The sequence below is a fragment of the Delphinus delphis genome, chromosome X (assembly GCF_949987515.2).
Source record: "Delphinus delphis chromosome X, mDelDel1.2, whole genome shotgun sequence".
Classification (NCBI taxonomy): Eukaryota; Metazoa; Chordata; class Mammalia; order Artiodactyla; family Delphinidae; genus Delphinus; species Delphinus delphis.
The window spans coordinates 115,029,203-115,091,280 of NC_082704.1; the positions used below are offsets into that span (position 1 = coordinate 115,029,203).

Below are 62,078 nucleotides of genomic sequence, written 5' to 3' on the forward strand. Positions count from 1 at the left end.
AGAGTCCACTTTAGAGTCTACACACTTTTCCTTAGCAAACTTCTTCCTTCTAAGTGCAGACTCAGGAACGGGACTACACTTTTAAATTGATGAATGGTATTCTCATCAGGCTATATTTAGGAGCTGTTTTACACACAAGAAACTACTTAAAAGTAAGTCAAGAACAACCAATTAAATCTAAAAACGATTCTGCAGCCACTGTACCAATTATGGGCATAACCAAGGAGCAGTTTGTAAGCAAGAATACTCATAATATCAGAATGGTGTCAGAGTCGGTCAATAGCTATCAATTTTGATTAGTGTAAAGCAAAGCAGTAATGCGGGGAAGCGCTGAGCAGGCCACAAACTGAATCAAAGGGAAGTTTTCTCATGAATAGGCAAACAGATGGTCTCTCAAACAGCCACATGATTGTATACAGAAAAATCAGTAAGAAGAAGACAGACCACCCCCAAAATAAAAGAGCTTTCTGCCAAATCACATCCCCATGAGTATTCGGAACATCATGAACCACAAAAATGTCATGAAATCTGTATTTGTAACAATATTCATGACAGCTGTGGACTTCAACAGAAACATAGACTACTTTTCTCCTCTACCTGAACTCACAAAGGCAAAACCTGCCTTAACTGGAATCTTCCTCTCTTTAGACACTGTTCCGTCGCTCCGGTACACAAACACGCATGCAACTGCAGCCCTCACTCGTTGGTTGGCTAAAAGCAGCTTAGATGAACTTGTTCCAGCCTAGACTGCCTGGCATAGTCCCGTTTAAGGCTGTTGTGCTAGCTGAATTAAGAATAGTACCCTTTTCCTTCTCAAAAGTGTCCTCGTTTGGGCTTCCCTGGTGGCGCAGTGGTTGAGAGTCCACCTGCCGATGCAGGGGACACGGGTTCGTGCCCCGGTCCGGGAAGATCTCACGTGCCGCGGAGAGGCTGGGCCCGTGAGCCATGGCCGCTGAGCCTGCGCGTCCGGAGCCTGTGCTCCGCAACAGGAGAGGCCGCAACAGTGAGAGGCCCGCATACCGCAAAAAAAAAAAAAAAAAAGTGTCCTCGTTTGGAAGATAAATTATTTGGTCCTATGGTGTCCACATTGAAGGATTCCAACATATATTTTCATTCTCTTCTGATCTGACATAATAAACACTTCTGAATCCCAGTTAGCACTCCTGAACGACTCCACATTTCCTTTCAGATGCTAGACCTCTCAGATGCTAGAGCATGGTGGGCTTAGAGAATAGATTAGGAGAGAAGAAAGGGATTAAGAAATGAAAGAACACCTCCTGATCCCTCATACGAATTTGAGATAATTTATACAAGTTTCTTGACGAGGTTTTTCTTCTCTTAATATGTAAACGACAGTCTACTAGATAGAAGGCATGGAGGAGTAGCATGCCTTTATTCTGAAGTAAAGGCAAAGCATTATTATGGAGCTGAGGTGCTTCCGTGCTTAAAATTTCTTAAATAATAAAATGGAGTTGTCCTTAAAGACAAGGGAGTTTCACACATACAAACAGCACTTGAATTTGGTCATGAATAATTTAAACATCAAACTATAGAAATATCAAATGGTGGAGCAATAAGATCAAGTAGGTGTAAGAACATTCTAGAAGTCAGTAACCTCACTTTGTCCTCAATATAACAGTATTGTATCTGGCATTTACCTGCCTCAGCAGGATCTTCTAAGCAATCATCCATCAGGATGATAAAGTATTGAAAGAGGCTGGCTAAAGGAAGTGGTGGGCTCTCTATACCTCGAGATATACCAGAGGAAAATAAATAACCACCTCTCCTGAGTGCTATGGACATTAATCTTCTGAACCAAATGATTTTTCAAGTTACTTTCCAGCCTTACAAAATCTGTGATTCATCGGAAATTTGAAGTCTTCTGTAAGCAATAGGCTAACACAAATGGTATAGCATTAAGTACATCCAGGGAAAATGTGACGTTGTGTAGACCTAAATTTGCAAATGGCCAAATTAGAAAAATAGCTCATGAGCTTAAACAATAAAACACTTTATTTCTTAAAAATCCATTCTAGTTACTCAAGGAATATGTGTTCACTGGGGAAAAGTTGGAAGACACAGTTATAGCAAATAAGAAAATCACTCAATTCCAACATGGTTCACACTTTGGCTTATGTCTTATGTACAATTGGATGATGAATGTATGCTCCCATGTAACTTCCACCAGAAGCAAGTAGTAGAATATTTCCATTTCCCCCAAAAAGGTCCCTGGTGGCTCCTTCTGGTCAATCCCCACCCTCCATAGGCGAACATCGATCTGATTTCTGTCCCTGTAGATCAGTTTTGCCTGTAAACTGCATAAAATGGAATCACGCCACAAAATGTTCTTGAGATTCATTCATGTTGTTGCATATATAAGCAGTTCACTCACTTCTTTAATTGCTTAGCCATTTTCCACCGTATCAATACAGTGGTATTCCATTGTGTGGCTATACCCCCATTTTGTTTACTCTATCTCATATTGATAGCCAAGGGTAAGTAGAATGTAGACTCAGTGGTAGAGGAGAGAACAGACAAGTATCAGTTATGGCCTCAAACCCGCTGCAGAGATGAAAGCTATAGTACTCACTAACTTTCCTCATTAAGGATTTTGCAGGAAAAGAGACCAACCAGACTTGGAAAGAAGCCTTTCCCAGAACTTATTATAAGATGCAAGGACATCCGGGACTTCCTTGGTGGTGCAGTGGTTAAGAATCCGCCTGCCAATGCAGGGGACAGGGGTTGAGCCCTGGTCCGGGAAGATCTCACATGCCACGGGTCATCTAAGCCCGTGTGCCACAGCTACTGAGCCTGCGCTCTAGAGCCCACGAGCCACAACTGCTGAGCCCACGTGCTGCAACTACTGAAGCCTACACACCTAGAGCCCATGGTCCGCAACAAGAGAAGCCACCGCAATGACAAGCCCGAGCACCGCAACGAAGAGTAGCCCCTACTCGCAGCAATGAGCCCAATGCAGCCAGAAATAAACAAATTTTTAAAAATTATATATATATATATATATATATATATATGTATAAAGATGCAAGGACATCCCAGTGGCACAAAGGATGGTGTGGTCTGGCACAAAGGATGGATGCTCTGAGGCACCAGCCAGATCCCCATTAAGGACGGAAGCACTCATTTCCCCAACTGCTGGAAGTGCTGGTGGTTGATAGCCCTCAGCCGAAGAGTGTTGACTCACCCAAGGTTATAGTCCCTCCCTGCGAGAAGCCAGCAGCCAATGAGTGGTCAGATTCAGGGTATAAAAGCCAGGCCTCCCTTACCTCATGGCAGGGTAGTTCTAAAGGGCTATCTTGATTGCAAGTTTCCCTGAGAGGTCGACTGAGGCAACTGTTGCAGCTCTTCAATTTTTCCCTCTGCTTAATCATACTTCCTTCACTTCTTACAGGTATTGTTCCTTCCAGCTCTCTCCCATAAAGCTGCTGCATGCAAATGTCACAGTCTCAGAACCGTTTCCTCGTGGAATCTGAATCGTAACACAAGTTTTCAAGTAAGGTAAAGTCCTCCAGTTTTGTTCTTCCTTTTCAAGATGGTTTTGATAATTCTAGGTCTGTTGCACTCACATGTCAATTTTAGAATGAACTTACCTCTTTCTACCCAATAGCCTGTTGGCATTCTGACTGGAATGGTGTGGAGTCTGTGGATCAATTTGGGGCTGAGGTTAATCTTTTTCCATATGGATATCCGGTTGTTCCAGGAATATTTGTTGAAAAGATTATCCTTTCCTTCAGTGAATTACCGTGGCATGATCATGTCATCTGCAGATAAAAACAATACCGTGTTAGGTGCAAACTATTATATAGAGAGTGGAGAGAAAAAAGGACCTACTGTATAGCACAGGGAACTACATAAACCATAATGGAAAAGACTATGAAAAAGAATGTATATATATGTATAACTGAGTCACTGTTGTACAGCAGAAATTAACACAACACTGTAAATCAATTATACTTCAGTAAAATAAATTTAAAATAAAATACAGTGTTGAATAGAAGTTGTGAGAGCAGGTATACTTGCCTTCTTTCCAATCTTTGGGGGAAGCATTTGCTCTTTCACCAGTGAGTATGTTAGCTATAGGTTCCCCCACCATGACCACCAAGTTGAAATACCATCTTTCTTAAATACCAAGTTCCCCTATATTCATGGGCCTATTTCCAATGATCTTTTTCTACAACAGCATCACCCTGTCTCATCACTACAGTTTTATTGATCATTTTTATATCAGGTAGAACAAGCTTTTCTTTTTTATTATTTTCTTGGTTATCGTCCATTTGTTTATTCTTCTAGAGAAATTTTAGAATACTGTTTACTTGTGCAATTTTTGTTGTTCCTCTGTTTCTTTCTTGATGTCTATGTTAGTCAAATATTGTTTTATTACTCCATTTTAATTCCTTTACTGACTTTTTGTCTATAACTCTCTGTATTATTTTTAGTAGTTCTTGTAAACGTTATGATATGCATCCTGAACTTATCAGAAACTACGTAGATTTAGCAGTACACCACTACACATAAAATGTAAGAACCTTGTAACACTCGAATTCTATTAACCCCTCCCTTGTTATTGTTGCTATTTATATTACACTTATATATATTATTAATGCCAAAGTAAAGTATCACTTTTGCTTCAAAGAGTCAGTTGTATTTTAAAGAAATTAAAATTAAAAACAAAAAGAAAGAGCCTTTTACATTTATGCAAATATTGATCATTTCCAGTGCTCTTTATTTCTTCTTTTGTATTTGAGATACCATTTGATGCGATTTTCCTTCAGCCTAAAGAAATTCCTTTTTCGTTTCCTGTAGTTCAGTTCTGCTTGGAACAGATGCCTTCAGTTTTTGTTCTTGTCAAAAAATATTTTTAATTTTTTCCTTTCATTTTTAAAAAACACTTTCTCCGGATATAGATTTGTGTCGGGTTTTTATTTTATTTATTTTTTACCAAATATAGAATTCTGGTTGAATTTTTTTTTCTTTAGGCTCTTTTAAAATGACATTCCAGGGACTTCCCTGGCGGTTCAGTGGGTAAGACTCCATGCTCCCAATGCAGGGGGGCAGGGTTCAATAACTGGTCAGGAAACTAGATCTCACATGCATGCCGCAACTAAGAAGCCTGCATGCTGCAGCTAAGAGTCCACATGCCACAACTAAGAAGTCCGCATGCCACAAGTAAGACCCGGCACAGCCAAAATAAATAAGTAAATTTAAATAAATAAATAAATAAATAAAACGTCATTCCAGGGACTTCCCTGGCGGTCCAGTGGTTAAGACTCTGTACTCCCAATGCCAGGGACACAGGTTCAATCCCTGGTTGGGGAACTACGATCCCGCATCCCACATGCCACACGGTGTATAGCACACGGGTGCTGCCAAAAATAAAATAAAATGTCATTCCATTGTCTCTGGGTAGCTATTATATCTGATGAGAAGTGAGACATAATTCACACCATTGTTTTCTGATGTATCTCCCTCCTCCAAGCTGCTTTTAAGATTTTTCTCTTTACCTTTGGTTCTCAGCAGTTGGACTATAATGTGCCTATGTGCCTAGGTGTAGTTTTCTTTGTAGTTTTCCTACTTAATATCCACTGAGCCTCTTAGACCTATAACGTGATGGTTTTCACCACTGGGAAATTTTCAGTCATTATTTCTTCAGACATTTTTTTCTGCTCCTTTCTCTCCAAGCCTTCTCATATACCAATTACACATATGTAAGACCACTTGATATAGTCCCACCTGTCACTGAAGGCCGCTCAATTTTTTTCAATCTTCTTTTCACCTTATTCTTCAATTTGGATAATTTCTATTGATCTCTCTTTAAAATACATTTATCCTTTCTTTTGCCAATTCCAAGCTGCTGTTGAGCCCATCAGTGAATTTTTCATTTCTATTATTGTATTTTACAGTTTTAGAATTTCATTTGGTTCTTTTTTAGGTTTTATTTCTCAGCTTTAGTTTTGCAGCTGCATACTCATTCTAATAATTTTTTATTGAAGTTCTTGGATGTGATTATAATAACTCCTTCAAAGTTCCTGTGTGCGAATTTTCATCTGTTTCTATTCACTGCTTTTTTTCTGACCTTAGGTCACATGTTTCTGCTTTTTTGCATATCTTGTAATTTTTATTATATATTGGACATTGTAGATGACATGTTTTAGAGAATCTAGAGTCTGTTATCCCCTATGAAATAGTGTTGAGTTTTGTCTTAGCAGGCAGTTAAATTAGTGGCTGATAACCGTGAACTTCTGGAGGCTTGGTTTCACACTTTTATCAAAGTGCATCTGTTTTGATTTGTCCTTAGTCTTAGGGTTAATTTCTTAGTCCTGTTACAAAGTTTTCACACCCTGGGCATAGCCTTTCTGGAGTTGCAGTGGAAAATCCAAAGTACTTGTCTCCCTTGTTGTGTGAGCAGGAGCTTAAATCTCTGCCCACAGTTTTCAGCTTTCCAGCTGTTGCCTTTCACTAGTATGCTTGGGTGCTCCCTCCTGATTCAGGGATCAGCCTAGGATGTCAGAGGAGATTGTGCACACATTTGTATGCATATATGAGATGCATTTGTAGGATTTAAGGGGAGATTACATGCAGCCACCTCTGTGACTCCCTCCTTCCTAGAGTTCTACCACTCAAATTCCAGCCAGTCTTGCATCTCCTAATTTGGTCTTCTGACATCTCTAGCCAGTGTGATGTCAGCTTTCTGTTTGTGTTTTAGCATAGACTGGAGAATGCCTTTAGAGAAAAAGCTATATAAACTTGGATCTTACCCAGTGCAGTTCCCTTGTTTCACGCGCCAATTCCAATTTCTGCAGCCTTTTTGTCACTTTCTATTGCCTTCAAATAGTTATTTTGTTAATATTTTGTCAAACGTTTACAATTTATATATGTAGGAGGGTTCGTCCGATCCAAGCTCTTCTGCCATCACTAAAACTGAAAATCCTCTCTGCATACTGTTTGGTAACTTGCTTTGCTCACCTAACAATTTAGCTTGAACATTTTCCTTTACAGTTAGGATTTTCTTCCACAATGTAATTTTTCAGATTTAAGCATAATTTTTTCAAACAAACCTCACTACGTTTGTGTCTGAATCATGGAAACTGCTAAAATACGTAACTTTAGTTTCCTCATAAGATTATGACGACAGTCTGGTTTGAGGTGCCGTGGAGACGCTGAGAAAATATTAGGTAATCTTTTGTGGAAATTCGGAATTTCACAAACTCTTCCACTGAGAGTTCAAATAACTTGTTTGTTATTGCTCTCTTCTGGCTGTACATTAACTGATAGACCAACCTTAGGGATATTGAAAAAACTGTGACTCAGGTTCTAAATGGAAACCCCTTCCAAAAAAGTAAATGTTCCTTGCACCTCTCAGATCGATCTATTTTCCATTTCTCAGCATGTGCTCCCTTTACCCACTAGTATTTTCTTCATGGGAGCTCTAGGAAAAGGTGTAAAGAAGAAAAAATTGACACTAATGGCAACCCTTTACCACACATCAGAGCCCACCGTTACTTTATATTTCAAACACCATCTATGATTTACAAACACAGTAAAACAAGAGAGCTTGACAGGATGTACTAAGTCTGTGGGGAGCTCTTCATATCTAATACTGACTTACACAACCCTATCTATCTATTCAGAGACAAACTGGGGTGCTTCTCTTAATACACTCTTTGGCAGCTCTCATCACTTAGAGCAGATAAAAATCTCAAGCGTTAGTTATCAGCTCTTACAAGATTTATTTTCAGGTTTTTGTTTTTCTTTTTTTTAATTCCAGAGTTTTCTAGGCAGTTCCATCTCCTGGAAAAGAAAATCTCTCTTTACAGTTCATGCCTGTGTTTATTATTCACCATGGAGAGTAAACAGCTGAAATTAAATGACTACAAAATCAGGTTTCCCTTTAGTCATCAGAATGTGGAACACAGCTTTTCCTGGATTATTATTCTGCTATTGGGGTTTCAGAAGTGGAGCTGTGGTGGTGTTTACTCAGGACACCTGAGCCCTTGCATTAAAAATCTAAGCCTGCTGGAAAATATAAGATTCCCTAGGCCTCAAATCATTAAATCCTCAGCATCAGAATCTACAAGCATCCCGCTGCAGTTCTCTGTCTCTTGGATAGAAATGCTGGCTGAAAATTCAAGTAATAAATTTGACAAATTATGCCATCATACTTATACTAAGCTGTTCTTAAAAGAAGCATATGTTTTGAGGGACAAAACGCATGTTTGTCTTTTTATGATCAATACACTTTCAGTTAGCCACATATGCTGATGAGTGTCTTGGACCAAACACACCCCCACCTAGAGGTAAGGTAGCTGAATTGCAGCCGAGGTAGTCATTTTGTTTTGTTTTGTTTTGTTTTGTTTTGTTTATGGATGAATAAAACACTTTTAATTTGAATCTTCAAACTTTAAGTTACCACTTTGTCCGTGAGGAAAATCACATATCTCTCTGATGACCACTAGAGTAGCCTGTACTCTCTCAATTTTTCAAGAGCTGTAATCTAAGTCCTGTGATTCTTAGAATTTTCCCAGCCTGCTCTCAGGAAGAGGCTTGATTCTTACATACCAGAAGGATCTGTAAGTACTCACTCAGCAACAAGAAGCAGGCTGACATAAATAGGAGAAGTGGAAGAAAGGTGCAAATAGCATTTCAGCCAAAGGCAAAATGTACTGAATAGGTAATTAGTGACATTTGAGAAGCAGGAGGAATAAAAATGATTGAAAATGAAGGTCATTATAGGAGAGGTAAGGACAACTGATTGGGTAAACGAGACCCCCAAGTAGGTAAAAATAGATGGAAGTTGGGCTCATCAATGTTATGCAATACTCCCACATGAGTTATAACAGAGAGAAAAATCTGAGATGGTTGTAGATAAAGATGAAAGACAAGCCTGGGCATTAGACAGCAACCCAGTATAAGTTCTGTACTGCCACAAAGTAGTTCACATCAGTTTGCTTTTCCTAAAAGTGATGCCCATATGTAGTTGAGAGAATGGACAAAGGAAACACCTCATTTTTTCTTAAGGAGTTTGTGGGTCCTGTGTAGGTCTACAATGTAAAATGATATAGCTATCAAATAAGGGTCTGGAAGAAGATTCACTTCCTAAAAACGAAAGAATATGGCATTTAAGGAATTCCAGATGTGAACCAGGAGCTTTACATGGTATTTCACTTAATTTTCTTATTAAAAAAAAAGTGTGTTACGTTCATTTTAAACATATGAAACTGAAGTTTAGTATCATTTATTAAGCTCTTACTATCTTACTATGTGCAATGCATATGTGCACTTTACAAACATTATCTTATTTTATCTTCACAATAACTTTTCAGGTAGGTGGTATTATCCCCAGTTTACATATAATGCAAGTAGTAGCTGGGATGACCCTTCCTTCTGAGATACATATGAGCTTGGTGTGAACGTCCATTTCATGAAAAACCAATGCTAGTAGCCCCTTGATTTCTAAAACTTCTTTGGGGGCTTACTTTCTCATTGTTTCCCCTGCCTCCGAGCTCCTGCTTTTGCTGGATGAATTTAGCTTAGTGACTGTCTGATCGTTCCATTTTTTTCCCTTTTCTATTCAGTTCTACTCTAAACATTGGGCCCATTCACTTTACTTAATTCACAGGCGAGCACAAACACACACACAAATGCAATCAAGCCATTTGTGTTTACAGCAAATTTCACCAAAGATTCAGAAAGATGAAGTGTTCAACATGGTAACAGAAGTAAAGGAACTATTACTACCACTCCGTGTTCCTAGAATCCTTTTGGCTACACTTCGTGTAGCCCCAACCTTTCTTACTGGCTCCTCTTGCCCCTTGTTCCTTACTCCTTCTCCTCAGGGCCAAAAATAAATTAATAATTTCTCCCCAAATGACTGGACTTCTCTGTAGTCTGCATTTCCTTTCCAGACCCTTCTCTGAGGCCTGTATTTTCATAGCCAAATTTTCCATCGAGGTATTTTCCCAAGCAAAGAAAGTTCTGTCCCCAAGAGGAATTCTGGTACCAGGTAACAAGAAATACAGTTAAGGGAACCAAGGCTTGAAGAAGTTTAGAAATTTGCCCCAGGTCAAGCAGGTAGTAAGTGACAGAATCAAGATTCATTCTTTAGAGCTGCACTGTCCAGTACAGAAGCCGCTAGCCTCATGTTGCTACTTAAATTTACATTGTACTTAATTAAAATTAAATAAGATGAAAATGTTAGGTCCTCACTCTCACCAGCCATATTTCAAGTGCTGAAGAGCTCATGTGGCTGGTGGTTATTGTACGGGACAGTCCGGATATAGAACAGTTCCATCATCCCAGAAAGTTCCATCGGGCAGTGCTTCTTCAGATGCTGTACGGTTCCCAGATTCTGCTATCTCTTGCTCAGATGCCACCATTGGAGATGGGCACAGATCCATCTTTTTTATGTTGGACTGCCATCTGCTGTGCCATTAGAAATGAGAAGAAACACAATGCAGAGTTACAAGTATGGAGTCTTTGAAAAAATCAGCCTCGCTTCTCTGTCAGCTGTGTGAAGGCCGCCTCTCACTCTGCACAGGTGTCCTACTTTTAGGTGAGGAAGTCGCCAGGCCATGCTCTTCCGATGTTTCCATTGGCCCTGGAGGACTGTTGAGATTACCTGTCCTCCATAAACAAAAGTTTCCCTTCATAATAAGGCACTGGCCACTTTATGAAGCTTACAGAAGCAGCAGGTCTTTTAAAGAGTAGTTGTGTTTCCCGCTCCCCCTACCCCCTTCAATGATCAAGCCCAGTGGTCTCTGAGAGGAGGAGCTCTTAATGGTGTCACATTGAGAATAATGTGCCTAGCCCCTCCCTCTAGAACAGTCCACACTGGATTCTTTCTGCTTTCTCTCAATTCTCTTGAATTCTCTGATTCAGTTACTCAAACTGCCACCATTTCTGTGTGTGTGTGTGTGTGTGTGTGTGTGTGTTTGCGTGCGTGCGTGTGCGCGCGCGCACACGCATGTTAATCAAGAGGGTGACATATCAGATATGCCTTTTTTTCCCACTTTTTTAAATTGAAGTAGAGTTGATTTACAATATTATGTTAGTTTCAGGTATACAGCGTAGTGATTCAGTCTTTTTATAGATATACTCCATTATAAGTTATGACAAAACAATGGCTGTAATTCCCTGTGCTGGTCAATATATCCTTGTTGCTCAAGTCTATTTTATACATAGTAGTTTGTATCTCTTAAGCCCCTACCCCTATCGTGCCCCTCCCTATTTCTTCATTCTGAGCTTTGATAGCAGGAGGGATGATTCATTGGGATTGAAGGCCTTTAAGCCAATGGTTCTCAACTTGGCTACCCAGGGCAATCACCTGGGGAGCTTGGAAAAATCCCGATGCTCAGGCTTTCTAAAAAGGGAAACTGAAATACAGCTGGCGTCTACAGAATCCTTAGTTAGAGAATCCCTATGCAGTGGACACTTTTCCATTCATAATACAACTTTTCTGCCTCAAAATTAGTCTTTCTCGCTAGCACCCAACCCATTCTGTAACTGAGTCCATGGTCCCAGCATCTTGCCTTATACACTGTAGTACCCAGTAAGTGTTTGAATATGAGTAGCTAATGTGTAGAAGGATTCCTAGTTTCATAATTTGACATTCAAAGATATTTTTAAAGGTCTACTTTTTACAGTCAAAAAAGTCCCTTTTGTAACAATCAAATTAGTTCAGTGGCACATCTTTGCATACAAAAGTGGTAAAGTAGAACTTAGGGACATTATTTAAATTAGCAGAAGATGGACCCTGCAAGCTGTCTAATGAATGCATTGGGAATTAATATCATTCCAATTTTAAGTAAATTTTCTGAAGTAAGTGGAAGAGCCTACTGAAACTTTCTTCCACATATCTGTATGAATTTTGCTCTCAAATACCTATAAACTAACCAGAAGACCAAAGAAAATAGAAACAAATGTTACTTTTTTTCCAAGGGGATTTCCTTGAAGAACCCCTGGCAGTTTCAGAGCTGGGGGGGCGGGGGGCCTGGCTTTTATTAGAACTGCCTGTAGGTGGTTTTTCTCAGGCTTAATCACGGAAGTTTCAGGAGCTCAGAACTGCTAATAATTCAAAGGTGCTCATCCAGGGACCCTGTAGAAAGAGGCGACGTTTATTCCCAAAGAGGAGGATCTTTCCTTCCTCCCTTTTGCTTATATTTTCTGTCATACAATAAAAATCGACCACTAGGTAATAATAAATTTACATCTACCAGCTCAGTAGTGAACACTGGGAGTTCTGTTTTTATTCAAGTGGAAATTAGGACCTTTTCATCTCTGTTCAAAGGTGGATTAAGTGGTCAAACTAGTGCTCACTGCTTGTTTGGAATCCTTCTCTTTATTGGGAGCTTTCTGCAAATTTAAACCTTTGATGATAAATATTAATCCATGATAGAATATTTTGTCCATCACACAAAAATTTCCAGTTGTGTATTCCTTTATGCATTCTTCACAGATAAAGAAAGACTTCAAAATGCATCTTGAAAGTAGCTTAAGAAAACAATCTAAACACTGAAATTCAGTATGCCAGAAAATCTATCGATAATGGTAAAAATGTGGAAACAAACATCCCGCGACAGAAGAGTGGTCTAGCAAATTATACTATAGCCGTTTGAAAGAATATTTTGAAGCCATTTTAAATGTTGATTATGAAGGATAGCAACCTGGAAAATGCATATCAAATAATTTTTTTTAAAAACAACATACAATCAACACCACACTGATATGCCACTTCATAACCACTAGAATGACTAAAATCAGAAAGACAGGTAATACGGGACTTCCCTGGTGGCACAGTGGTTAAGAATCGCCTGCCAATGCAGGGGACACGGGTTCGAGCCCTGGTCCGGGAAGATCCCACATGCCGCGGAGCTAGTAAGCTTGTGCGCCACGACTACTGAGCCTGTGCTCTAGAGCCCTCGAGCCACAACTATTAAAGCCCACGCGCCTAGAGCCCGTGCTCCGCAACAAGAGAAGCCACCGCGATGAGAAGCCCACGCACCGCAACAAAGAGTAGCCCCTGCTCGCTGCAGCTAGAGAAAGCCCGCGCACAGCAAAGAAGGCCCAGTGCAGCCAAAAATAAATAAATAAAATAAATAAATTTATTTTTTAAAAAAAGACAGGTAATAACAAGTGTTGGTGAGAATGTGGAGAAATTTGAATACTCATACATCGCTGATGGGAATGTAAAATGGTGCAGCCACTTTGGAAAGCATTCTGGCAATTCCTCAAAAGTGCCGTGTGACCCAGCAATTCTACTCCTAGATATATACCCAAAAGAATTGAAAACAAGTGTTCAAATACTTGTACACAGATGTTCATAGCAGCCCCATTCACAAGAGCCAAAAGGTGGAAACAACCCAAATGTCCATCATCTGACGAATGAATTGAAAAAAATGTGATCTATCCATACAGTGGGATGTTATTCAGCCATAAAAAGGAATGAAGTACTGATACATGCTCCAATATGGGTAAACCTTGAAAACTGTATGCTAAGTGAAAGAGGCCAAACACAAAAGATCACATATTGAATTCATCCATTTATGTGAAATGTCCACAGTAGGCAGATCTATAGAGACAGAAAAGCTCCGGAGCTGGGAGGATTGAAGGGAAATAGGGAGTGACAGCTAATGGGTACGGGATTTCTTCGGGCAGTGATGGAAATGTTCTCCAATTGATTGTGGCAGCAGTCACACAGCTCTGTGCATATACTGAAAACCACTGAACTGTATACTTTGAATGGGTGAATTGGATGCTATGTGAGTTACATCTCAATAAACTTCTTGTTAAAGACACACCTAGTTATATGCACACTATGACTAGAGAAAAGCACACGCGTAGAGAAAAAATTCGAAGTTTAAAATGTTTTGTAATGTGATTATATAATTATAATGAGAAAAGTTTTTAATGAATCCAATTAATGGAGAGCACTTAGCACAGGGATTTCCAAGTTAATTTTGTGAGCATTCCATGCAGTCTTCAGTAAAGATGCATTTTATCAGTTTCAAGCCAGACTTAGAACATCTGGAGACGAGGACTGAGAGAGTAGGAGACAACTCTCCCTAAAAGTCAAATGTAGGTGATAGATTAGAAAGATGACTGGCAAGCACACAGTAGGTCTGCATTCATATTAGCCAAGCAGAGGTTTCTTGGGTTATAACCTGAGCCCCTTCTCTCTTCTCCCTACACCCGCCCTTGCAGTTTCATTCTCTCCTGTAACTTTGATTCCTTCTGAAGTCATGACCCCCAGATCTATTTCCAGCACGGAGCTCTTTCCTGACTTTCAGACTCCTGTAGCTATCTGCCTCTTGTTAAGTTTATTAATAAACCGTGTTCATTGCTATTAACCGTCTTCTCTTAGAATCAGCACTTGTAAGAATATCTCTGACTTTTCTTTGACCCATTGCAAGCTTGTTTATTTGAACACTCCACCTCAACACAAGGGTCATGCCAGTGGTAGGGGGCGAGGACAGCGGGCAAGGTGGGGGAAGGAATTTAGCAGTCTTCCGGAGGACTCTCCTTTGAATTTCCACTTGGAATACAAAACATGTGCATGTTCCAAGACAACTCCACCCTGCAACCTCTTTCCCACTCCTGCCATCAAATCAGGAAGTATTAACATTGAGATTGTCAAGAATAGGGTCAAACAAATGATCTCAAGGATGCTGCCAAGAAGCCATAAATGCCCCCAAATAGAAGGAGATATTTTGGAGATAATTTGCTCCCTGGCACTGTGTTAATGTTTCACGTGTATTAGCCCATTTAAACCTCACATCAACTGCAAAGCGAGTGCTAATGATATCCATACTTTCAGATGGATTCAGGCAGGCATAGTAAGTTGCTCAAGGTTACACAACTAGGAAGTGAGAGGATGAGAATTCGAATACAGGCAGTCAGACTCCACAGCCTCACTCTGTAGATCAGAGTTCCTTCACCTCGGCACTAGTGACGTTTGGTGCCAGATAATACTGTGCTACGAAGGCTGTCCTGTGCGTTGTAGGATGTTTAGCAACATTGCTGGCCTCTACCCACTAGAAGTCAAAAGCAACACCCCAGTGGTGACAATCAAAACTGACTCCTAGGAGGTAAAATTACCTCCAGTTGAGAACCACTGCTATAGATGGGGAAAAAAACAAACCTAGCTTAGAGATTAAATAAATTGCCCATCTATGATAACTAGTAAACAGTCAGCCTGTATTCAAAATCTAGGATGACCTCATGCCATATGCTATTATGCTACATTGATCAATATAGCAGAAGAACCAAGAGCAGAGGAAAAAAAAGGAATAAAAGAAAACATATAAGAGTATTCTTTTGGAATGATTTGCTTTTATTTAAGGCAAAAGAAACAGAAAAGGTCCCTAAAGACTATTAAACACACTGTTAAGAGTGTGCAAGAAAGAGCCCCTAACCTACTTAAGCTTAACTGAGAGTAAGCAGGGATTTTCTGTAACGCAGTGTTTCCCAAACTCGGCTACATATAAGAATCACCTCGTGAGCTTTGAAAATACTGATAACTGAGTCCCAGCCCCAAGAGATTCTAATTTCTGGGATGTGGCCTGGGTTTGGGGTTTTCTAAAGCTCTCCAAATGGTGCTAGTGTGAATTCAAAGCTAAGAACCACTGCTATAAATGATTCATTCATTCACTTTATTTCCATGGGTCTTACCAACTATGCATATTCAATCGATTGCATTTGTTTAGCTTAAAACAAAACCAATGGCTACCTAATAAATTGAGTACATACATTATTCTCAGCAATTATTGAGCTACTGATCATCAAATTTGTAGATATTCATAGCATTCTATAGGCAGAAAGGAAAGTATTCTCTAGTTCCTAACCTTTTGGTCATCTTGTCTCCTGTCATCATTTCCAACAGAAAATGAGCAAAAGAAGATGGAAAGGTTATTGATTATGTCATAATTTTTTACAACACTGTAAACATGTGATGGAAGAATTTTAAAATTATTGGGTAAAATGTGGTTTGGAATTTTTTCAGGGCTCTAAATACTTTCTTTTCGATTATTCCAATATGTTTGATGAAATTATTTTTCTAAAAGTTAACCTTGAAAAAAAATAAAATAAAAGTTAACCTTGTCCCTACCGTCATGACCAATCCAGAATTCAATAGATGTGTCAGTTTCCAATGTGGGATTTATTCAGATAACAGGAGATTGCAGGTTTTCGTTAATATAGCTTTCAAACTATGGAAAAGATAACCATGAACTCAACTTTCTATCACAATGAGCAGCCAGTCTTTTCTAATCTAGACACGACACTGCTATTCACTCCAAACATACACCCTTTCACTTCCTGAACAATCTACACCTGCCCATAGTCAGCGATAAAAGAATATAGACCTTCCTATCATTTCTCCAGTACTCATGATCATTTCTAACCACGGTGAACAAAACTTTGTCCAGCGATTTGCATTGATGCTTAGAAGATGGTCACTTCTCATACACTGATCTAGGTGTAAGTCACTTCTCACACACAATCCATGGAATCTGCAAGGTTCTTCAAAACTAAGCAAAGCAAACCAAAAATTATGTCCCATTGCGAGTTATCTTTCAACCACTACTCTGAAGATTTCAGGGTGGGTTTGCTTACTTTGTCTCATGGTTATTGACAATTTTGTTGTGTATTTTTTGGAATAACGAGAAGGCTTGGAAGTGTAATAAGTTTTCCCAGACCCAGGAAGTCCATAAATACCTTCAGGAGTGGGGTGGAATTCAAAAATTATGGTAGAAGCTCTCTTCAAAAGAATGGTTACAGGGCTTCCCTGGTGGCGCAGTGGTTGAGAATCTGCCTGCCAATGCAGGGGACACGGGTTCGAGCCCTGGTCTGGGAAGATCCCACATGCCACGCAGCAACTAGGCCCGTGAGCCACAACTACTGAGCCTGCGCGTCTGGAGCCTGCGCTCCACAGCAAGAGAGGCCGCGACAGTGAGAGGCCCGCGCACTGCGATGAAGAGTGGCCCCCGCTCACCGCAACTAGAGGAAGCCCACGCACAGAAACGAAGACCCAGCACAGCCAAAAATTAATTAATTAATTAATTAATTAAAAAAAAAAAAAAGAATGGCTACACACCCAGTGTGGCCACCGTTGAGTTGAAGTCTTACTTTAGACACAAGAACTAAAAGAAAATAGCACTGGCCCTGGGTAGCAGAAATAACTGAATTTATACAACACATATATTCCCAGAGAGTTAAGTGTTATTTAATTTAATTAATTACATTTACTTCCATTTTAATTGAACAAATGGTCCACTCTACTACAGTTCGTTATTTTGCAAAAAAAAAAAAAAAAGTCAGGGGAGGGAGCATAAATGCATAGTTCTTTTGAGTCTCCATGGCATCTAGCAAGCTGCTTTGTATGTTAAAAATATGCCTTATATGTTCAAAATCCGTGGTATTTATTAGTTGGCTAAGGGAAAAGATCCTTGAATCATGTAAATTACTATTCTCTAATTTGTTTTGTACAGTTTCTGCTTTGCCTTGCTCCATTGTTCCTTTCTAAACCGGAGGTAAATTTGTACCGGGATGAAGTCTATGAATAGAAAGGATGAAGTGACACAGGGAAAGAATGAAGCAGATGCAAGGGTGGGCTTTTGATGACTGTTGATGGAATGACTCTGCTTTCACTTTCCATTGATCTGTTGGCATTGCCTGGATTTACAACTCCTGTGCTTCGTTGCTTTTTTTTTTTTACTTTGTTTTTAACTGAAGTATAGTTGATTTACAATGTGTTAATTTCTGCTGTACATCAAAGTGACTCAGTTATATACACATTCTTTCTTTTTTTTAATATTCTTTTCCATTATGGTTTTTCCCAGGAGATTGGATATAGTTCCCTGTGCTATACAGTAGGACTGTGCTTTGTTCCTGAGAGCCAGTATTATATTTTCCCTGTAGCAACATGTCTCTTGTGCATAGGTCATTTTCCTGAGACCTCAGCGTATCCACGAAACAGCCAAGAGCTGAGAAAGAAGCCAAAATACCTTTGAGCAACCAAAATAGGTATGGCTGTGTCTCCACTGGCCAAACACTTACACAAAACCAAAAGCCCTTTGGAGCTCTCTGCACATAACTGCAGTAAACTCGATTGTGTGATTTTCTAACAGGGCATATTAGAAGCAGCAAATCTGTAGGGAGATTAGGAAAGAAAGGCTTCCAAAGACTGAGACACTGGCAACCACAAAAATGACACCTGATAGCCTGCAAGTGAGAAAAAGACCAAACAACAAAAAAGAAAACCCGTCAAAACACGAATCAAGGAAATCAAAACTCAGCAGAGGTTAGATCATGCCATGTAGAGGCAAATAACCCTATACCTGAACTACACACGAAGACGTCATTGTATTCTAGGGTGAGAGAGAAATTGACATTCATCACGGTAAATGTGAGATAGAAAGAAAAGAATATGATATGTGCAGGAAACTGTAGGAGAAGGCAGGAAAATATGCAATACGTTTTAGAAAGATTTCTAGCCAAAATGGTTTTGTTACTGTTTTTGTGTTAAGAGGAGTAAGAATCAGTTAACAGAAAAAAATGAGATTCAAAAGTCATTTACGTATGCTACTTCTTCCCTAGCATACTGGATTCACTAGGCATTACTGTATTTCAAACAAAGCATGGAAATCTCTTTAGAAGTGTCAGGTTCTGCAAATATCACTATGACAGCAATAACGTCATTTAGGAAGGAGAGAGGCACACACAGAGATAGAGATACAGAAAGAAAGAGACTGCTAACTCTGTGACATGTCAGGGCTTGGTAACCATTCCATCTTTCCTGCCATTTTTTCACAGCCACATATGCTCTTGATTTCAACACAGTTATTAACATGACACATAATTCATTCTGCTTTTAAATAAAAGCATTAGGGCTTCCCTGGTGGCACAGTGTTTGGGAGTCCGCCTGCCAGTGCAGGGGACAGGGGTTTGAGCCCTGGTCTGGGAAGAGCCCACATGCCATGGAGCAACTGGGCCCGTGTACCACCACTACTGAGCCTGTGCTCCAGAGCCCGCGAGCCACAACTACTGAAGCCCGAGCGCCTAGAGCCCGTGCTCCTCAACAAGAGAAGCCACCGCAATGAGAAGCCCGTGCACCACAATGAAGAGTAGCCCCTGCTTGCCGCAACTAAAGAAAGCCCTCGCGCAGCAACAAAGACCCAACACAGCCAAAAATAAATAAATTTATAAAAATTAAAAAATAAATAAAAGCATTATTATCATTCACTAGACCATGCACTTATATAATATTCATAATGTTCTTTTTTTAAAAAATTTTTTTTTGTCCACACCATGCGGCATGTGGTATCTTACTTCCCGGACCAGGGATCGAACCCGAGCCCCTTGCAGTGGAAGCGTGGGGTCTTAACCACTGGACCACCAGGGAAGTCCCCATAATGTGAATTTTGATGTCTGCCTAATATTCCATGTTCCTAAATCGCTTCCAATTTCACTAATTATCCATAAACAGTGCTGCAATAAGCATCTCTACATATATAGCCATAATGGCCTTTTATTGTTTTGAATTCCTGTCAAAAGAGAAATTCCTCAAAATGCAACTAGAAATAGATCTAAAGTAAAGTAAGAAACATATGTGAAGAGTGACCTACTTTACAAGGCTGCGGTAAAAAGAAGGTTGGGACACTCATCAAAGCCCTCTTCCCAGATAAGCAGAAATCTAACCTCTCACGTGGAGCCTGCTTGCTTCCACTGCCCTGAATTGTCCAAGAACCTAGAGACTGATTCAGTCAACCTCTTCACAGACAAAACCAGAGGCTCTGGCCGCCATCTGGTGGACACTTCATGACAGCGGTTGTTGCTTCAGATCCTCTGTCCTGGGGCACAGATTACCCCATGCATCTACGGGGCACGTATCTATGGCTCTTACACGTTGAGCACACATCGCCCAGCTGGGAAGAGGGTCTGGTGGGCATCACTGTTCCTCTAGTAACAGGTGAAGATAGACTTGGAGAAGTAGTGACTTAAGGTCACACAACCAGTAAGGGACAAAGCCAGATCTTCTGTCCCCTAGAATAATTCTTTGTCCATTTCATGAGCTCTTGTGTACAATATCCATGCCAAGCAAAATCTAAAAACGTTGGGAGGGCGCTAGGAACCTGATTTTCTCTAAATCTCTAAGAGGGATAGTGCACAGTATCTGTAGGTGGCTGTGCTTTACTGCTGTGTCATGACCTGTAAGGTATCTTGTGAGAGCAGAAAACATGCCATATGTGAAATGATGCTCTCAAAAACCCTTACACGTTGTTGGGCGCCAATGATTTTAGGCGGGTGAAGTTAACAGTATTATTAAGAGATCAACTTTTACCTAATCCTGAGCTTGTTGAAGGTAAAATAACTTTTAAAAACAATGTGAAAGAAGAGAGCTGGAAACTCAGTCAACAAAAAATATATTATGGAACTTCTGATGTACAGTTACACTCATTTATGTGTGATGACATATGTTACTGTAGCGTGTGGCTGTGAGAATAACACACTTCCTTTTACTTTGTGTTTCTCCGTCAATAAGTAGGTACAGTGTGCCCTCTGCTGGGTGAAGATGGGTACTATTTTGTAGGTTTATCCATAGACATAATACAATGCTTTATAATCATAGCTATTTAAGCAAACAATTTTATTACTTGAATTCTGGATAACCTTTCAGAAATTAGTTGGTTCTGTCCCACACCAATCCCCTGGTCCTCTTTAAAAATTACTGATAAAGAATCTCATCTACCAAAGATTCAAAACACCATTAAAGATAAGCTCAGAAAAAATGAAAGGAAGTGTTCCCAAAAGAAAAGATAAGCTCAGAAAGTTTAGTATGATCAGTTGATAGGGACCCTTGTTACTTCTCAAAAAAGTACTGGTCACTTAATATAATAATATAAACAGGGATTAATCTTTTGGAAGTTTCCCACACCTCAGAAAATACATAAGAAGCCCTTCATTATAGTATTTAAGTTTGCAAATATCCAAATAACCACAATTATTGTCCCATTTCATTTCTTTTTTTAATTTTATTGATGTATAGTTGATTTACAGTGTTGTGTTCATTGCTGCTGTACAGCTGTTATCCATATATATACATTCTTTTTCATATTCTTTTCCATTATGGTTTATCACAGGATATTGAATATAGTTCCCTGTGCTCTACAGTAGGACTTTGTTGTTTATACATCCTATATATAACAGTTTGCATCTGCTAACCCCAAACTCCCACTCCATCTCTCCCCCACCCTGTCCAATTTTATCTCATTCTTGCATTTAACCAGTATTCATTCCCAGGTAGTATGGTAGGCTGTGATGACACAGAACCAAATGAGGCCCGACCCTAATTCTCAGGAGCTGTACCATTGAATGGAAGATGGTTTTATATGTTCTTATACACAGGAAAGAGAGTAGCATGCACATGCTTAGATGGATTAGTCTAGAACAAAAATGGGAGGACATACACTCAATATAAAGAGTGGTTATTTTTATACCATATGATCTCACTTATATGTGGAATCTAAAATATGACACAAATGAACTTATCTATGAAACAGACTCACAGACCTAGAGAACAGACTTGTGGTTGCCAAGGGGGAGGGGGGTGGGGGAGGGAAGGACTGAGAGTTTGGGGTTAGCAGATGTAAACTATTATATATAGGATGTAAAAACAACAAGGTCCTACTGTAGAGCACAGGGAACTATATTCAGTATCCTGTGATAAACCCTAATGGAAGAGAATATTTTAAAAAGAATGTGTATATGTGTATAACTGAGTCACTTTGCTGTACAGCAGAGATCAGCACACCATTGTAAATCAACTACACTTCAATTTAAAAAAATAAAAATAAAAAGATCTAAGAATAAATCCAGAAAAAAAAAGAGTGGTTACTTTTAAGTGGTGGGAGTGTCTCTTGTTGTTTTCCTTCATGCTTAAGCACATGTGTTTTTCTAGCCTTGTGTTTTTGTTCTTGTGTTTGTTTCCTTCTTGTGTTTTGTGCATTGATCCCAGGTTACTTTTGCAGTATGGGGAGGGAAAATGTGGTAATTGCAAAGAAAGAGGCACGATCAATAGTATGAAACACTGCAGAGAGGCCAAATGAGAGTGGAGAGTAAATAGGAAAAAGTCTGCAGGGAGCCTGGGTCAGACAGTTGTCCTGTAACGGACGCGCCAGAAGAGAAATGGAAGTGAGTTGAGTGGAAAGAAGGGAAGAGAAACAAAGTCACCCACTTATTACAGAAGCAGGACGAAAAAGAGAAGCAGAAAGGACAGGATGGAGCAAGAGATGAAAAATCAACCAAGTCTATTGTAAAGATCAAGGAGCCTGAGTGAGGTTGCTGCTGACGGGGAAGGGAAGAGAGGGATGCTGATATAAGAGAGAGGTGCATAACTGAGGGAGCGAGGTGCCTGTGAGGACGCGGGCCTGGATCCAGGGAATAAAAGAATGGACCAGCTTAGGCCGAAGCCAAGATACTCTTTCTCTAAAACAAGAGGACAGTGAATGCGGAGTTCAGATGGCAATATATTTTGAAGTGATGGAATCCGCACCTGGGCATCTTCATTTTGTCCTCCACTGAAAGGGAGAGTGTGGGTGGTGGGACAGGGACTTTCGAAGGAATCGAAATCAAAAGGAAATTGGAGGAGAGACCTCAGAGGGGCCGAAAGTCGGGTGTGCTAGGGGATGCTCCTGGGAAATTGACCTTTCCTTTTCCCAGCTTCCAGAAAAAGACTCGGGACTGTTTCCAGGCAACGGAACTGGCTCCCAACCAGTTTCTCCACAGTACTCAGGTGACAGAGAGGTGCCCGAGGGATCCACAGAGCCCCACAAGATTAGCTATGGCTTCCCAAACCTGGCGGGACCGTCCACACCTGCGCATCCCTAAGGGGCACTCTGGGGCTGAGTGTCACACTCTGGGATGATTCTGAGCTACTTCCGGCTTTAGGCATTGGCGTCTGTAGATTTCATCGCCATGGGGTTTAAAGAAAGGCTACACCCTCTCACCAGGCCTCTTGGCATCTCTCAGTCAACCTCATCTCCAGCTCTTGGGACAAGCAGAAGCAGAGCTGTCCAGAGTGTCCACAACAGAACGTGTCATGCTGTGGCTAGAGCTGGAGTTTTCTCCCAGCACTGTCTTCCCATCCCTCCCAGGCACGCCGGTCCCACTCCCAGGATTCACTGACATGAGATTGCCATGGCATATGGCTTCATAGCCATATTCCTCTCTTTCAAGGAATGGTTCTCAACTGGGGACGAATTTGTCCCCCCACCAAGGAAGATTTGGCAATGTTTAGTTGTCACAAATGGTGCTACTGGCCTCCAGTGGATAGAGGTCAAGGATGCTGCTAAAAATCCTACAGTACAAAGGACCTCAGAAGGTCAGTCATGCCAAGGGTGAGAAACCCTGCTTTAAAGAGTCCCTCCTCTTAAAGGACCCTTTAAAACTTTGCTAAAATCCAGTTAAGGGTTATTTATAATTTGAGGTTTAGGGCTGAGACTAATGAAAGAAAATACCAGACAAGTGGGTGAGGAACGGTAGGGTTTCTGTATTTCCACCAGATGGCGCCAAAACACAAGTCAAAAATTCAACCTCCAGCCTCCATTTCAGAATCCAGTTTCTCTCCGTGGTCAGCTCTCTGGAGTAACAATTGTTACTTTTTAAGTGCTTAGTTTTCTTCACCATCAATATTTTCATGCAGGTGAATTACAATGAATGATGATGAAAACTCTGCCTGGAAGATGAAAAAAACAGGGCCACCTCCTCAATCAGCTATGGAATTTCCATTCCCTGTAGCAACCAGGGTGTGGGAGAATCAGCTAGCTTCTCGCCGCCTTCTTGAGCTCGCTTTTAGCTGGGTACCTGGCAGGCAGACAGTGCCAAGATTCCTTTACCCTTAGGATGGCTGAGTGATGAAGTTCTGGCCATCAGCGAGATTTGAGCAGAAGTGTTGTAGGAAACTTAGTAGTTAAAGCAATGGTTCTTAACTGCTGGGGTGCGGACGGAACGTGGTGCGGACGTGATGTCAACCGCGGGGGGGGGGTCATTTTGCCCCCAGGGGACATTTGGCAATATCTGGGGACATTTTTGGCTGTCAAAACTGGGGGATGATGCTACTGGCATCTAGTGGGTAGAAGCCAGGGATGCTACTAAATATCCTACAACACACAAGAGAGCTCCCAGAACACAGAATTATCAAGCCTCAAATGTGAATTATGCCAAGGTGGAGAAACCATACTTTAGACGGAAGTGGCATGCCCTGGCTTCACCTTTCTGCCTTCCCACCCGCTAGAAGGTGCAGTGAAGCACCACCTTGGACCATGTGTGCCAAGGCATCAAACCGGGGAGTCTGGACCTACAATGTTGGTGGAATTTGAGCCCCTGGCCTGGTGGGTCTCCCTTTCGACTCTGAACACCTTACACCCAGAAAGAGAGAATATATACACACACTCATAGTACTATTGTATATAAATCATAGTAGTCCAGTAACTACTCGACCTGAAACACATCCACTCCAGGCCTGCTTTGTTCTGCTTTTACCAGGGGCCCCCTAAGCTCTTTCTCCCTGGTATCTTACCCCTCTTCTCTCTTCCCTTCCTCCTCTGATGTGGTTTCTTCCCTCTGGCAAAGACTCCACCAGGACCCAATTGATTTATCAGCCTCAATCCATCCCTGACTTCTCCTAGAAGACACCCCTGCTATCTCCCCACCCTTCTATCCACAAATATCTTAGTTCCTCCCACATCCACTTTCTGGAGGACGAATCTTGTCTAAAATAACCACCCTCAATATAAACACACTTTCTGGCCCTTACCCTGCTATGTTTTCTGCAAAGAGCTTACCATGGTGTACAATGATGTTATTTACTGTCTGCACTCTACTCAGTGGTGCTCATTTTAGGAGGTCAAAAACTGTCTTGTTTACCACCATATAGCCAGTAAATGGAATACCGCTGTCCAATAGACGTATATAATTATATATTGCATGCCCCATATAGAATGCTGAATGTTCTAGTAGCCACATTAATAAAGTAAAAAGATAAAGATGAAATTAATTTTAATCTTATATTTTACTTAACCTAAACAGTCCTTCCCTAACATGTTGTTACTATTTTAAAATGAGGTATCTCACATTCATTTTTTCAAACGAATTCTGCAATAGCCACTGTGTAATTTACCCTTCCAGCCCACCTCAGTTCAGACTACATCTCAAGCTCTTAACAGCCACGTATGGCAAGTGGCTGCAATGGACAATGCAAATATGGAATAATACTTGACACACAGTAGGCATCCAGTACTAATTTGTTAATATTCTTCTATAGTATTTGATTCTTCTTGAGTACAGGAACAACGTGGTAATAATGTTCACACCATTGATAAAGTCTAATTGAGTTAGCCATTTACTCTTATTAGGCATTTAAGTTGTTTCCACTTTTTGAAATAATTCTGCAATGAGCATCTGGTTTACGTCTGTTTTTCCTTGGAATAAATTCTCAGAAGTGAACATTCTAGTACAGAAATAGGCCCCCTTTTAGGGCTCTTGGCGCAATTTGCCAAATTACCCCGGAAAGGATTATGCCACTTAGGCTTTGAGTGATTTATGCTTGGTTATTATCGATCCTCTGCGATGCTAACAGAACAGGTATTGCTGATAATTATTGTGATGATTTAAAAAATGTTAATTAATAGGCACCAATTTTTGTCAGCTATCACGCACCAGGCCCTGTGCACCAGGTATTTCTCACCTCTTCGGGGGCGAGAACCCGAGGCTTAGGGAGGTTAATAAACTAAGCGCTAGAATCGCACTCAAACTCAGATCTGGGTGACTATTTTCAAAGCCTGGGCCACGACCACCCTCCGTTTTAGTTTTTAAAAAAAGCAAAGGCTGGGCTTCCCTGGTGGCGCAGTGGTTGAGAGTCCGCCTGCCGATGCAGGGGACACGGGTTCGTGCCCCGGTCCGGGAGGATCCCACATGCCGCGGAGCGGCTGGGCCCGTGAGCCATGGCTGCTGAGCCTGCGAGTCCGGAGCCTGTGCTCCGCAATGGGAGAGGCCACAACAGTGAGAGGCCCGCATACCACAAAAAAAAAAAAAAGAAAAAAAAAAGCAAAGGCTAACAAAACACAAGGGAACGGAAGTGAGAAAGTTCAGAGCGAGGAGTTAAATGCCAAGGAACTGTAGCGGAGGCGGAAGCCGTGCAGAAACGACCGTCGTCTTCCCGACCCACCGCCCGACTCCGAGGCACAGAAGTGCCCGCCCCCCCTCCCCCACCGCGCCCCGAGTGCCGCGATCCGGTCACTACACCCTGCACCGGCCGTCCCCACGCTCCGCCCCGAGAGGCGGAGCCCCCATTTCGCGCCACTCCCCCTGAGTGGTGCGGAACGCGGCTAGGACGGGACGTCAACCACGGGGGCGGGACTTCCTGCGCGTCATGGCCACATGACCAGCACCGGACGCTCACGTCTAGTCGCCCCGGCAACATCCTCTCCCACGCACCGCGTATCCTGTTTCCCACCGGAAATAGGTCCCTGCTCGCCCACCGCCCAGGATTTGCAAGCTACGAGCTCTCGAGGTGACTCCGGGGGCGGCTGGGTATCATTTGGGAAGTGAAGGAGGCCCCTGGAGGCCCCTGAGCCTGGCGGCCCCTGAGCCTGACTTTCTCTGAGGCCGGGAGAGCAGAGGCCTTGCCTGTCACGTTATCGTTGTAATTATCAGCATCCCGCTGATTGTGAGAGGGAACTGGTTCCAGAGCCCCTCGGCTCTGCCGTGCGCCAGAATCACTGGATGGTTTTTAAATGCCCGGGCCTCCATCCCAGACCAGTTAAATTCGAATTTCTAGAAGTGGGGCCCCGGCATCGGTATTTTTCTGAAAGCTCTCCATTGTGATTCTGATGTGCCAGGTAACGCTGTGTCAAGCTAGGTCTGGAAGGTGAATTCGGACTTTGCCCATCCAGCCTAGAATCAGAACAGATCACCCAGGTCAGCCTCATCCTTAGAAGGAAGTCTAGGATATTAGCCCGTCTATTCAACAATTGGGGTTTTCTTTTCCTCTCTTTTCCCTCGCACGTTGTCCTCTGTGGGAGGTCAGGGGTTTTGATGGCAGTTACCTGGAGAACATTTGGTACCTGCGGTCTCTGCGCCGTACCTGTGGAGGTGGAGAATGTCTTTTCCCTCTGTTCTTCCTCAGTAGTTAAGTGAAGTTGCACCAGTGGCCAACGAAGTACCTTTTAGCTCTGAAATCCTGAGAGTCCCTTAGTACAGACCAGATGGTTCTGAACAAGTTTATTTTTTTCAGGAATGATTTTTAAAGTTGTTTCACAGGCTAGATTCTGTATTCAGCTGTTCTGCACCTCAAGTCAGAATAACATTACTTGAAAGTTTAGACTGAAGATTAATAACACAAGTAACATTTCTGGAGTTACTTACTCTCAGAGTTCCTATGAATTATGGGATGGGGGTAACCTTTATACGTACAGTTTTTACTAATATAGTTTATAGGAGTAACAGCCCCTTTGGGATGGCAATGTGAACAGAAACCATATATTTTCCAAGACTGTTAGCTAGTAACTTTGGATAGGCATAACTGAAGGCAAGTTCACAGTAAGGTGTACAGATCTCCTCTGAGTATTCGTTGTTGTGCTGGGAAAGGATATAAACTAAAGCTCCAGAGAGAATTTTCATTCTAAAAGTGTTTTACAGAGGGTGAAGGGTTATTTTGGTTTTTAGGGTGCAACATTTAAGGATAGGGTGAAATGAGCAGAAAGGGAGGAAAACTGAACAAGTAAGCGTAGAGTAGAGGTTGGAGAATTCACAAAATAGATGCGGAACTCGTGAAACTTCCTTCCGCATTCGCGGATACGTAGGGCCGACTATACCACGCCATTTTATGTAATGGACTTGAGCATCCGCGGATTTGGGTCTCTTGTCGGGGGGAGGTCCTGCAACCAATTCCCCACGAACACCGAGGGACGTCTGTACTTCTCTACAATAGGAAATCCAGCTATAGAACAGTGTAAAAAAGTGAACAGGTGAAAAAAGAGCACAACTTGTTGATCAAAGATCAGATGATTTGAAAATATCTTTGAAAACATATTAATGTATTTAGATATCTACTTTCCGAAAAGATTTGGAGCTTTATAGCCAGAGTTATTTGAGTTACTAGCTACTCAATGATTTTAGGGAGGGTAGAGGTTGCAGGAGAGTGTTAACAGGAAATGGCGATCCCAACAGCATCGAAGGGCAGGAAATATTAGCTATGACTTTTTTATGCTGGAAGGAAAAAAGGAAATTTAAAAGGAACAGATGGCAGAATCCAGGCCTACATACAAGTAATTGATTAAATGGCCAAATGAAAGGGGCATAGTGAGTGCCGTTTAAATTCAGAAAAGAGAGATTAACGTGGAATTACCCTGTATGTGTTTATGGAAGGAAAATTTGAAATAAGTTTCCTGACATCCAGTGGTGACTTTAACCACTTTAAACCAGTCGTGGTTTATGCTCTTAACTTGTATTACCTACCTGTCCAACCCTTATTCCTTCATGGTCACACTAGGTTTTGCTGTTTGAAGAATATACTTGCAATGAGGGGAACTTATCTGTTTCCTCTTTTGCGTTGTATTCTGTCCTTGTCGGTTACCCCAATTTTCAGCTTTCACATTGCCTGTTGTGTTCAAGAGTCAAGGGGTAACCTTGTTTTGGGGATGTCCTCATATTTCACTTCTGATTCTTATGTTAGTCACATGGGGATTTGGTGAACTTGCAAATAAATCCATTCCCAAATCCATCACCCTTGCTGACAAATTAAACGGTGCCGTTCTATGGGTGGAATATGGTTTGTATGAAAAAGAAGAATTGTTAACTACGTCCTTTCAGCCATGAAAGTTTCAGCCAAGGAACTAGTTCCTTCCCCATGCTGTGCCTTCATTGTGACATTGCTTCTTATTGCAACAGCCAGAAGAGTAAATTGGGGCTTGGGGTCGAGAGAATGAAAGGGAAATGAAACTCAGGTTTGAGGCTCCCTCACCCATCCATCTTAACTGTTATAGGTGGACAGAGGCAGGCCTTCTAAACACACTAGCTTGTGCGCTTGTAGGAGGCCTGTGTCTGGAGGAAAGATGGAGCTTGGACTGCTGAGGGTGGGAAAAGGCCTTTCAGACTTGAGCCATCTCTGATGTCTGAATCACTAAGCCGGGACCACGCCAAGCCACAGGAGGGAGCCTCTGAGGGCAGCAAGCCAGCTGAACTTGCCAGCCTCAGATCGAAGCTGGGGGTGATGGCAAGAAGCAGTGCTCTCCAAAAAACCTCATTTTCTCATTTGTCTTAGTTGAGGAAGTTCCTACCAGTGTGTGCGTTTACTGGGAGACATCTTCTCTGATAGGGTTATTACCGCATATACCGAGATTCCGTAGAACTGCATCTGACTCAATGTATGTAATTCAGATTTCTCACCATACCGTCATTTATTTTGAGCCATCTCCAGCAGACCCCGTTCCTTCTACCTTGAAACTGTGTATACTGAAGGCCTAATTAGATCCCCCCAATTCTCTGGTTGGCTCAGAGAACCAAATTAGGGAGAGCCTTATGGGAAAGTTGGCGTATCTTATTTAATGACCAACGTTGAATGTGTTTCTATGCAAAAATCAAAGCCGATGAATTTTCGTGTATTTAATTTTCAGAATTCTAGTGGAAAAGGAGGATAGAGAGGAAAATCCAGTTACAGAGGATACCTTATCATTTCGAAGGGAATTTGTGTTTTATTTATCTGGTTGCTGTGATGCATCCTAGATCCTATATTTATAAGAATCTAAATAGGCAGTAAAAAGAATTTGTACGAGGAATTCCCTGGTGGTCCAATGGTTAGGACTCCGTGCTTCCACTGTCCGGGGCACAGGTTCAATCCCTGGTCGGGGAACTAAGATCCCACAAGCTGTGCAACTCAGCCAAAAAAAAAAAAAAAAAAAAGGCCAATGTCACTACCTTTCAACAAAGCCACATTCCTTATTGGTGGAAACGTTTAATGACTCAATGGAAATAGTCACATTTTGTCCATTGAAAACCACAAAGCTCATGTCTGTTGTTGTTCATGTATATTTATGCATTTAAAAATGTGTCTCCCAGGATAAGCAGAGTCATTGAAGAATGAGTGCAGTTTTTAAGAAAGGCTATACGGAAAAATATATCATTGGAGACTCAGAGGCACTGCCTTTTGCCCGTGGGCCTCAGCAGTGTTTCGTGAATGACCTCAACGCTGTTTTTTTCCTTCCTCTTCTGGTGGCTGAGGACAGACAATGAATTCGGTCTCTGTACTCGCCCAAGCTCAGCTGGGCAGTGACTATCGTGCCATTGTCCTCCCTGGGGAGGGCTGCCCAGTTGGTAGTGCCGTGAATCCCGGCCTTCCCTGGCATTGACCCTCTCTTTTCTTTCAGCTCCACCATCCCATTAGGAGAAAAGTTGCTGCGCAGTACACAGAGCCAGGTGCCAGAAAAAAGTAGGAGACACTCTGGGGAGGTGGGGAATGAAAGATAAAATTAAAAACCATTGAAAGGGCAGCTCAGTCTGCTGCTACCTTAAGCTTTCTCTCTTTTGAGCTGGTGGTGGTGTGTGACAGTACTGCTGTAGTGTCTAGAATTATTTTAACGTTGGCTTTTCAGAAGCCCAGGCATTTTTATTAGGTCCTTAAGCTCCTTTGTGGAACCCAGTTTTGAAAAGCTAACAGGGCCCATTCTTAGAGTAGGGTCTCACCTTCCCTTGGGTGCTAACTGATGCGGTCAGCCGGGAAGGATATGGGTTCCTTCTTCCAGGGAATAAACACTCGGAACTCTCTCCTGCTTCCCAGTTCCTGCTTCCCGTCCTTGTTGGGTTCCTGCCTAGCCCGGGGCAGCTCGTAGAATCTCCATCAGAAATCATGGCACTACATATGCTTTCTAAGCCCTGTTGATTGATCCTGTTTTGCAGGAGTTAGGGTGGGTTGTTTTTTGTTTTTCTTTATTAAGTCCTTAAATGTCTCTGGAGCTCTTTAAGAAATGGTCCGATATGCTTATTTAGTCACAGAGAGGATTCTTTTGTCCCCAGTATTAGGAACTGGTCACCAAATTGCTATTGGTCATAATCACAGTTTTCTTGCTTCCACTAGTCTTATTCTGAGCCTAATAACTTATGAGATGGGTGAGAATCTCAAAGTTCCTCCACTGATTTGCAAGTGCAAAGCGAGGAACGATTAGGATGCTCAACATACTGAGGACAGAGTCTATGGAGCCTCGTAATGGATTAACGTAAAGCAGTGGTGGCCAAGTGATGGCCCACGGCTAAGAATGATGTTTACATTTTTAATAGGTTGTTTTTTTAATTTAAAAAAAAAAGTACGGCTATGTAACAGTATATGTGACACACAAGCCCAGAATATTTACTATTTGGCCCTTTAGAGAAAAAAATTTGCTGGTATAAAATACCAACAGTAATACTGGAAATAGCAAGCTCATAATAAAGTTCTATGCAAGCTGCTCTTTCTTTGGATGTGTTTTTTATACTTTTTCTTTTTTTTTTTTTTTTTTTTTTGCGGTACGCGGGCCTCTCACTGTTGTGGCCTCTCCCGTTGCAGAGCACAGGCTCCGGACGCGCAGGCTCAGTGGCCATGGCTCACGGGCCCAGCCACTCCGCGGCATGTGGGATCCTCCCGGACCGGGGCACGAACCCGTGTCCCCTGCATCGGCAGGCGGACTCTCAACCACAGCGCCACCAGGGAAGCCCTATACTTTTTCTTGATTTGAGAGGGGCTGATTAATTTGTCATTCATTCTCAGGATTATTTTGTTCAACTTAAAGAAAACTTTATTTATTTATTATTTTTATTGAAGTATAGTTGATTTACAATGTTGTATTAGTTTCAAGTGTACAGCAAAATGATTCAGTTATATATTCTTTTTCAGATTCTTTTCCCTTATAGGTTATTACAGAATACTGAGTAGAGTTCCCTGTGCTATACAGTAGGTGCTTGTTGGTTACCTATTTTATACATAGTAGTGTGTATATGGTAATCCCAACCTCCTAGTGTATCCCTCCCCCCCTTCCCCCTTTGGTAACTTTAAGTTCGTTTTCTGTCTGTGGATCTCTTTCTGTTTCGTATATAAGTTCATTTATTATATCTTTTTTTTTTTAGATTCCACATATAAACGATACTCTTTTTAATTGAGTATCTACAGGATTTTAGGAATCTTAAAGATACTTAAAATGTAAAAGGATGTGATAGATAGGTTTTGGAATTTGGGGAGGGAAAATAATAAATCCAAGGGTGACATGAGCGGCATATTGAACGTAGAGCCTGAGGACTCTAAACGTGCTGTAAGATGGCAGCAGATCTGATTCTAAGTGTCCCGGTGGCCAAAGCAATGAGAAAAGCATAATCAGAAGAAAATCGATGACAAAGGTGCCTGTGTTCCATGATTAATGTAAATTCATCTTTCCTTAATGGCCTGGGTCTTAAAAGAGGTCAGCATCTCGGCAGATCAGTTGATATGCTTTATAGGTAGTCAGCAGCCTGCGCTGAATCTGAACGGCCTCTGGTCCAAATGCTGGGACTGGCTTTCTTCAGCCACCCCAGCTCTTAGTCCTGGCTGCTTTCTTGCAAAAGTGCTCAGAGTGCCTTTCGTGATTTCTGACACAGTGGAACATGGCAGCCCTTCTATCAAATTATTTGTTGAATCAAAGGCATAAGTAAGTAACCACTCCTCAAATTAGCACTCCCATCCCTTTTTAATCACAGCCATTGGCATTTGAACAGCCTGGGGCACTCATTGAATTACACTTGAACCTCTTAAACAGTTGTTTACTCTACCACGCATGCCTAACTTCTAGCTCTGCAGAAGGGAGCCTCTCATAAGCCATCTTGTGCATTTTCAGAATACTGGTACTACTGCTTCTAAAGCCAGGCTGGATCTTCCCAGTTATAAATAAAAACAGGATCGTCTGAGGTCTGCAGTAGTGTTCAGTCACAATGATATTTATTATATATCTGAAGCTGTCAGATCTCCCAGTTCGAGATAATTAATATTTAATTTACATTGATCTGGTTTTAAGTACATATTTTATAAGGCATAGAAGTCTGGGTTCAAAACTCTTAATTTCCCCAAGATGCGCAGATGTCTCATAGGCTTTTTTAATTTAATTCCTATGCTAATTGTTAATCTCTAAAACAAATTTGATTAAGATACACATGGAGTTCACTTTAATGTCATTTTGTGCTTCAGGCACTCAGAAAGCTGTTCAGATTTCAGTGGTAGACATATAAAACCTGGCTGGAGTGAATTAGCCACTTAAAGGCTGTACCTTACACTTCAGCACTCAAGTGTATACTGATTTCTACTGTAATTTCTTTTGTGTTGGTTTTACTCCTGTAGGTGGTTAGCCCCTTAGTTGTGTTGACTTTTTTTTTTTTTTTTTTTTCTTGCGGTACGCAGGCCTCTCACTGTTGTGGCCTCTCCCGCTGCGGAGCACAGGCTCCGGACGCGCAGGCTCAGCGGCCATGGCTCACGGGCCCAGCCGCTTCGCGGCATGTGGGATCTTCCCAAACCAGGACACGAACCCGTGTCCCCTGCATTGGCAGGCGGACTCTCAACCACTGCGCCACCAGGGAAGCCCATGTGTTGACTTTTTATATGTATTTCTTCGGTAGCCTATAAAGCACATAGCAGTTAGCCAGGTTTTCAGATAATTGTTTATGTTTTAAGCCTTTAAATTATAGTTGTAGTGTGAACAATAATTTACACTTGTATTTTCACTGTATTTGTTAGCTTTTCCCCGGTTTACATTCACTGCATGTGTGTGTGTTTGTGAATGTAGAACAGGGAACAGGAAGTGTGGGCTGTGTTTAAGATAAATTTACAGAAGACCATGTCAGCCCTCTTGGAAATACCGTCTTTGAAAGCTTATTATATTTAAAAAGAATGTGAATCGTTCTCTTTAGGCTAAATCTTAAAAGATGTGGTCAATTTAATATCTCAGTGTTCCACATTAACCATAGCAAAACATCTGGTGGAGATTACAAAATAAGTCAAGTTTATTTCTTAAGGCTTGGAGATTTTAAAATTCTACCCTATAATTAAGTAAAGTAGGAAAAATAGGACTCCTTCGGTATCTGATTTGCAGAGTTTCAAAACCCAAGTACCTGTTTGCTCAGCATCACATTGTGTTAGGGGTTTTGTCTCATAGATGCTTAAATTCTCATGCATTTTAGGCTATTGCTTTTGTTTAACTTTTTTTTTAAGTACATTCTGGTGTCGGCTGGCACTTGAGCATCTCTGAACCCTTGAACAGAAGGGAAAAAATTGAAGTGTGTTTTAAATAGGCTGTAAAAGGTGCAGATGCAGATTAAACTTTACTTTGAGGTGCTTCCTGCCATATCAGTAAATCACAAGAGGTAGATAGCACGGAAGGGAGTAAATCCTGGCAGAGCAAGGCTGTTGGGCAAAGGTATTCTACGCAGTCACTTGGTGGAGTCTCTGTAAGGCCAACTGGCCCGAGGCAGGGGAACACAATCAGATTCACAGGTTGCATCAGACTGAAATTTTCCGGACCACCCAGTTCCAGAAACTGCCCTGGAGACATTCCGGACCACCCAGTTCCAGGAACTGACCTGGGGACTTTGAACCCAGCCCAGCCTTCCCGCCTTTCGAGGGGCGGGACTAACAGTCCCCCAGGATACCCGAAAAGACCACCAAATAAGGAATACCCTGCGCCCTCCCAGATTCACCACACCCCTTTCCCTTCTTCCCCTATAAAATCTTGCCCAACCCTCGCCCAGGTGCGACTTCTCTGGCCCCTTTCTCTCGGACCAGTGAACCTCGCCCGGGAGCGCTCCCTAATAAAGCTCACCTGAAGCTTTCCTCTGTTTCGCGGTGCCGTTTGTTAAGATCCGACCTTACATTTGGTGCTGAAACCCGGGAGGGGTACCAAGCCCCGGGGTTACCGCGCGGCCCGCTCCTCCCCTCCCCCAGGAGACAACCAGGGAACCTCTACTCATCCACCCGATCCGGCAGAAAACGGGGTAAGTCCCCCTCCCTTGTTCCCTCCGACCCTCAGAGTCCCTGCCCACCGGACTCCCTGTCCCTAATCGCGGCCACGTCAGGGACTCCTCCGTCCTCTCTCCGGGCCTCGGGCAACTGTGGAGACGTCCCAATTGCCTGACCGCTCTCCGACCCGCCGGGCCTCGGGTGATTGTGGAGACGTCCCAATCGCCTGACCGCCCTCCGACCTGCCGTGAATTGGAGACGGAGACCAGGGACGCCTCTCTCCCTCTCCATTCACTCAGGGACAGACTGGGGGTCATGGGAACCTCACAATCGAAACCAGATCCTAAGACGCCCCTGGGGTGTCTCCTAGCCAATTTTACAGCCCTCGGCTTCTCCCAAGATCTCCGTTGCCGACGGCTTATTTTCTATTCCACTGTGGCCTGGCCACAATATCCTCTAGAAAATCAATCCTGAAGGGACTTTTGATTTTTAACATCCTCCGTGATCTAGATAATTACTGCCGCAGGACGGCAAATGGTCCGAGGTCCCCAATGTTCAGGCCTTCTGGTATTTGCGCTCCCGCCCCTCCCTTTGCGTCAATTGTTCTACCTCTCAAATCCTCCTTGCCAAGCAAACATCTCCTCCATCCAAAACCTCAGTCCCCTTGGATTCCTCCCCACTAACCCACTCTCCCGAATCTCTCGCCTCTCCCCCCTCCAGAACTCTCCAACCTCCACCCTACCCTGAAGCGGTCCCTCCTCCTCCCGAAGCGCTCAGGCGCCTCCAACCGCTCTCCCGCCTCCCTCAACGGTTTCTCCTCCCACGCCCCTTGCTTCGCCAATTAGTGCACATACACGCTCTCACGACTCCCAAGATTCAAATCTCCTGTGCCCTCTGAGGGAGGTAGCAGGAGTGGAAGGACTGGTCAGAGTCCATGTCCCTTTCTCTCTCCAGGACCTCTCTCAAATTGAAAAACGATTAGGCTCCTTCTCTGCCGACTCCTCCCACTACATCAAAGAATTTCGCTACCTATCTCAAGCTTACGATCTAACCTGGCACGATATCTCTGTGGTTCTGTCCTCCACCTTAACCCCTGACGAAAGGGAAAGAATTCAAACTGCTGCCGGAAACCATGCAGATCAGGTTCACCTTACCGACAACTCCATGCCTGTCGGAGCGACTGCCGTACCTGGCACCGATCCAGACTGGACATATGAGGATGGCCAAGATGGCCGCCGTAAACGCGACCTCATGATCCAATGCCTCCTGGCTGGCATGCAGGCTGCCGCTCATAAGGTAGTCAATTTTGAAAAAATTAAAAGAGATAACCCAAGAACCTAACGAAAATCCAACTGTCTTTCTCAATCGCCTTACAGAGGCCTTAACTCTCTACACCCGGCTGGATCCCGACACGCCGGCAGGGGCAGCGGTCCTAGCCACCCATTTTATCACCCAGTCAGCCCCGGACATCCGAAAGAAATTAAAACGGGCAGAAGACGGCCTTCAAACCCCTATTCGAGATCTATTAAAAATGGCCTTTAAAAGTCTATAATGGTCATGAGGATTTGGCAGAATCCAGCCGACAGGCTCGGCTGCACCAAAAGGTGGCCCTCCAAACCCAAGCCCTTGTAGCCGCCCTAAGGCCGGCCATCTCCCGTGGATCACAGCATCCACGAGGTCCGCAAAAGGCAACCCCGCCAGGTGTCTGCTTCAAATGCGGAAAAGAAGGCCACTGGGCTCGCCAGTGTCCCAATCCCCGACCTCCTTCTAAGCCCTGTCCCAGCTGCGGGCTAACGGGCCACTGGAAGAGTGACTGCCCTACGACTGGCCCTCCCTCAGCGTCTCCATGCGGGGAGCAGGCCGACCCAACGGCATTACCACTCGAACTGCTGGGATTGGCTGACGACTGACGGCGCCCGGACTCGAAGACCCCCATCACCCTCGCCGAGCCCAGGGTAACGCTACAGGTAGCGGGTAAGTCCATCTCATTTCTGATGGACACGGGGGCTACCTATTCGGTCCTGCCTACTTATTCCGGGCCAGTTTCTCCTTCCCAGATCTCGGTCATGGGTATTGATGGCAAACCATCCTTCCCACTCCAGACCGGTCCACTCCCATGTCATATCGAAGGACTCCCTTTTACTCATTCTTTCTTAGTCATACCATCCTGCCCAGTTCCCTTGCTAGGCCGAGGTGTCCTTTTCCACTTAGGGGCCTCCCTCCAGCAGGTTAGACTTGACCCTAAGGTCCCCTCCTCCCAACTCCTGCTTTCTCTTCTTGGCCTGTCTCTAGAACCCTCCCCCTCCTATCCCCCTCTTCCAATCACACCGAACCCAATCAATCCCCAAGTCTGGGATACTTGTAAGCCCATAATAGCAACACACCATTCCCCCGTTCTCATCCGCCTAAAGGACCCCTCCAAATTTCCATCAGGGCCCCAATTTCCCATCTCTGAGACTCACCTTAGGGGCCTACAACCTATTATCACCAGACTCCTAAACCAGGGACTCCTTATCCCCACTGACTCTCCCTGCAACACCCCCATCCTGCCTGTCCACAAGGCCTCTGGGGATTATCGCCTGGTCCAGGACCTCTGAATAATCAGTGAGGCCATAATTCCTCTCCACCCAGTAGTACCAAACCCATACACCTTGCTCTCCCATATCTCCCCATCCGTAGCCCACTTTACGGTTCTGGATCTCAAAGATGCCTTTTTCACTATCCCCCTACATCCCGACTCCTATTTCCTCTTCGCCTTTACCTGGACGGATCCGGATACCCATACTTCCAGTCAGCTCACCTGGACAGTTCTTCCCCAGGGCTTCCGCGACAGTCCTCACCTCTTCGGTCAGGCGCTCGCACGGGACCCCACTTCCTGCTCCCTTACCCCCAGCACACTCCTTCAATATGTAGATGACCTCCTCCTTTGTAGCCCATCTCTCAGCCTCTCAAGACAACATACTGCAGATCTCCTCAATTACCTTGGCCCTCGCGGTTATCGGGTCTCCCCAGCCAAGGCTCAGTTATCTGTATCTTCTATAACCTACCTGGGGCTCCACCTTACCGCTACCACAAACGGTCTAACAGCCGACCGCACCCGGATTATCCGTGAACTCCAGCCTCTGGAAACAGCGGAACAAATTCTCTCCTTTTTGGGCCTTATAGGATTTTTCTGGCACTGGATCCCTAACTTTGCTCTTCTCGCTAAACCCTTATATCTAGCCGCTAAAGAAACCCCTCAAGGACTCCTCACCTCTCCTTCCGCCGTTTGATAGGCCTTTCTCACCCTCCGTAACGCTCTGATATCTTCTTCTTCCATTTCTCTGCCCAACCCAAACCGACCTTTTCACCTTTTTGTGGATGAACGGGCCGGAATAGCCACTGGACTCCTTGCCCAGCCTATAGGGCCTTCCTACCACCCCGTGGCTTACCTCTCCAAACAGCTAGACCCAACCATTGGGGATGGCAACCATGCCTTCGGGCCCTAGCAGCGCAGCCGAACTGACCAAACAAACACTCAAACTGACTCTGGCCCACCCACTAAGCGTGCTTTCCTCCCACCGGCTGGTCGACCTCCTAGGCCCCTCCCGCATCCAGGAGTTCCACCTACTGTTCATTGAAAACCCTGCTATCTCCCTCGACCTCTTCCCTCTTCCCCCCGCCTAAACCCGGCCTCCCTCTTGCCTATCTCCGATACCGGGACCTCCCCTTCCCACTCCTGCCCCCAAGTCGTAGAGGCCCTCAGCCCGCCGAGAGAGGGACTCTTTGACACCCCTCTTTCAAAACCGGACCGCACCCTCTTCGTAGCATGCTTGCTCCCTGTTTTCTTAGGTTCCTTCGCAGGCGCATGGAGGAAGTCTCCCGGGTGGCCACAAACCAAATGCTCCTCGGTCCTTACACCTTGCTTCCTACAGAACCCCCCACTGGTCTCCCCTAAGCCTCGGCCCTCTGGTCGCCCGACTCCCCTTTCGACGCCCCAATTCAGCATGAAGTAGCCAGAAATCAGAACGCCGCCCCATTACACCAAAGATGTCGGGATATAAGGCCAACTGGCCCGAGGCAGGGGAACACAATCAGATTCACGGGTTGCATCAGACCGAAATTCTCCCGACCACCCAGTTCCAGGAACTGACCTGGGGACTTTGAACCCAGCCCAGCCTTCCCGCCTTTCGAGGGGCGGGACTAACAGTCCCCCAGGATACCCGAAAAGACCACCAAATAAGGAATACCCTGCGCCCTCCCAGATTCACCACACCCCTTTCCCTTCTTCCCCTATAAAATCTTGCCCAACCCTCGCCCAGGTGCGACTTCTCTGGCCCCTTTCTCTCGGACCAGTGAACCTCGCCCGGGAGCGCTCCCTAATAAAGCTCACCTGAAGCTTTCCTCTGTTTCGCGGTGCCGTTTGTTAAGATCCGACCTTACAGTCTCCAAGCGACCAGTTCCTCCTCCCGCAGAGACGCAGTGTGGGTAGGCAGGGAGTGTAGTGTCACACGCTGGCTGAAAGATGCTTTTTGCAGTCAAAACCAAAGCAAGGTGCATTTGAGGGGCTTAAAGCCCAGGGTACAACCCAGCCGAGAGAGTTGTTTTATTTAGAGAGGCTTCTCCGAGTCCCAGGCCTGCAGCAAGACCCAACAAAGGTTTCCAGTGAGTTGGCAAGATGTATTCTATTCTACTCAGGACTCTGGGAGATCCAGGGTTAATTTATTTTATTTTTTTATGAACTTTTTTTATATATAAATCTATTTGTTTAATTTTTGGCTGCAATGGGTCTTTGTTGCTGTGCGCGAGCTTTCTCTAGTTGCGGCGAGCGGGGGCTACTCTTTGTTGCGGTGCGCGGGCTTCTCATTGCGGTGGCTTGTCTTGTTGCGGAGCACGGGCTCTAGGCACGCGAGCTTCAGTAGCTGTGGCTCGCAGGCTCTAGAGCACAGGTTTCAGTAGTTGTGGCTCACGGGCTCTAGAGCGCAGGCTCAGTAGTTGTGGCACACGGGCTTAGTTGCTCCGCGGCACGTGGGATCTTCCCGGACCAGGTCTCGAACCCGTGTCCCTTGCATTGGCAGGCGGATTCTTAACCACTGCGCCACCAGGGAAGCCCTCCAGGGTTAATTTAAATAGGCATTGGCATGAACTATGGGTTAGTAAATAAAGTAATAGTTGTACATTTTTAGTTCATGTTCCGTGTATTTTTTACATACATATGACTAGCTATTTATGTGGTTACTCTCGTGGACTTTACTTTCAATAGGCAAACAGGTACTATACTTGAAAAGCGCAGTGTACTTTGAGCCACTGAATCACACCTAAGGGGATCCCTCCTTTTCAGACCACTAGCCCAGGTGTCTGTGCTGTCGTGGTGTGTTGCGTGAAGATCAGGCACCATCCTGGGGAGACAGCAGCCTCTGAGGAGCTGCTATGCAAACCGCAAAATAGCTATGAATATCACAGCCCTGGACTGACCAGACGTCTGCACTCTGCTTGTTCTTTCCTAGTTTCGGCGCTCGTTTGGACTTTCACAATCACAGATGACAGCAGAGGTAAGTTTTTTTTTTTTAACTGATGAGAAAAAAGGTAAGTTTTAGTCGTTAAGGTCTTGGTGTCTCATTGCATGATGGAGAAGACCAAAGAAATACATCAGAAAACTAAAGGTAGAGCACCATCGTGTGTGTTGCTCGTCATCTTTTGTCCCAGGCACTGAGGAGTGGGCCGCCAACACGTTTAGGGGGCAGAGAGGGAGGGACCGGAGAACATCATGTTCACCAGTTCATGTGGTTCTTGGCAGGCGTTTCTAACTTGGAATTAGTCATTTAATCACAGTGGGTAGAAAGGCCCAAGATGATAGACATCGGGTCCTCTTGCCCCCTGCGTCTCATCTAGAAATGAGCCTCTGTCCCCACTTTATAATGGGCCGTAACCTCAAACTAATTGTTCTCTGTATGCCTCATGCGCATGTACTTCAGAGCAAGTGTGCACATGCCTGGCGCCCATCGTGGGCGTGGACCCGTCTTATATTCTCCTTGGCCCCGTAGCACCCTCGTGGAGAGGAGATATTTAGTAGATACGCAGTAAACACCCGGTTATTTGATTGAACGTTTGAAGGTTTCTCTTGAGGCTGAACCACGTGCTGTCTAGCCTACATTTTTTTTTGTTTTGTAGCCGGCAACAGCGCTAGCTGTGGAGTCTTGGCCCTCTCATCCGGTCTACGCAAGATACTGGCAACATTACCATCAAGCGATGGCGTGGATGCGCTGCCACCAGAATGCCTATCGGAAGGCCATGGAATCTTGCTTCATGTCCCCGTGGTACTCTTCTGCCATGGGCCTTCCCCAGAGCGCTTATGCTAAGGAGGGCAGAAGGCCTCAGTCCTGCTACGAGCATCCCCCAGCCTCCTGGGACTCCCACCACAGTCATTCACATGCTGGCGGGCGTGGACCACATCCACGCGGCAGAGAAGAGCCAGCTTGGTACGCAGAGGAGGAGAAGGAGAAAGAGAGCGAGTCCGACGATGGCGGCATAGAATGCGACGTGAGCAACATGGAGATCACGGAGGAGCTACGCCAGTACTTCGCCCAAACCGAGAGGCACCAGGAGGAGCGCAGTAAGTGCAGCCCGCCCCTCTCCACGGCCCCGCCCCGGGCCTTGTCTCCTGCCCACATTTATTTTTATTTATTTATGTTGGCTGCCCTGGCTACTACTTTTTGCACGCAGGATCTTCATTTCAGCACTCGCTGGCCTGCAGGCTTCTTAGTTGTGGCATGCATGCCGGATCTAGTTCCCCAACCAGGAATTGAACCCAGGCCCCCTGCTTCGGGAGCATGGAGTCTTACCCACTGGACCACCAGGAAAGTCCCATCCTGCCCTCGTTTATAACCTTCTAAGTCCTCCCTTGGATACAGATAATATTTCAAACCCAATCCTTAGCCTGGAAAAGCTCTGGTGATGTGGTACCTCACTTATATTAGTTTTCAGGGTTGTTTTAATATAGGACTTTTTTTTTTAGTTCTAGAACAAAACTTATCCTAATAGTACCTCTGCCATTTACTGAATTTCAGACACTACACCAGAGGAGTGTGTGTGTGTGTGTGTGTGTGTGTGTGTGTGTGTGTGTGTGCGCGCGCGCGCGCATTCCCTAGTCTACACAACAGTCCCTCAAGGTTTTAAGCCCATTTCACGTATAAGGAAAGTGAGCCTTCAGGAGCTTCATTGACTTGTTCTGTGGTATCAACTAGTAATTTGCTGTTAGGATTCAAAGCAAGGTGTGTGTGACTCCAGTTCCTGTGCTCGTTCCTCTAGCACAGACTCAGGGCTTAGGACCACTAGGTTCCTAAAATGCTGCTGCCGCCTCACTGGTGCACAGCTCAGACTGCCCTGGTGCTGCAGAGCTACCGGGTCTTAAATCTCAAGCTCCCTCCAGAGTAGACACCAGTGGGAACCTAAAAAGAATAACAAAATGCCTGGTATTTACCCTCTCCGGTTTGATTCTGTGCCATGGCTGTCTGTTCCTGGGGTTAGAGAATTGTGATAATGGTCTTAAATCTTCAGTCAGAAAGCAGGAATTTTATGTTTTTAATTTCTTACTAACTTGCCACAAAAAACTAAAAGTGCTTTTTGTGCTTTCCTTACTGTTAAGATTCACCAGCCCATTTACATTTTCAGTGTCTCTAACAGACATACAGATGCTTTCCTCCCTATTACAACATGCCATCTCAATATTGTTTTTATTGAGTTCTAATTATATATTTTGCCTAGAATTTTCTAGTAAACGGAGACATAGAAGCCTGGGGATGGGTGCATTTCATTTACATCTTGATTGATCTGTGTTTTCCTAATGATGGGCGAGCATGTATTGATTCCCCCACTGGGTGCCAGGAACTGAGCAGTGGGCTGTGTATAAAGTCTCATGCCCTTTAGTGTCTGCCTATGATTCTTCACTACTCATTCAGTTTTACTTCCCTTCTTTTGATTAAACCTTTGACTTCTTTGATGCATATTAGAAAGTATATGCAAACAAGTATTTTTAAAACAGTACTTTCTATTACACGTAGAATGCATGTCTTTCCTTGATCTTCAGGAATAAATTTTACCTTTTTTCAAAATACATTTGAAATAACTGTTAGTCTAATTTAAAAGCATGTAACAGATGAGGGAGACTTGGCATTGGAGCATGTCCACGTGTGGTTGGAATGCCGTTTGTTACAGCTTTTGCAAAAGAAAATATGATGGAGACAGAGCTTGTTTCTGTTGTCCGTACCCAAAGGCAGAAGAACATGTTTTTCCTGCCAGAGAGAGTGCCACATTTATGATAGAAGTTGTAATTAAGGATGGGAGCAAACCCCAGCCATCTAAAAGGCCATTTTGAATGACCTGCTAATTTAAAATGAACCTGACAGAGTTATTCAATGAAAAGTAGAGATGAATGATGTGAAAATAGAATAATGAAATGTGTCCTTCACATGTCAGTTAAGTTACAGATGTCTGGTTAAGAACCATCCCTGTTTCTGTGTCTTGCCTTTGTCAGGTAGGTTAAGAAAAAGTCGTGAAAATTGCCTGCTAAGTTTTGCGTGGCACTTAATATTATTTTGAATGAATGAATGAAGTCTTTCAGTATTAATTATGAGCCTTAAATAAGAACTTTTCAAACCTTATCCCATGAAGTGCTAAACTTGCTGTGGTTCTTTGGGCCATTTTACAAGGTGATGTAGGCATTGAATATTTTATAAACTTGAGGAACTGCATGTTTCCTTTGATATCATCCCTAAATCTGCTTAGTTGACATCAGGGCTCCAAGTCCTATTATCGTCATTGTTATGGGTTGAATTGTGTCCGCTAAAAAAAAGATTTATTGGAGTCCTAAACCCCACCCAGACCTCAGGATGTGACCTTATTTGGAGAGAGGGTCTTCACAGAGGTAACAAGTTAAAATGAGATTAGGGTGGGCCCTGATCCAGTATGACTGGTGTCCTTATAAAAAGAGAAAAATTTGGAAACAGAGCCAGACGTGCACCCAGGGAGAATGGCACGAGAGGACTGGAGTTCTGCTGCCACAAGCCAAGAACTGCTAGAAGCTGGGAGAAAGGCCTGGAACAGACCTTCCCTAGCGCCTCTGGACGGCCATGGCCCTGCTGACAGCTTGATCTCAGACTTCCGGCCTCCCCAACTGTGAGACAAGACATTTCTGTTGTTCTAAGGCACCCAGTGTGCTGCACTTTGTTACAGCAGCCCTAGGAAACTAATACAATCACCCTGTCAGAATTTTCTTTGTTTCCAAATGCAGTCTGTGAGTGGGACGTAAAGTGAACCACACAGGTCTTGTCATTGCTGTGAAGAAAATCTGGTACATGTTTGTTTTACCGTGATCTAGATAGCAAACCAACAAAAAAGGGAATTTTATGGAAACCCTTACAACCTCCATCCCTACTCACCAATACTTACATTATTGTTAGTAGAATTATACAGGAGTAGCTGTGGCAGGACCGCTGGAATTACAGGCTTCTAGCCCCACTCCAGCAGTTACTAGCTGGAAGTTCTTATCCTGTGCACCGCTCCCCTGTGCCTCAGTCTCCTCATCTGTGAAATGGGGATTCTAATGAATGGGGTGCTAACTATGAAGATTAAATGAGATAAAAGTTATACAACAGTGCTCTGTACGGAAGTCAGTGCCCAAGGAGTGTTGCTTGTTATGGTTTGTTGCTAATAACTCATCCTTTAACATGGATTATTAACCATGAACTGGTTTTACTCTGATACTGTCTTGATTAGTGCTTGATTGTTATTTTTTTTGATTGAAGTATAGTTGATTTACAATGTCATGTCAATTACTGCTGCATAGCAAAGTGATTCAGTTATACATATATACACATTCTTTTTCATATTCTTTTCCATTATGGTTTATCACAGGATATTGAATATAGTTCCCTGTGCTCTACAGTAGGACCTTGTTTATCCATCCTATATATAAAAGCTTACATCTGCTAATCCCAAACTCCCACTCCATCCCTCTCCCACCTCCCCTCCCTCTTGGCAACCACAAGTCTGTTCTCAATGTCCGTGAGTCTGTTTCTGTTTCATAGATCAGTTCATTTGTGTCATATTTTAGATTCCACATAGAAGGGATATCATATGGTATTTGTCTTTCTCTGTCTGACTTCACTTAGTATGATCATCTCTGGTTGCTGATTAGTGAGTGCTTAAGATTCTGCATATTTTTAATAAAGTATTCTCTGACTTCGAAAAAAAAGAAGTCATATATTTCTGCCCTAGGCAGCACTTTTCAAACTCTTTAATTGATTTAGAATATTTAAAACATAAATGAATGAAAAGCTTTGATATCCGTCAAATTGAGCCACTAATACAATTTTGTCAAAGTAGTCATTACCACAACTTTTAGTTCTGTTTCAAGGACATTCTTGCTTGATATAAGTTAATATAGTAAACTACACGGGCTGGGGAAATGAACCTGCTTCCACCTTCCTCATAACAGCACTAAACGCATTGAGCTTCCGCTACTTTGTGCTTTAAAAACGTGCAATTGTAGCATAATTCAAAATTGCTTGTGCTGGGATCTCTGATGCTCTTGTGTCCTGCAGTCCGCCCTGAAAGCTTTATCAGGTCCCAGGGAGACATGAGTGTTGTCTGGCGAGGGTGAGAACAAGGCTTTGGTGTCGGAATCTAATCTTCCTGCAAAAGATGCGGTCTCTGTGAGAAGCAGCCGCCAGGCCCTGACGCTGCCCCACCAGAAATAATGGGCAGCACTTCACCAGCGCTAGGTTTTTCACCAGCACTTTCAGTGGTGTATAGGATCAATTCGTGTTCCTTGGAGCAGTCATGAATGATGGCATTCAGACATAAGTAATTGGAATGCCCGTGGTGCTTTCCAATCCATTACCTTCGCTAGAAATGCTCACAGAGGCTGAGTTACATACACGGTTGGGAAATGTTTGAATAAAGAGATGAGGGACCTGAGTCATGTGAATACTCTGGTTGAAGTTGTTTTGCTCTTTGAGCCACTAGAAGCTACTTATTCAATTAGGACAAATTCAGCCCTGAACATGAATCATTTAGAGAACACAGATTGTATAAAATATTACTAGCAAGGGAAAACGTAGCTAAACTTGAAAGATACAGCTTTTCAGGACTATTCACCTCCAAAGGAATGTATACGTTATATAATTCATCATCATCTGTGTCTTATTTAGTATTTTCTTGGGATAAAATCCTTTAGACTGGACAACGTGTTCTTGTTTGTGATTACCATTCTTCCAGACAGTCTCTAATTTCACATATTTCAGCAATAAAAACCAAAAAAATATTAAGTAGGGTAAACAAAGAACTCTTTTTTTGTGCAGCAGTAACAGGCATGCTTTTGATTATATGTCATCATTTCCTAGCGAGATATTGCTGTTATTTAAAACTTCACTGGTAACATTACTTATGGGAAAGTAGACAGTTGTGAAGTTTTAAAAGGTCAGCTGTGTTGTCAGTTATTTCTTAGGAAAAATGTTTATTGTTAGGTTAAGGAAGGTATCATTTTATAGTCATAAATAACCATCAGTTGAGACTGCGAGGTCCTCGTCCTAATACTTAGAGGGAAAATGAGTGAAAGTTGTCATGCCCCGTAGAGAAGCAGGCCCCCCGAAACAAACCCTTGCCACTGTTGTCTCTACACGAACCAATCAGATAGTTGTCACCTGTGTTTTGGGGGTAGATGTCGGGTCCAAACAGGGACATTTCTCAAAGAGCATAAACCCACGTGGGAAGAGAAGACAAAATCAAGTTTAAAATGATACCTACAAGAGCCATTTATGGTGTGCGCCATGGGTAGTTTTGCAAATGAGGGGAAGAGCCAGTGAGTGAGTGGGCTCAGTGGTCAGAGGAGCTCCACGGGCTGGTGGTGGAGAAACGGAGCGCACACTAGGCTTTGAGGGATGGGGGCAGTGCGGAATGAGAGGGAAAGAAAGGGCTGAGTGCACTCCCCGCCCAGCACTCAAAAGTGCTGGTCTTACCAAGGGCCCAGGTGTACTTTGTAGACATTTGATGGGCGACATCTGCTCCTTTACGTTGTGTCCACCCGAGCAGGAAGGTTTAGACTCTAGTCTTCCTAGTGAGCCTTCAGTCAGTCTGCTGGAACCCGTCCCACTCTCCCTCATTGCACCCTCCACAGAAAACCTAGAAGATATAACGAAACCTACGGCCCAGTGTTCAGGGAGCCGTCTTAGTTTCGTCAATGAGATTGAAGTGTGGAATCATACTGATTGAGCACAATTCCACCATGTGTGTGTTTCATCTAGTCCAGATGTTCGGGGCATCAAAGCAGTCCGTGAGAAGATACGTGTGAATGGCCATAGAAAAATGGAAGGGAGGGATGGAAACGCACTTTTATTCTAAAAGTAAACATGGTGATTGCCCACGGACTTGGGGATTACATCTGTCGTCGAGTGAGGGATGTGGGGTGAGGATGGAAGACCCGTCAGTAATGGCTCCAGCTCTGCTGGCAAGCACCTGTGTTCTGGGTGTGTTGCTGACAAGCCAGAAATGAGGCATTCATGATATAAATCAAGTCTGTGCTTTCGCTCGGTTGTGCTGAGGTCATTAATTCTGGCAACACAGCAGAGAATATAATCAGACATGCTAATCCTAGAAAAATGGAGGGAAATCACATTCTTTAACACTCATTTGTCTTAGTGCTTTGTCCTCCAAAATGTTCTGCCTTTGAGCTAATTATCTTGGAATACTGAATGAATGTTTTCCTGCTATGTCAGGGTCTCTGAAGTGCAAGTGACTTCCCATGATTGTTTTTTCCTTTATAGACTTTAAGCCTACGTTGGTAACACCATGTAAATGTATAGATTGAGACAAAAAATATCAAGGTTATATATCCTGAACACAGATGGAGTCCAGTAGAGTTTCTCCTTAATAGTATAATACTGTTTTTCCTGTTTTAACTCTGTATGCATGGTAACCCCTGAATTAGTTTCCTAATTGTTACTATTGTAACAAATTACCACAAACCGTGTGGCTGAAAACTACAGAAATTTATTCTCTTACAGTTCTGCAGGCCGGAAGACCAAAATCAAGTTGTTGGCAGGGCCACGCTTCCTTCCAAGGGCTCTAGGGCCTGCCTCTTCCGGCTTCTGGCGGCTCCTGGCTTTCATTGACCTCTGCCGTCATCTTTACATGGTTTCCCCCTGTGTCTGTATGTGTCCTTTTCTGTCTCACATAAGGACACTCTCACTGGATTTAGGACCCACCCTAATGTAGAATCATCTCATCTCAATGCTTAATTACATCCCCAAAGACCCTATTTCCAAATACGATCACATTCTGAGGTTCTGGGTTGATGGAAATTTGCGGGGAGGCTATTCACCCCACTACAACCCTGTTTTAAAGCTGAAATTGAAAAAGATACTCTGATTTGTATTAACACAAATTGCCTTGGTCAAGTATCCTACAAGAAAAAAGTGCTTGGTAACATTGAGTCCCACAGCTGTTTTTGGGAAAAATGACCGACCTCTGCATGACAAGGCCCCTGTTCAGTTATTTGTGAAGTGTGTTGTTCGACTTCTCTGCTTCAGTCAGATGACTCTCCATCTGGCTGGCTGAGTCCTCACCTTGTTTTGACAGGAAGAAAAACCACCAGTGATTGAGAATCCTTTCTTTCATTAGGAGGGAGGAAGCAATAAATGGAGCCTAGAATAAGTGGATGCCTTCAAGTGAGTATTGCATCCTCAGGCTTGCTTGGTCCTCTAGGTCAGTATACACTAAAGTACTTTCACGTGCTACCTGTAGCCTCCAGCGCCCAGCTAGTCTGAGGGTATTTAGTTTTAAGCTGACTGTTTTTCAAATTTATAGTCTAATGTTAGAACTTTTTTTTGTGTGAGTAAGTAGAGGCAAAGCAACTCGAATGTAAGGGAACAAAATCAGACCCCCAACTCAGCGGTGCCCCTTCCTTCCCCCTCCCCCAACCTCTCCTCCATGGAGACTCAAGGACCTGCGGGAGGGGGCTCTACGCAGCGCCTTTTGAGAGTCGAGCATCTCTTTCTCTATCCCTGGGTTGTCATTGTTTTCCAGTAGCATCTGGAAGGAACAGCTGTTTACAAAAAATAATGTCTGGGCTTCCCTGGTGGTGCAGTTGGTGAGAGTCCGCCTGCCGATGCAGGGGACACGGGTTCGTGCACCGGTCCGGGAGGATCCCACATGCCGCGGAGCGGCTGGGCCCGTGAGCCATGGCCGCTGAGCCTGCGCGTCCGGAGCCTGTGCTCCGCAACGGAAGCGGCCACGACAGTGAGAGGCCCGCGTACTGCAAAAATAATAATAATAATAATAATGTCTGGCCTTTGTCTGAGCTCTCTCTTGACAACCTCTGAGCACCTGCTTTCAGTCGGGCATTGCGGCCTCCCCCAGGGCTGGGGAGACAGGGTGAGTAAAGGCCACAGTGCCCTCCCCCGTAGTGGACTCCCGCAGGTGGGCCGCTGGTGCCAGGGGACCCACTTCCCGTCCCTCCGATCTATGTTTGAGGGCAACTACCGGCCGTGCAGGAAACCAGGAAACCTCCACACTTCTTGTGAGACTGGGAGGGGACCAGGGTTTGGGCCTTAAATTTTCATGAGGAAACCCGGATGGGAAGGAGATAAAAATAGAGAACTGAGAGCAGAGGGCCGTGTCTTTTATTCTTACACGGTATAAAGTCTATTAAGGAATAAAACCCCATGATGGTTGCTGTGATGAGCACATGCTGAGTGCAGACTTGGAAAACAGCACAGGCTTCACTGACGGCCGGCCAGCTGGGGTTGCTTTGGTGTCACGTAGCGTTTCATCCACAGCTGTCAATAAGAGGAAACGGCTCTTGGCGTATAAATTGTTAGACTGATTTAACGTCTGCAAGATAGTTTTTGTCAGAAGGGCAGCAGAAAGAAGCATCGTTATAACCATGTTAAGTTATAAGGAAAAGGAAAATAAAGATGCAAAAGTAAAAAGGTTAAATTCACATATCCTAACGGCAGAGAGCAACACTTACTAAGATAGCAAAAATTCCAGTGTTTATTAAAACTTAAACTGAGACTGATTTCGACAGGAAGTTGAACATCTGCTGTGTCACTAAATCTGTCAGTGAGAATGATGATAGTCTTGGGACAAATTCGAGAGTGAAAGGCCCGTGGTCTGGGAGCCTCTGTCGTCTACATGCAGAGGCTCTGAGGGATCACGTGGGATCGCCTCCTCGGGGCCGAGGATTGGTAACGTGTCACAGGTGGCAGAAGGGGCTCTTCTGTCCCTGGCTCGGGTGGAGATGCCAAGCCTTTGGAAGAGTAGTCCCCAGGGGAGGAGGGGGTAGAATTCAGACACCCATGAGAATTGAACATCTTAAATCCTGAAGTTTCAGATTTACCAGAAAGACCAAAAATGAGAAACAAATGCTTGTTGACCTCCCATTCATTTGCATATCAAGCCAATATTTTGGTTTACTTCCACCTTTCACAGTAGGTCAATTCTGTCTTTTTCATGGATAAGGTAACAGTTATATTGCATGTCTTTTGCTTGACAGTCATTTGGCTTATTCCCATAGTACTTCCTTGTATAAAAACAAACTGCAGAAGCGACGGTGGAGGTCAGTCCCAACCTCCTAATTTTACAGATGAGAAACTCCAAATCTAGTGAGGCAAAATGCCTTTTCTAACATTGTAAGCAGTAAAGCGTGATGTAGAGCTGGAACCCTTTATCTTCATGTCCGGCGTTCTTTTCTCTGTTAGCGGGGGAGCAGCATCACCAAGTGTAGGGGGAAGGTGGTGGCACTGACTCCAGGGGGAAAAACAATTAAAAAAATTAAAAACAAACTGCAGGTGTGCTAAGAGACAAATGGTCGTGTGCATTTTTAATAATGTTTCCAAGAGTATAAAACTCCTTCCCTCCAGCTCCAAGGTACGATTTTTAAAGAACGGGATTTGGGAGTGTCTGTGCCTAGCCACATAAATAGCATAGCCATGTAAATATCTCGCCAGTCACTTGACTTGCTCACTGTTGTGTTCCCTTCCATACTCAGCTTTCATTCTGCTACTTTTTTTTTTAACGAAGGAAAGAATGATTTATATCATTGTTTTATTCCCCTACAACCATCTTCACTCCTTAGTATTTCTCTTGTTAACAGTGGCTACAGATGTGTGCATTGTGCTACCAGTTTCTCTGTTCTTGACAGTCACAAAAATCTGTAAGTTGGCTAAATTTGACCTTATGTTTTGTTGACATTTTTATGTTGTTTCTATTTACATAAGAATACAAGTTATGATCCTAGGACTTGTTACAGTAAAAATCGACAGGGGAGAATAACCTGAGTAAATCTGTCTTGCTTTACAAGAATCCATTTAAATTCGTAGGATTAGAGCATATAACCGTGCCACCTGAAGTTTAGCCTAAGCTGACCTGGGAGGTGAAGGGGCAGGTCCCATTCCTCGGTGAGGAAGGGGACCGGCTGCTGCGGGCAACACAGCAGCAAGATGAGGTGGCCAAGGCCTCCTTGCCATCTGCAGAATTATCCTTTCTTGGCCCTTTTACCTTTGACAAGGGTTGAATCGGTTAACCTTTCCTTGTGTAGTGTGATTTGCGTTTGCGACGCACGCAGAGATCGTGATCGTGGTGGAGTTCTGTAACTGCTAGCCTTGCCCTCTTCCAGATGACCTCAAACCCATACCGCTTCCAAAGAGGTGACTTTTTTCCCCACCATCTCATTTGTGGTGGGAAGTACTACTTCTTGCAACACTGGACTTTCCGGGAAGCGTTTCCTTTCCCTGCCGGCCCGGTGCAGTGTTTGAAACCATGAGACCGCCACCAGCCATGCCCCGCCGGGCAGCTTGTGGGCAGCGGTGTAGACGGAGACCCACATGGTTGCATTTCTCTCCTCTGTTTTCAGGGCCCGTTGCAGAGGTTGGATAACTTGGACTGACACGTTTCCTGGTGGCTTGTTGCCACTTCTATTTGCGTGTAGCCCTCTGATAAGTGAGTGAGCGAGCGATGCGCCTCCTAACTAAGGAGATAACGATAATCCGGCGCAGGTCACGCCTTAGAGTCCGAGAACCTCCGAGCTGGGCCCGAGAACCTCCGAGCTGGGCGGGCGTGGGGCAGTGAGAGGAGGAGGGCGGAGGGGGCCGGGGGCCAGCCGAGATCACCCGGCTCACGGCGTCGCCGGCGCCCGTGTCGCTTGCTTCCCAGGGCGGCAGCAGCAGCTGGACGCGGCGCGCCTGAACGACTACGTGAACGCGGACCACGACCTGTACCGCGACACGCGCCGCCGCTCCGTGCTGCCCCCAGCTGAGCGGCCCGGCGAGCGGCGCCGGGCCGAGATGCGGCACCTGTACGGGGCCAGCGCCGCCAAGATCCAGGCCATGGAGGCGGCCGTGCAGCTCAGCTTCGACAAGCACTGCGACCGCAAGCAGCCGAAGTACTGGCCAGTCATCCCGCTCAAGTTCTGAGCCGCACCCCTTCCTCTCGCTGTCCCCCCTCCCCCTCTCCCGTGGCTCTTCTCTGGGTAAGGCTGACTAATGAGCACGTTCACCAAAGTCCCCTGGGGGCGGGGGTAATGTCAGCCACCTGGAGGTGGGCAGGACGCGTCCTGCCGCCAACACGAGAGAGCTTCTCTTGAGGTGAAGTGGGAATTTCATATACATCCCACTGGTTTTTAATGTCAGTAAGAGCGACCAGTTCATTAAAGTTCTCGCTTGGAGATACTGCCTAGTTGTTGCGTTTCTGTTTTCTTGTATCTTTAACCCAGCCGAACTAGGCAAAGGCCTTCAGTGAGTCAGGTGTCCTCTCCCGCTCCAATTCCTTTAGCCCCGCGGAAAAGGATGCAAGCCCGTCGGACTCCGCTTCTCCAGCACAGAGCTCCACGTGCGTGTTCTATCAAGGGCCTAAGAGTTCCTAGTTTTGGCTTTCAGGCCAGGTGGGTTGTGTCCTGACTCCTGCGTTCTGCCCTTGCAGCAGGAAAGCAGCCAGAGATGGTAAGTAAACAACTGGGCATGGCTGCATGCCAATAAAACTTTATTTATAAAAGCAGGCCACAGGCCAGGTTTGGCCTGTGGGTGGTAGCTTGCCAACTCCTGCTCTAAAGGAGTGAGAATCCCTGTGTGATGTCCTTCTGGTTATCTGCTTGTCTCTACAGAGCTTGAATGTCATCCAGAATTGAGAGCCAAGGACGGCAGTTCCCAAACCTGCTCACCTCTGCAGTCTCCTCTGTTGTAGGAAAGGTATAATTGAGCTCTTACTACAAGGAGTGACTATTGTTTTGATAGAAGAATACATTTCTGAGAACGAAAACCTAAAAATGGACGAGACAGTCCATTTGTAAAAGCCAGCTGCCTTTTAAATAAGTTATTACAGTGCGTTGCCAGGGTGAGCCGCGCTGACCTGAGAATCTTACCACGTCCATCAAAGGTGGTTGAAAAGATGTAGTATTAACATGCTTCTCCCTCGGAACACTTAGCTGCACGTTCCAGCCCCTGCCCTGAGACAAATGCGTTACTTTCATCAGCCCTGGGTGCTTATTTTTCCAAGTTCCCGTTTTATTACTGGAGTTGCAGTTTGTGCTTGGGTATTGCAGACAAAAATCAGAATTAACTTCCCCTGAGGTGACACGTGACGAAAATTTCAAACCTTTACCAGTTCTCTTTTTTTATTTGAAACCCGTACGCCGAAATAGAAAATTAACATGACTGAGGCACATATACAAACCAAAGTCTATAATTGCAGCAGGTTCTTAGCTATTTGAGAGTGAAGTGTTTCTCTGTACAAAGGACTCTCCTACCTTCCCCCAGAGAAACCACCAGGCTGGTCCCACCCCTGCTGGCTAGTTACTTCCACCTCCCAGTGCTTGGTGTTCCTCACTCTTGAGATGGGCATTCATGATTCCACCACATGCGGTCCTTGTGCGGACCACCTGGAATTAGTGCCTGGAAAATGCATAGTGCTGGCCACACAGTATATACTCAGTCAGTGTTGACACTTATTTATTCCCTGTCTTTAATTTTTGTTTTGGTTGCTCTGGGTCTTAGTTGTGGCTCGTGGGCTCCTTAGTTGTGGTTCGAGGGCTCCTTAGTTGCAGCTTGCCAGCTCCTCAGTTGTGGCGTGTGGGCTCCATAGTTGCGGCACGCTGGCTCCTTAGTTGTGGCCTTGCAGCACGCGTGCAGGATCTAGTTCCCTGACCAGGGATCGAACCCAGGCGCCCTGCATTGGGAGCACGGAATCTTATCCACTGTGCCACCAGGGAAGCCCTATTCCCTGTCTTTAAAAATTGCCAAAGAGTGCCAGCTATGGAACTTCTTCCAGATATGGAGACATGTCTCCCTGTCAGCAATTGGAATGGATGGACTGGCTCTTGACACCTGAGTCCCACCTGTCCTTCTTCCCTGATGTCTCATTTGTGATCATTTGTGATAGGAGGGACCCATGACTTGTTCATTCATTTACACAGCAGGTGTTTAGTCTTTTCCATCCCAGTTAGCTGGACCATGGCCTCTTCGCTCTGGGAAGTGGCAGCCTGGGAGGGGCAGACAGGTGTGCGATGGTTGTAGTTGCAGTATGTGCACAGTGGAGAAGGAGGTGAGGGCAGGCTCTGTCGGCCTCAGCATCGGTGACATTCGGGGCTGGATCATCCTTTGTTCTAAAATAGTACATACCATGGATGCATACATATGTACTCAAATTGAGAAACTCTCTTCAAAAAGATTCACACACACCAGCTTCAGAATAGAGGTTAGTTCTGAGCAGGGAGAGGATTGGAGTGCCAATCCAAAGGGGTTTTTCTGTCTCCCTGATGTAATTTCTTTATAACAGAAAAGCTATAGCAGCAACGCAGCTTTTTTGTTTTTTTTTTTTTGCAGTACGCAGGCCTCTCGCTGCTGCGGCCTCTCCCGTTGCGGAGCACAGGCTCCGGACGCGCAGGCCCAGCGGCCGTGGCTCACGGGCCCAGCCGCTCCGCTGCACGTGGGATCAGCAACCCAGCTTTGATGGAGGCCCCCAAATTCGTCAAACTTCTGACACAAAATAGTTTCTCTTTCACTTCAGTTTTAGGGTTAACTGTAACATGAAATGTTTATTTATCAAACACTGATACAAGGTTTACTATGGGCCACATACTTTTCGAATTGCTTTACAAATATGAATTTCTTTAGCAATCAACCTATGACACACCTATGAAGTAGCTATTATAGGTATACAACCTGTTTTCCAAAACTCTTAGGTCAGGTATGTTTCAGAATTCAGACATTGTACTTTTGAAAAGTAGAACAGCGTATCGTGGAACTTGTCCCAGTGGGCTGGGGCAGCAGCCTGCCATCAAAGCCAGTTGCAGTAAAATGGATGAATATTCTAAGTGGGATAAGTAAAGACCATAAATATCCCCAATTCCATTCGCGTCAGGTTTTGTCATCAAATCCTTATAGTCTAGTCAGGTTTGGCTGGCAAACAAATTATTTAAAAACAAAATGTAACACAACTTCCAGTTTCCAGAGATTTGGGGACTTCAGGAAAGTGGTGAAGGAATATTATTTCCATTTCACAGATGAGGAAACTGAAGTACAGAGAAATTGACCAACTTAAGTTTGCTCTCAGTGGTGGAAGTGAGGGTCAAACCCAGGTGTTCTGACTCCTGAACTCCCCACTTTTAGCTGCTCCACCCTGCTGAACTTGGCCTCTACAACCATATTCACAATATGTGTAAAGCACAGTGTATCCAGAGCACGGTGGAGAATCTGGAGCTGATTATGGCCCTCAGCAAGATCCCAGTGTGTTCCATGCTGGAGCACGGGGTTAGGCTCTAGTCCTTCTGGAGAATGTGTGACTCTGGATAATGTTCTTTGTTCTGAATTTTAGAAATGAGCCTATAGCAGCAAGAAGAGGGGACACAGTCGAGCTATTGAAGAAATGGATGTTCTGGGGCTTGGCAATTTGGAGCAGGTGAGGAAAAGTCTAGGATGGCTCAGGTTTCTGTCTTGGATAGTGGTTCTCATCGTTGAGCTAAAGAAAACACTGAGAAACAGGTTTAGGAAGAAGGATAATTAACTCCATTTGGGGACACAGTGAGTTTGAATAGCTCACAGGATACCCAGTGACATCCCGTCGGTCACTGGATATTCGGGCTTGGAACTCAGTGGAGAGGGTCCACATCAAAGACACAGACTTCTGGGACTTCCCTGGTGGCACAGTGGTTAAGAATCCGCCTGCCAATACCGGGGACATGTGTTCGATCCCCAGTCCGGGAATATCCCACATGCCGCGGAGCAACTAAGACCGTGTGCCACAACTACTGAGCCCGTGCACCTAGAGCCCGTGCTCCACAATAAGAAGCCACCGCAATGAGAGGCCCGCTCACCGCAACGAAGAGTAGCCCCCGCTCACCAAAACTAGAGAAAGCCCACACGCAGCAACAAAGACCCAATGCAGCCAAAAATAAAATAAAATAAAATAAAATATATATAGACTTCTGAGTCCTCAGCCTTACAAATATGGAAAAGGGGACCATATACAGACTAGGAGGAATGGACCAGTGACAGTGGGGCCCTGAAGACAATGACTTTAACATGCAGGTAAAGAGGAGTCTGTAAAAGGAACTGAGAAGAAATGGCAAAGACAAAGGAGAGGAGAACCAGGAGCCAGAGGCGTTTCGAAAGGGAAAATTATAAGTGGGACAGGTGGCCAGTATGGCTTCTGCTGTGATGCGTTAGGAAGTTGATTTACCCACCAATGAAGTATTTTTGCAAATATATATATAGAGAGAGAGAGATAGATATAGAGATATAGATATAGATAGATAAATTGATTTATCAAATATATTACAAATATTTTTGTAAATATGAAAACAATCTAATTAAGACTTTACATCGAATTACCAATTTATAGGAAGTTCAAGGACTAGACTAATGTGTTACAAGGCACCGTGAAGACACAATAAGCCAAATCCAGAATTGGGAAATTTGATATGATGGAAAACCCAATTTCTTCAACAAATGGACTTTTTTTTTTTTTTTTTTTGCGGTATGTGGGCCTCTCACTGTTGTGGCCTCTCCCGTTGCGGAGCACAGGCTCCGGACGTGCAGGCTCAGCGGCCATGGCTCACGGGCCCAGCCGCTCTGCGGCATGTGGGATCTTCCGGGACTGGGGCACAAACCTGTGTCCCCTGCATTGGCAGGCGGACTCTCAACCACTGCGCCACCAGGGAAGCCCACAAATGGAGTTTTAAAAAATGTGTGTTGGAGAAGGGGTCATGGCAGAGGGAGGGACTGTCAATGAGATGTAATGTGTGGCATGAAAGGATGCTCAGCATCACTAATCATTAGAGAAATGCAAATCAAAACTACAATGAGGTATCACCTCACACCGGTCAGAATGGGCATCATCAAAAAATCTACAAACAGTAAATGCTGGAGAGGGTGTGGAGAAAAGGGAACCCTCCTGCACTGTTGGTGGGAATGTAAATTGATACAGCCACTATGGAGAACAGTATGGGGTTCCTTAAAAAACTAAAAATAGAACTACCATACGACCCAGCAATCCCACTACTGAGCATATACCCTGAGAAAACCATAATTCAAAAAAGTCATGTACCACAATGTTCATTGCAGCTCTATTTACAATAGCCCTGAGGTGGAAACAACCTAAGTGTCCATCGACAGATGAATGGATAAAGAAGATGTGGCACATATATACAATGGAATATTACCCAGCCATAAAAAGAAACGAAATTGAGCTATTTGTAGTGAGGTGGATGGACCTAGAGTCTGTCATACAGAGTGAAGTAAGTCAGAAAGAGAAAAATACCGTATGCTAACACATATATATGGAATCTAAAAAAACCAAAATGGTTCTGAAGAACCGAAGGGCAGTATGGGAATAAGGACGCAGACAAAGAATGGACTTGAGGACACAGAGGGGGAAGGGTAAGCTGGGACAAAGTGACAGAGTGGCGTTGACATATATACTCTACCAAATGTAAAATAGCTAGTGGGAAGCAGCTGCATAGCACAGGGAGATCAGCTCAGTGCTTTGTGACCACCTAGAGGGATGGGATAGGGAGGGTGGGAGGGAGGGAGATGCAAGAGGGAGGGGATATGGAGATATATATATGCGTATGGCTGATTCACTTTGTTGTACAGCAGAAACTAACACAACATTGTGAAGCAATTATACTCCAATAAAGATGTTTAAAAAATTAATAAAAATAAAAGATGTAATATATGGACTTTGTATGGATCCTAACTTGAACAAATTATTAAAATTTGGGGGCTTCCCTGGTGGCGCAGTGGTTGAGAGTCCGCCTGCCGATGCAGGGGACACGGGTTCGTGCCCCGGTCCGGGAAGATCCCACATGCCGCGGAGCGGCTGGGCCCGTGGGCCATGGCCGCTGAGCCTGTGCTCCGCAACGACAGTGAGAGGCCCGCGTACCGCAAAAAAAAAAAAAAAAAAAAAAAAAATTTGGGAGGAAATTTGAATATGGACTATTAGAGGATATTAAAGAATTATGAATTTTGTTAGGTGTAACATTGTTTTGTGGTTATATATTTTTTTAAAGGTCTGAGCTGTTGAAGACAACTCTTTACAGTTGAACTCATATGATGTTTTTTACAGTTGAACTCATATGATGTCTGGGGTTTCCTTTAAGGTTTGTATTCCAGTGGCAGAGCGTGGGAGAGGTGAAACAAGAGTTGAAACAAGGTGGGCAAAATGCTGAGAATTGTTGAAGCTGGGTCATAGATACACGGAGATTCATTATGCTCTTTTCTCTAGCTTTGTTTATGTTTGAAAATTCCATAGTACATTTTTAGAAAATGAAATGGAATTTGAAAGAAAGAGATTAATAGTATTGTCACAGAAAGGTCTGCAAACTAAGAACAGACAAGTAGACTTTGGCCTGACAATCTAGAAACCATTGTAACATAAAAGACCTTAAAGCAATTTCAATGGATTGGTGGGGAGGAAAACCAAAGTTTACATCAAAAGCTAAGATACTGGGGAAAAAAAAGGATTGCACCATGTCAAAGGGACATGGGAGCCAGTCTGAAAGATCTCCCACTGGCCAAACTGGAGCGATTCAAGCAAAAAAATATATAACATAGAATTGGATTATAACCCAAATTATAAAAGAAATACACAGAAGTCCATACTGACAAGTGATTTAATAAAAAATGGCAAGAAGAGACAAATCTTCCAGAATTCTAAATAATGGCTGTAGATACTGCCCCGTCGAGGGAGGCTGACCTTACTCTCCCTCCCCACTGAGTAGGGGCTAAACTAGTAACTTAATTCCAAAGTACAGAGTACAGAAAAGGGAAAATAACAACCTTCAGTGGAGAAACTTTGCCGACACCACATTATCCAAGTGTTCGAGGTCAACATCACCAGTGGTAAGTTCTACAGGGACCTTGTCCTACCACCTGGTGTGATCTGACGTGATGAGAAGGACACTTCACCCCCGTGGTAGCCTCAAAACCTATAACTGCAGTCTCATCATGAGAAAATATCAGATAAAACCAAAGTGAGGGACATTCTACAAAATACCTTCCCAGTACTCTTAAAAACCCTCCAGGTCATGAAAAGCAAAGACAGAAACTGTCAGAGGAGACTAAAGAGACATGATGAAGAAATGCAGCGTGGGAGTCTGGTTGGATCTTGGAGCAGAAAAGGGTATTAGAGGAGAAACTGGTGAAATTCAGATAAAGTATGTAGTTGTACTGAATAGCCATGTGCCAGTGTTAATTTCTTACCTTTGAGGAATGTCCCATAGTCAGGTAAAAGGTTAACAATGGGGGAAACTGGGTGAAGGTTCACAGGAACCGTATTATCTTTATAATTTTTCTGTAAATCTAAAATAATTCCAAAATAAAAAGGGGCTTAAAATAAAAACAGATTTAATACAGGTTTTTGCTGATGGTCTTTATAGCAGTTACTCTTCTTCCACCTTTCAAAGAGGGGAAATACATTTTTATTTTTCTAAAGAAAGGAATTTACAAAGCCTTTTTTCTTCTAAATGCTGTAGACTCTGACATCTAGGACACCAGAATGACGAGACCGAAGGCAAAGTGAAGGAAGGATCCGACCTTTACTAGGTACCTGATGTGTGTAGTGCTGGGCGATTTATACACATTACCTGGGTTGTTTCTCCTAACAGCCTGATAAAGCAGGATCCCCAATTTTCTTAAGAGCAAATTGATTCAAAGTAAGAAGTAGTAACATGTCTAATGGCTGGGGGGTTGGATGGAAATTCTGGGGGGACTGCAGAGGGGGGTAGGCTTTCCTTTAGAGGTGAGGAAAATATTTTGGAACTTGAAAGAGGTGGTGTTTACACAACACTGCCAATGTACTCAATGCCACTGAATGGTTCACTTGAAAATGGTTACTTTCATGTTATGTGAATTTCAGCTCTGTGAAAGAAGATGTAATATTTTAAAAAGGTTGAGAAGCTGTGGTCTGGGGATGGGAGAAACACGTGGAGAGTGACGTGCAGAAATCACGTGGTGTGTAATAGTTTCAATTTTCATTTTTTTGGCCAAAGAACAGCCCCACAAATAAGTATTAGTATATGACAGAACACTACTACTCCAAAGAACACAGTTTGAGAAACACCTTTTCATTGAATGAGGCCTCATTTTAACAAAGAGAACAATGTAGGGATCTCATTTGCCTGCAGTGCCATAGAAGCCACCCATGTGGCTTCAGGAAATAGAAGAGGACCCAAGACCAGTTTGAAGAGAAGCTGTACTGGGGCTCATTCTCTTCCTAGAACGGATATGTCAGACAGTATGGAGATGGCACAGACACACACTCCAGGTAGAGCGACCAGCGACAGGCAGAAATTTGGGTTGTGTATGGGAAACAGAATGGAGATCCATCTGCCGGACTCGTAAGGTTCTCAGACCTGGGGGCATATTAGGGTCACTTGGATCCACTCTAGTCGATTCCAGTTGCCGGGGGTAGGGGCCCAGGCACCGCTATTTTATTGGAAGCTCTCTAGGTGATCCCGATGTGCAGCCGGGGTTGAGCCCACCAGTCTGGATCAGCTGTTCTCAAAATATGATGTAAGAACCTAGTGATGTTCGATTTGCAGTGTGATGTTATCCACTACGTCTCCAAGTTTAGCATGTGTAAGAATCCCCTGGGGAGCTCGTTACAACACAGATTCCTGGGCCCTACTGTCAGATTCTGATTTAGCGGTCTGGGGTAAGGCCTGTGAACTTGCATTGGCTTCAAGCTCCCAGGTGATGCTGCTGGTCCATGGACTCCACATCGCGTAGCACTGATGTAAGCACCGTGATACAACCATAAAGGAGGTTTGCCAACGGTTTGCTTTCTTCAGGTATATGTAACAAAAATAGATTAAAGTGAGTGGGAGACAGTGTGGTGGTTTAAGGGTCACCATGCCAGGATTTGCAAATATCCCACAGCTTTTCATCCTCCATAGTATGTACATGACGATGGCGAGGACGTGAAGCCCTGGGCGAGAGTGATGGGTTCATGAAGGTGAGTAATGACCCAGAAGTGGGGGAAAGGGCCAGTTTATGAAGGGTCTTCCATGCTAGACTATGGACTCTGTAAGCAACCGTAAGGTCTTTACAAAGGCCTGGACTGAACAAAGCCATTTCTCAAGAAGAAAATGTTTGAAGGCAATTACAGTAATGAGAATTAATGGGGCGTGACTAGAGAAGTGGCAGTGGAATTGGAGAGAGAAGATGGGTGTGAGAGATGGGGCAGAAATGGCAACTCCATCCCTCCAAGTGCTCAGGTGACTCCTCCAACCAATCCATCAGAAATCCTCTCACCTGGGTTCATTCAGCGGCTTCCTAACCACCTTTGCCCTCCTACAATTTGTTCTTAACACAGCTCCTGCAGAGATGCCTTTAAAACATACGCCAGATCACATCACTTCCCGGCCCCCATCTACTTCACAATGACAGCGCAAGTCCTCACAGTGTGCTCTAAGGCACGGCGAGACCTGGTCCCCTATTATCTTTCTGACATCGTTCAGTTTACTTGCCCACGCTCTCATTTTGCTCCAACCCCACTGATGATTTAACTCTATCTAGGACCTTGCTTGTCAAAAGTGAGG

At 44.1% G+C, this 62,078-nt stretch overlaps 1 protein-coding gene across 1 annotated transcript; it reads left to right on the plus strand.

Moving 5' to 3' along the window:
• Window positions 1-26,464: 26,464 nt before the first annotated feature.
• Window positions 26,465-52,696, plus strand: GEMIN8 (gem nuclear organelle associated protein 8). Its single transcript, XM_060003023.1, has 4 exons — window positions 26,465-26,578; window positions 40,495-40,539; window positions 41,159-41,600; window positions 52,199-52,696. Exons 2-4 carry the CDS (start codon window positions 40,528-40,530, stop codon window positions 52,456-52,458), a joined length of 714 nt encoding a protein of 237 aa, XP_059859006.1. The 5' UTR covers window positions 26,465-26,578; window positions 40,495-40,527; the 3' UTR covers window positions 52,459-52,696.
• The last annotated feature ends 9,382 nt before the right edge of the window (window positions 52,697-62,078 follow it).

What these genes read in the sequence shown, in the direction of transcription:
- GEMIN8 (XM_060003023.1), top strand. An exon ending in GAGGCACCAGGAGGAGCGCA is followed by an intron (nt 41,601 to 52,198) that starts GTAAGTGCAGCC and finishes CTTGCTTCCCAG; the next exon opens with GGCGGCAGCAGCAGCTGGAC.